This window comes from Cryptomeria japonica, chromosome 10, assembly GCF_030272615.1.
Source record: "Cryptomeria japonica chromosome 10, Sugi_1.0, whole genome shotgun sequence".
NCBI classification, from domain to species: Eukaryota; Viridiplantae; Streptophyta; class Pinopsida; order Cupressales; family Cupressaceae; genus Cryptomeria; species Cryptomeria japonica.
In genome coordinates this window covers 206,729,899-206,801,987 of record NC_081414.1, presented here as the reverse complement: position 1 = coordinate 206,801,987, position 72,089 = coordinate 206,729,899, and positions in this window count along the sequence as shown.

Sequence of the window (72,089 nt, the reverse complement as noted above, 5' to 3'; positions counted from 1 at the left end):
GATAAGGGAGAGTCTTATTCCTTGCACTATTTTCACAGTCTTAGCCCCAAAGAAGGGGGGTGAATGTAGAATGTGCACTAATTCTAGAGCCATTAATAAGATTAATATTAAATGTAGATTTATAATTCCTAGGATTGAAGATTTAATGGATTGTTTAAGTGGCTCAATGTATTTTTCTAAGAGAGATTTGATTATCGGGCATCATCAAATGAGAATCAGACCTAATGATGATTGGAAAATAACATTTAAGACTAATGATGGCCTATATGAATGGTTGGTTATGCTCTTTGGCCTTTCTAATGCACCTAACACTTTCATGAGACTTATGAATGAGGTTCTTAAACCTTTCCTAGGAAAATTTTAATTGTATATATTGATGACATTTTGGTGTTTACCAGGTCTAAGGAGGATCATTTGAGATTGTTTTTGAAAAGTTTATGGGAAGAAAAGTTGCAGATTAATCTAAAAAAGTGTGTGTTTATGTAGAACAATTTAGGTTGTTTGGGGTTTATAGTGTCCAAAGATGGATTGAAGATGAACAAGGAAAAGGTTCAAGCCATTATTGATTGGCCAAAACCAAGGAGTGCATTGGAGGTAAGAAGTTTCCATGGTCTTGCTAGCTTTTACCAGAAGTTCGTTAAAATATTTAGTCATGTAGTTGTTCCCATTCATGAAACTATTAAGGGAAATAAGGGGAAAATTGAATGGAGATAAGAAGCTAAGAAAATATTTGAATTTATTAAACAAAAGGTGAGTGAGCAGTCTATTTGTTATTTACCTGATTTTGATAAGGTGTTTCAAGTTGAGTGTGATGCTAGTGGATTGGCTATTAGAATTGTTCTTAGTTGGGAAGGTAAACCTATGGTGTATTTTAGTGGGAAGGTAAACCTATGGTGTATTTTAGTGAGAAATTGATCTTGAGTTGTATGAATTAATCAAATCATTGAAAAAGTGGATGCATTACCTACTCCCTAAATAATTTATTGTTTATATAGATAATTATGCTTTGCAGTTTATAAATAGCCAACATAAGTCGAATCAAAGACATATTAAATGGGTTGAACATCTTCAAAGCTTTAACTTTTCTTTGAAGCATAAAAGTGGACAAATGAATAGGGTTATTGATGCACTAAGTAGGAAGAGTTTATTGTTGTGTGAAATTCAAACTAATAGTGTTGGTTTTGAAAGTTTGAAAGAATTATATGCAAACGATGTAGATTTCAAGGATGTCTATGAAGCATGCAACAATCCTATGATAGAGATAGAGGCCCTTGGACTGATTTTATGTTGTAGGAGGGTTTTTTATTCAAAGGAAACAAATTATGCATACTTGGAGGCTCTATGAGAGATAATTTGTTGAAAGAGAAGCATTGTGCCAGCCTTATTGGACACTTTGGGCAGGATAAGACTTATTGCAGCTAAGTACATATTATTATTGGCCTAATATGCATACTAATATTAAAAAATTTGTGGGAAGATGTAAGGTTTGTCAGGTTACAAAGGGAAGAATCCAAAATGTTGGTTTGTATCAACCACTACCAATTCCATCTACGCGATGGGACTCTATAAGTATGAATTTTGTGTTGGGTTTTCCTCCAACTTAAAGCGGAAATGATTCTATCTTTGTAGTTGTGGACGGGTTCTCCAAGATGGTTCATTTTATTCGATGTAAGAAGACTAGTGATGCTACAAATATTGCTAACTTGTTTTTCAAGGAGGTGGTAAGATTGCATGGTATTCTACATAGTATCATATTTGATCGAGACACAAAATTTGTGGGACATTTTTGGAGGACTCTTTGGAATTTGGGAACACGTGAGTTTTAGTTCAACCTATCACCCCCAAATAGATGACCAAACTAATGTGGTTAATAGGAGTTTTGGTGATGTGTTGAGGTTCCTTATTGGGAAAACACTTGGTGTAATGGGTGAAAAATAAGGGTTTCCACCATAATAAGGATAAAAATCGCTAATTTTTACTTGGAGACCAATACATTAGGGAAAGATAGGAATTAGATAGATCTAAATCTAATATATCTAGATTCTGATCTAATTCTATGAGTTTAAGTGTGCCTCTTCTTTCCCTTGAGTTTAAATGATTTATTGAGGATGCTGAAATTAGAGTAAATGTGTTAAAATCGAAGTAAAAATGAGTGAACAATGAGCTACAATCATCGAATCAAGCCACAAACCTAGATCTGCAGATTATAAGAGTATTCAGACCTTTTCTCATAAGAAGCTCTTGATTTGTCCAGATCGGGATGATGGTCGCTCTAGTCTTCTGCACTTTTTACACTCCAATGGGAAATTGATTCATCATTATAAATAAAGCCAGTTTTAAATAGCATAGCTTCATACTTGTTCCTACGTACACTGGATAAGGGAAATAGCTTGAGAATAGCGGTTTGCCTAAGTCAAACCCTAGTTCAGGAATTAACCTTGAATGAAATATTGCAAATATTGAAATAAATAATGGAAAGATATACCTCAAATCTACAATGACAAATAATGATGCTCTACTTCTCAAATGTAATCACATATGTTGTATGAAATGGCATGAACAATAAAAAACCCTAATCACACACACATGCTTGCATAGGAATGTTTTAATTTGCTCCACAATGGTTGAATGAATGAAATGCAACCTTGAAGATCTCTGGAAATACTTGATGATGAAAACTTCAATGCTTGAATGCTTGTTTCTTGAATGAAATTGCTAGTAATGAAATGTTAGTGAATAATAAAGCATGTTTATTATTTTCCTAGTTGGGTTTATTATTTTCCCTTTTCCTAGGTTTTTCCTACACTTTAATTAAGCTTTCTTAGGTTAATAAAGCATGTTTACTTAAGACAAGTGGGTATTGAGGTGTCGACATGCTATGAGGAGGTGCATTTACTATGTTTAGTCCATCATGGTGGTCTCTACTCATTGGCCGATATTGCCACCTCCACCCCTTTTTATTCTATAGAAGCATGCTACCTTGCTTGTATTTTCATATAGTTGGAGATAGTAATCTGATGCTATTTTACCTTGGATCACTTCACATCTGTTTTCTCTAGATATCACTGTTATGTTGTTTATTTCATTTGCATTTACAATTTATTTGATCTATCTCTTTCAATTCAATTTTGGGTTGTAATATGTTTCTCTGATTTTAACATGGTATTAGAGTCTGTTTTGAAAGATTAGATTACTGTAGAGATCTTGTAAAATATAGGTTTATGAAGAACTAGTAATATTATTTTACATATATGTTTTTTTGTAAATCAAGGTTTTTTTAAGATTAGATTTGTGAAGGAACTTTCAAATAGTGTGTTTTCAGGCATAACAAACCTTTCCTTTATGTTTAGAAGGCCCAAAAACCTCTATTTTCATATAAAGTGTGTGGAGATCAGACACCAGAAGCTTTGCATGTCATTTTTCTTTGTTGAAGGCATTTCTTTTAACATTGTGGCCCTATCTTCCAAAAGTGATAAAGAAAAACGCCTTCTTGGTTTGTTTCGCCACTGAAAAAAACCATCTAGGTCACTTTCATATTTTTAATTCACTCAACAGATCTTTTTAAAATCACGTGAGAAAGCTTCAATCAGACCCCTCACCATTGCAGTTTTCATTTTTCCATTTGATCTTCAAATGAGGTTTTCTCAGTCATACAGAGGTATTTTTCAGTGCAATTGTTTTTGAAATGGGGTATTTTTTTGTGATATTTTCAATGGTGCAATTAATTATTTCTTAGAAGTTACAAATTTTCCAGAAATTAAGTTTTATCAACAGATCTAAAGGGCGGTCCTCGTTTTATGAACTTCAAACAACTATAACTTTCACATATGATCTCGGCCTCAGGTCATTCCTTTTTTGAATGTGGATATTTTTTCAATTAAAATACATTGAAGTTGTTTTTATGCTTATATCTAGAGTTATTATTTTTACCTTCAGTATTTGTGTCCATTTTTTGGACTTTGTAAAACTCTAGAAAATAACTCTAGCATTGTAAATGCACTAAATTATAAAGTGCCACCTTATAATATTTGGGGGGGTGATTTATGATCTAGCACAAAGGGGGGGTGGTCCAGTGTTTTCTCTCTAAGTTTTTCATCTCTCTTTCCTACACAAGCAATCTTACTTTCTGCATTAAAATAGATCAAAGTACAATACCAATACTCACACCTTATAGCTACTATGAGTGGAAATAAACATTGATAATCTATCTTAAGAAGTTGGGGTCATTTAGAGTAACTATGGGACTTGAAACTGAACCAAGACTAATTGCAGAAAAGCCAAAATGGTTTAACAAATGTGATGAAGCTTATGGTACTCTATGTATGTCTGTATCTTTTGACCTTCTTTTTCATGTTGAATCGGCTACAACTCCAAATGATGTATGGACAACATTAGAAGAGTTGTTTGGTAAACAAGATGAGTTAAGGGGACACCTATTGGAGAAGGAGATAATAGGGATAAATCCATGTAATTTTGATATAATTCAAGACTTCTTCACAAAACTAAAGGCTGTAAGATTGTAACTGAAGGCATGTGGGATAGATAAGAAAGATTCACAATTGATTCTAAGTATTCTTTCCAAACTTGGGGGTAAGTGCACAAAGATGGTGGTCAAAAAGGGGGGTATAAGTGGACACTTTTTTTCTGAAATCAGGTGAACCTAAACTTGGAGGCGAAATTTGAAAGTCATCCACTCAAGATATGAAGATAATAAAACAACAAATATTGTAGTACTCTGAATCTAGTTTCCAAACTACTAAACATTTTCAAATTGGATAAGATTAAGGGGGTCAAATCCTTCGCGCATGAAAACCTAACCCTGATTTTTTTTTAAAAACATAACATAGTGTCTGACATGCGCATCAAAAAAGTCATATTTACATTTAGTATTTTGACAAATCCTTTGGCAGAAAGATAGCTAAGAGTGAGCACTAGAAGATGTGTATTTTTTTGTAATTTTTTGTTGAGTATTTTTTTTTTAATGATTTTTCCAATCGAGCACATCCTAAAAATTAGGTACCTGTTCATACGTGAAGCATAAGTTGCACTAAACAAATCAAAAATTTAAAACAACAAAAAAAAAAAATTATAAAGAATCAAGTGCACTACAATAATATATAAATTTTTTTAAATTCGGATAAGTATATTAAAAGTTATTCAAAAAATGGTGCACCTATGTCTGTGAGAACTATGGAGATGCTAGTAAAAGAAATTCAATAATAATATGTTATTGTTGTTAAAATTGAAAACAAATTATATGGTTATAAAGCTCAGAAGATGGGTCAAAATATGGTGGCAATTTTAGAAATACCCACTTTATGAAGTGTAAACCTGATGATGACAAAGTCGATAAACCAAGTTGATAAAATAAAACACGTCAAAAATGAGAGAAACGGAGGGAAATCAAACTTCCAATCCGTAGCTTTGTCATCCAGGCCTATTTCCAAGCCTAAACAGTCAAAAGCGCATAAGGGGTTATTATGGTTTTAAAAGTGCATATGGGTACTTATACTGTAAGCAGCGCGTACGCGCTTGTTTCCTTATAAACAACGCATACGCGCTACCTTTACTATAAATAGCGCGTACGCGCTATTGTATAATATGATATTCTATATATAATATGTGTATATACATATAATATGTGTATAATATGACATTGTATATATAATATGTTTATATACATATAATATATGTATATATAATATATTAAACATATATATATACGTGTAAGTGTATTGTCTCCCCCTCTCAAATGCATACAAGGTCTCTCTCTCTCTCTCTCTCTCTCTCTCTCTCTCTCTTCCTCTATACCCCATCCCTCTTTCTCTTCTTCTCTCCCTCCCTCCCTCCCTCCATACCCCACTGCAACTATGTCTGCACTTCTATAGAAGTAAGTGAATTTATTTCTTGTCTGCAACTTCCTCTTTGATTTTCATCATGTATCCTCTCCTAAAAAAATTGACTGATGGATTTTTGTGTGTATATTGAATAGGAGGAATAGGGTTTGAAATTGAACCAGCGGTGTATTACCATGACAAACAAGGAAACCTGTAGCAATATTCTTCTCGAATGTGTTTTTAATGAGTAGAGCAGAGGTGGAAAATAGTGTCAACAAAGCAACATGATGAGTCAGAGTACCTGCAATATGTTTTTCAGAAGAAAACAACATGTAGGAAGAGAAAGAGGGAGAGTAACAAAGATGATGTCCTATAGAATGATAGTGGTGGGTATGCGAGAGTTCCCATGTTGTTACACAACGCCTATCACCTAAAGAAATTAAAGTTTGTTGTATGCATAGCAGTGGTAGTATATGATGATCATCACTTGTCAAACAACTTGGAATGGTACATACCCATGAAAGAAATCAAGTGTGTAATTCCTATAGTCACAATCAAGATCAGTCTTATAACCTTGCAAATTTAATAGCATCATATGTTTTAGAACTTAGGCAGTACTCTTAGGGTTAGGTCAAGCTCTTACACTTGCTTTTTAGTGAAGCCTTGTTGTTTGTTCGCTTGGAGTCTCGTTGTATGATGTTCTATTTATAACTTTAAATTTAATATATCATTTTATTAGCCCACCATATGACCACTTAGGTGTCATTAGAGGTCGTATTGTTTCCTAAGAGGTCATATGGTATCCTATGGTCCCTTAAGACCCCTCCTCTTTCCCTCCCCCTACTCTCCCCCCTCTCCCTCTCTCTTTCTCTCCCTCTCCCTTCCTCTACCTCTCTCCCTCTCTCTCTCTCCCTCTACCTCTCCCTCCCTCCCTCCCTCTACCTTTCCCTCCTTCCCTCCTACCCTCCCTCTACCTCTCCCTCCTTCCCTCCTACCCCTCTCCCTCTCTCTACCTTCCCTCCAGCCTCTTCTCTCTCTCTCTCTCTCTCCCTCCCTCTACCTCTCCCTTCCCTCCCTCTTCTCTCCCTCTCCCCCTCTATCTCCCTCTTCCCTCCCTCCCTCTCGCCCCCCTCTCTTCTCTCCCTCTCTCTCTCCTCTCCCTCCCTTCGTCCCTCTCTCTCTCTCTCTCTCTCTCTCTCTCTCTCTCTCTCTCTCTCTCTCTCTCTCTCTCTCTCTCTCTCTCTCTCTCTCTCTCCCTTCCTCTACCTCTCTCTCTCTCCCCCTCCCTCTACCTCTCACCCTCTCTCTCCCTTCCCCCCTCTTCTCTCCCTCTCTCCCTCTCTCTCCGTTCCCCCCCTCTTCTCTCCCTCTCTCCCTCTCTCTCCCTCTCCCTCCTTCCCTCCTTCCCTCTCTCCCTCTCTTCTCTCTCCCTCTACCTCTCCCTCCCTCCCTCCCTCTACCTTTCCCTCCTTCCCTCCTACCCTCCCTCTACCTCTCCCTCCTTCCCTCCTACCCCTCTCCCTCTCTCTACCTTCCCTCCCGCCTCTTCTCTCTCTCTCTCTCCCTCCCTCCCTCTACCTCTCCCTTCCCTCCCTCTTCTCTCCCTCTCCCCCTCTATCTCCCTCTTCTCTCCCTCCCTCTCGCCCCCCTCTCTTCTCTCCCTCTCTCTCTCCTTTCCCTCCCTTCGTCCCTCCCTCCTCTCTCTCTCTCTCCCTCTCTCTCCCTTCCTCTACCTCTCTCTCTCTCTCCCCCTCCCTCTACCTCTCACCCTCTCTCTCCCTTCCCCCCTCTTCTCTCCCTCTCTCCCTCTCTCTCCATTCCCCCCCTCTTCTCTCCCTCTCTCCCTCTCTCTCCCTCTCCCTCCTTCCCTCCTTCCCTCTCTCCCTCTCTCTCTCTCCCTCCCTCTACCTCTCTCCCTCTCTCTCCCTTCCCCCCTTCTCTCCCTCTCTCTCCCTCTCCCTCCTTCCCTCCTTCTCTCTCTCCCTCTCCCTTCCTCCATACCCCTTCTTCTCTCCCACCCCCCTCTTCTCTCTCTCTCTCTCTCTCTCTCTCTCTCTCTCTCTCTCTCTCTCTCTCTCTCTCTCTCTCTCTCTCTCTCTCTCTCTTTCTCTCTCTCTCTCCCTCCCTCTACCTCTCTCAATAGCGCGTACAAGGTACTGAAACTATTAGTTCCCTACGCTGCCATAACTTTTTTAAGGCTTAGTAGTGCATACGCAGTACTTATTACTCATAAGCATGTACAAGGTACTATTCCCATTATTCGTTACCCTGTGATAACATTTTTTAGGCTTAGTAGTGCATACGAGCTACTTATCAGCCCAGAATGGGAAAAAAGAATACCATTGGGCTTGTCAACATTTTATGGTCTAACAGCATGTACGCGGTTTATAGACATAGTTTTAGTTGCCCAAGAACCTCAACAGCCTCAAAAGAAGTTTTTGAGGTCGTTGAAGGCCCCACTGGAACTATGTCTGCACTTCTATCACTGTTGTATACATAAAAGTAAGTGAATTTTTTGTTTTTGCATGATTTCAAATGATTGAATTGTTGTTTTTATTAGTTTTTTATTTTTGCATGGTTTCAGATGATTGAATTGTGATTGTTTAATAGTTTGATTCCAAAAAATAGTGATAAGATGCATATTTATGGTTATTTATTTATTTTTGAACTTTTCTTTACATATATATGTAATATGATTCTATTTAGGTCAACCGATATCAACCATGGGAAAGAACAAGCAAGGAATGATGGAACAACGTGAGGCTCAAAAGGAAAGACAAAGGTAGTGTATGAAGAAATTGCGTGACATAAGAACAATGGGAGAAGAAGGTATGCCATCATCAACATCTCAATTCAATTTACCAAATGAATATAATGCACCTAATGCAATTGAAGAAGAAACATTTGATAATTTACCATTTGAACCTAATGCAATTGAAGAAGAAACATTTGATAATTTACCATTTGAACCTAATACAATTGAAGAAGATATTGCATTGAATAATCAATTAAATGATTAACATATTACACCTTCTCTACTTGATGAGTTGAATGTACATAATGCACCGATCTTAACACCTCCTAGAATCATTTGTAGGAAACCAAAGTATCTAATTGACATTGATGAGAATATATTGAAGTCAATGCCCAATAAAATGAATGAACAAACTTGTAGGAGAATGGTTAAAAGAATATGGCCAAACTATTTTAAAAACTTAAATCAAACTGCAAGATGTCAATTAATTGTTCAAATGATTAAAAATTTGAATTTTAGAGAAACAATGAAAATTCTATGCCTAAGATCATCTGAAAGTAACAGTGAAAGAACTATTGTCAGAAATCTATTTGATGCATATCAATCTATTGGTTCAAAATCACGTAGTAAAGATTCTAATGCTACTCGACGTGTCATTACATCAACCATAATGAGCAAGAAAATAAAAAAGATCATTTGATAAGCAAAACAAGTAAGTCATTAAACATTAGTAGAACAACATTAAGTAAAGCATTAAAGAGGCAAGAACAAATAGAGGAACCTAACAATAATTCTCTTTGGGAATTCTCAAGTAGACTACCACACAAAGACAAGGTTGTTGTTGATGCACTAAAAATATTAATTGAAAGTTTTTGGCATGACAACACAAGAGTATCGCCCAACCAAAGAGATGTTGTTAGAAGGTGAATTGGGTCTAAAAATCATGAGCCACATGCGAAACACTATTTGGATATGACTCAAACTAAATTTTATGAAAGATTCCTTCAAAATTTTCCTCAAATAAAGATTTCTCAAAGATTTTTTGAAGTGGCAAAACCTTTTTATATTAAGATTAATCATGTACGCATCACGTGTTGTTGTAGGATGCATATTGAATTTTCCATGCATTATGATAGTTTTCGTCATATTTGTTCTACTTTGCACACTAAAGATGTTTTGCAGGAATGTAATATACAAGGACCTCCTAAGTTGGCAAGAGAATTTATTTCAAGTGTGCTATGTAATAGACATGATGGTTTCATTTATTATAAGATGCCTTGTTTGGAAGGTTCTTGTTCTATATGTGGTGGTTTGCAACGTTTACCAAGATGCATACATTTGGATAACATGCATGAAATTGGTACGAAACTAGTTTCTTTCAGAAAATATAAGATAGTCACATATGGAGTTAAAGATGGAAAAGATTTGAAGAGATGTGAGCTAGTGAAAAATGATATATGTGTAGCTCGATTTATGAAAATGTTTCAAGAGAAACTAGTTTATGAGTACATAATACATACACATAGAGCTCGATGGTTAGATGAGCAATTCAAGTTATTTAAGGACACATTTCCTCTTGGCACCATTGTCTCTATCGTTGATTTCACTGAAAATTATACACTACAACATCAAAATGAAGTGCAATCCATGTATTATCACTCTACACAAGTTTCTATTTTTGTACACATAGCATTCATGCATGCAAATGATAGCACAAAGGAGGATAGAAAGGTTGTAAGAGAGTATCACTTCTACATAAGTGATGATCGTACTCATTCATCAGAGTTTGTACAAGGATGCTTTAAAGTTTTTTATGATATTTTAAGGGAAAGGAACATACGATACAACCGACACTTAATATGGTCAGATAATTGCACCGCACAATTCAAGAATGCAAGGATGTTCTATTGGTTGACAAGGATGCATGTGACAAGCGGTGTACAACATTTTTGAAATTTCACTGAGGCTGGACATGGTAAGGGAGAGCATGATGGTGCAGGAGCATGTGTGAAAAGAGCCCTACCCAGGGAAGAATTCAAGTACAAAGGTGGTGCTGAGTTGGTAGATGTAGAAATAATTATGCGATGGTGTAAGTCTATGATGGGTCTAGATAATCTAGGTACATCATTGGTTCATAGATATTGTTGGTTGATCACTGAATCTAACATTGAAAACTATCTAGATTGTTGTACAGTTGTAGGATCGAGTGACATGCACTCATTTATGAGTTCAAATTCAAGTTCACTGGTAATTTATACAAGAGAGATGGTATGTTTTTGCTCTTTATGCATGTATTGTTTGTGGGAAGAATGTGAATCAGAAGAGTGGGTTGACAAATGGTCTTGTAGACCGTTGGTTCCCATTGATTCATATCAAATTCCCAAAGCACTACAATTGAGCCATATGGAGACATCAGTGGATTTTGACCATGTATCCGACCCAGTGGATTTAGGTGACTTTTTTAGTTAATTTTTTTGCAAGTATTCTTTTTGGTTCTTTTTTTGTACATCATACTTTATTTTTGGTATTAATTAACACTTTATAAAATGCAGGTCATGTGTATGCAGTTGTTGCAGAAGAGAAAAATGAAGAAGGAATAGATTACTATTTGTGTCATTATGTTGAGCCTAAAAGAAAATTGACAACCGCAATCATTGACGAAGAGGGTATTGAGTACCCAATAGGGTCTATTGTCATGACAGGAACATGGCTTCAAACATACCCTATCAAGAATTATGATGTATGGTTGTTCGAGGACTTTGAAACACACAAACATATTCTTCATTTCTCTAACCTTGTTGTTGCAACAAATATTCATTTGATGAAGTATCGTGGTAGACCTCATAACAAAATTTTATGGAAAGTTCATGAATCTGACCACAAGGCAATACTTGACACAATATCGGTTAGAGTCGATCCTGAAGTCTCACTTGATTGATTCTATGGTTCAGAGTAGAATGATTTTGAGAATTTTGTATAAATCATCGATGAATTGTTCTATATTCATTTTTTGTATATATAAATGCCCATGAGCTGATTTTTACATGTTTAGGGGCATACTTTTGTATATTTAAGTGGCAATGAGTTGATTTGTACATATATACATGCCAAATTTTGTATATTAAAATGGCGATGAGCTGAATCGCACATATTGTAATGTCAAATTTTGTATAAAAGCCCATGACATGATTTGTATATTAAAATGGTGATGAGCTGAATCGCACATATTGTAATGCCAAATTTTGTATAAAAGCCCACAAGATGATTTGTAAGACAATTTTTTGTATAATCAAATAGCCAAGAGCTGATTTTACCATATTTAGAGGTAAATTTTTGAATAATATGTGACAATGTTTTGTGACTATTTTGTGTGTTAATGTTTTGTGACTATGTTTTGAGTATATGTGATGTTTCCTTGGTCAATCATGAGCATTCTTGATTCCTGTATAATCATGGATAATTATTTGAGTCATTATCAGGTCATAGGGGTCATAGATTGAGACTAGATACAATTTGAGCAAAACTTGTCATTGTTGTCAAAAACTTGTCAGTTTGTCATTACGAAGAACCGAATCAATTCTAACCAATCTTGCAACTTTCCCTTGCAAGCAACAGACGATTTTTGGAGCAGGCGAAAAAATGCTACTAATTGAAAATGGCTTCAAGTCGTCAAAATTCAAGATAGGCCATTGTATAGGAGCCTCATGCGACCCCATAGGATCAAATAGATCAACTGTATGTGTCCTGGATTGGAAGAAACAGTCTATCAAATTTTGACAATTTTTTGGACTCAAGGCACTTGAGAGATCGCACCCGTACAATATGACTCAAAGTTTTGGTGCTTTGGGATGCATGACAAGGGAATTCCTAGTGTAAATCGGCCCACCCAGATGCACTTGTGACGTCGGTTTGTGCATATGACGAACCAAATCAATTCTAGCCAATCTTGCAACTTTTCCTTGCAAGCAACTGACAGTTTTTGGAGCAAGCAAAAAAATGCTACTAATTGAAAATTGCTTCGAGTCATCAAAAACCGAGATAAGTCATTGTAGAGGAGCCTCATGCAACCCTACGAGATCAAACAGATCGACCGTATGTGTCCTGGATTGGAAGAAATAGTCCGTCAAATTTTGACAATTTTTTGGACTCAAGGCACTTGAGAGATCACGTCGATAGGGTATGACTCTCGACGTTCTGGTGCTTTGGGATGCATGAAAGGGGTATGCCTAGTGTAAACCTTCCCACCTAGACATGCTCATGACATCAGTTTGTGCATACGATGAACCGAATCAATTCTAGCCAATCTTGCAACTTTTCCTTGTAAGCAACTGACAATTTTTGGAGTAGGCAAAAAAATGCTACTAATTGAAAATGGCTCTGAGTCATCAAAAACCGAGATAGGCCATTGTAGAGGAGCATCACGTGACCCCATGGGATCAAATCGATTGACCATATGTGTCCTGGATTGGAAGTGTTGGTGTAAATAAATATTCATTTTGGATATTACTACACTTTACTTAAGTTAACTTAGGATAATGCATCTCTTCGTAGTTTGGATTTGAGACACTTAGGGAAGTGTGCACATAGGGATAGAGCTTGTAAGAGAAATTCCACCTTTTGTGGTCTTATTTTGCTGCTACACTCCACATTCGGTGGGTCGTTCACATCTTGTGGAATATTATATTATTTCTCCTACCTACCCCTAGTATTTCTTACCTACCCTTGTTTCTCATTGAGCCACATGTCATAATTGTGTGCTCGTACATCCATATGGCCTTGCTTATATAAGCTGGCCTATATTCATTGTATTGGTTAATCCAGTTGATCATTTGCATATTGATGAGAATACAGTTTGTTCTTGTCATTCTATTGTCTCTCTTTTTATGCTTTTCATTGTGCCCTTAATCTTGGCAAAATCCTAAATGGTATCAGAGCCATTAGGGCTTCATTGATTGGTTTTTGGAGACATCGTGGAAGGCTTCAATTTTTGGATTTGGGGATCTTCATTTTTTGTGGGGCGTCATACAGCAATTTGGACATCACTGTTAAATCCGGGAGGCCGTTTCCATGAATTTCGACTATAAAGTCGACCTATTTTGGTGAGAAAATTTTTTTCCCCATTTTGGCTATTATTGTATGGATTTCAAAAAAATTTTAATTATTTTCAAAAAGAAAAAAAAATTTGGAAAAAAAAAAAACAGCGACCAAAAAAATTTTTTTTTTTTAAATTAAAAAAAAAAAAAAAATTTTGTTGTTTTTGGGGGTCCGCAGACCCCCCCCGTGTTGTCCGTACCCTGCAGGTCTGTCACCCGGCTATACTCTACAGTGCCTACTGGCCCGTACTCCCCCGGAGCCTCTCGCCGCCGCCACCGGCTACCCAGACCACTCGCCGGCCGCCCAGACCTCCCGTCCGCTGCCTCGCTCCTGCCGTCGGCCCCCCTTGACTCCCGGCCCACCGGGATCTCTGTCCCTCCAGCAACACCTCCCTCCTATCAACAGGAAAACTGATGGACCACACCTGCCATGTGGCAGGCAGCCACTGGCCCGCGGTCAACAACCATACGCCCTATCACGAACATCCAGTCAGCAGGGAGGTGAAGTTTTCCCAATGGTCATATGACCGTCAAATTTAAGCTCGTAAATTGCTGACATCAGCACCACATCAGCAGACTTTTGAAATTTTTCAACCCCTCTTCATTGAGCTTTTCAGTTTTGCAGTCCAACTTTGAAAGGCCATATCTTGCTCATTTTTGCTCCTTTTTTGGTGCAATTTTTTTTTAAAAAGGGCTAAAATTTCATGATCTTCGCAGTGGTGTGGTTATTTTTCAATTTTTGTGCATAGGTTTTTCAAAATTTTTGGATTCTCTCAGCTGTACCTATCCAATCCTCAATTCTACAACTTCAAAGGCCTTGTTTGAGCTCATACGACCTCCTTTTCATGTGCCATTTTTTTTGAAAGTGCATGTTTTTTCATCTACTTTCATAATATATGATCATATTTTAGAGATTTTGAGTGGAAATTATACTTTCAGATATTGGTCTTATTTGGCCTATTAGGTACTTGTAAAGTGCTTGGATCTTAGTTTAGATCTCTTACATTATCACTTTGAGTCTCTTTTGGCCTTATTGAGGCAGTTGTAAAATTGTAATCAGAAGTCCACTTTGTCATTTTTTGCAAGTGGCCCATTATATACGCACTAATTATAAAGTGCCAAATCATCACTTTTGGGGGGGTTCTTTGATTGAGTGAATTTGGGGGGGTGTCTTGTGTGATTGTGCCTCTCTTTGTGCTCTTTCATTTTTGTTGCAATGAGTCCTCATAAATTTCCACCTTTAACTCCACATAATTATGCATCATGGAAAATTAAAGTATGGAGTAAATTAATGGAAAAGGGTCTCACACATTACATAGATGGAACAATAGCAGCACCACCTAATCCTAAGGCTGATCCAAATGCTTAGTTAGAATGGCTCACAAAGAATTGAATGGCTCTTGGAACTTTGCGCAAGTATGTATCAAATGACCTCATTTTTCACATTGAGAAGTGTACAACAATCAAAAAGGCTTGGGATATGTTTCAGAAATTGTATGGTCAAGTTGATGAAATCAGAGGCTATAAAATTGACAATGAGCTCACCAACTTGGATCCCAAGAGTTTTGATACAATCCAAGATTATGTCACCAAAGCAAATGAGCTAAGAGCAAAGCTTAAGGATTGTGGAATTGACAAAAAGAATGCTCAGTTGATATTCAACTTGTTGGACAAGCTTGCACCAAAATATGTAGCATTTGTGTCTAGCTTCCAAACTCATCGTTTGACAGTGGGGAGTTCCTATGTTATGCCTTCATTTGATGCTTTCACAGAAATGTTAATATTGGAACAATCTAAGTTGTTGAACATGGGACTTCTCAAGTCTTCAAAGTCCAAGGCTTTGGTGGCAAATCAAGGGAATCAAGGAAGTCAAGGCAAAGATTCCAACAAGAAGAAGAAGAAGCAATCTAGGTCTAAGCCACACCAGGAAAAAGGACAATCATCCTCTCCATCACAAGGTGATTTTTCATCCTCTTCCAAGAAGGGGACACCACCTAAGAAGGATAAACCAACTTGTGCATATTGCAAGAAGTATGGTCATGATGAGCATCGATGCCACGCAAAGCAAGTTGATGAGTTAACTAATCTTCTTAAGAAAAACAACATCAACTTACCTTCTGCCTACACAAAGAAGGATTCATCTCCTTCCTCTTCCTCATAGTCTAAGGGAAAAGGGCAAGCATTTGTGGCTACAATAGGTTCTTCACAGCAATGGATACTTGACTCGGGTGCTTCATATCACATGGGTTCTACAAAGGAGCAATTTTCTTCATTGGAGCCATCTAAGGTACCTCACATTTACATAGGTGATGATACACAAGTAGAGGTTGAAGGGAAAGGTTCAATTAACTTGTCTACCAACCTTCTCTCTATCTACCAAATCACTCACTGTGGAAATGGGAAAAAGGTTGAGTTTACACCAGATTTAGTTGTGGTAAAGGAACTTGATGATGATGCCTTGGTAGCAGTGGGACAAGTCAATGACAACTCAAGACTTTATTCATTCTCCCACTTTGTGCCAAGTTCACCTTCTAGGGCCTTTCTTACTCATTCAAATTCAGAAAGTAAGCTATGGCATGAGCGGTTTGGTCACCTCAACTACCGCTATCTTCAGCAGCTTAGCACTAAAGACATGGTCACAGGTCTACCTCGAATTAGTTTTTCAAAGGGTGTATGTTCAGGTTGTTCCATGGGCAAGCATCCCGAAGAGAAGTTTGATAAAGGGAAATCTTGGAGAGCTTTGGAAGTTCTTCAACTTGTTCACAGTGATGTAGTAGGTCCATTTCCAGCACCTTCATTTAGTAAGGCCCGCTATGTCCTCACCTTCATTGATGACTACTCCCACTTCACTTGGGTCTACTTTCTTATTCATAAGAGCAAAGTATTTGACAGATTTTAGGACTTCGCAACTCGTGTGGAGAAGCAATCAGGGAAAGTGGTCAAGATTCTTCGCATAGATAATGGAAGGGAATATGTGAACAAAAGACTTGAGGATTTTTGTACATTTGAGGGGATTGATCTTTAGCATTCTGTCGCATACACTCCACAGCAAAACAGGGTTGTAGAATGCAAGAATAGAACTCTCAAAGAAATGGCTAGTTGTATGATACATGCACGTTCTCTTGATCCTGCCTTTTGGGCAGAGGCTATCAGTTGTGCCACACACACTCAGATTTGGGTTCCTCACAAAGCTTTGCAAGGTATTACTCCTTTTGAAGCTTGGGCTAGTAGGAAACCGATTGTGAGACATTTCAGAGTCTTTGGGTGTCCAACATGGGCTCACATACCTCCACAGAAATGCAAGGCATTGGAACCTTAGAGTCGGCCTTGCATATTTGTTGGATATTCTAAGGGTGTTAAGGCATATAGATTGATGGATCCTGAGACACATGAGGTGTTCATTGAGAGGAGTGTTCACTTTGAGGAAAGCTCTCCTAGCTTAGCCTCTCTACCTCCTCCACCTTCCTCCATTGTGGATAGTGATGTTAGTGATTCAGATGATGAGACTCCTTCAACTCTGACTCATAGGGTTATAGCTCTGCAGGGTCCACTTGCAGTTGAAGAGCCTCATTCTCCACCTCCACCTAGACCTTGGTGGGCTTGACAAACACTTGAGTCCGCGGGTTCTCTTGTTGGGGATCCATCAGATACATGGAGAACTCGATCACAGCATCAAGATCTACCACATACATTCATTGCTACTGCTTCTGGTCCACAAACATTTATGGAAGCATCAGGGGTTCCTGAGTGGGACCAAGCTATGGAGGAAGAGTATAGTTCCTTGATGAGGAACAACACATGGGATTTAGTCCATCTCCCTAAGGGGAGAAAGATAGTTCGATGTAAGTGGATCTATCAGACCAATTTTGCAGCGGATGGTAGTGTGGATAAGTATAAGGCTCGGCTTGTTGCGAAAGGTTTCTCTTAGGTTGCAAGTGTTAACTATACTAAGACCTTTGCACCCGTTGCCAAGATGAACTCCATTCGTTTGACACTTGCTATTGCTGTAGCTCATGGTTGGGTTGTATATCAGATGGATGTGAAGAGTGATTTTCTTCATGGTGATCTTGATGAGGAGATTTATATGGAGCAGCCACAGGGTTTCATCCAGGATACTTCCTTGGTTTGCAGACTAAGGAAATCTCTCTATGGCCTTAAGCAGTCCCCCAGGGCTTGGTATGACAAGATGGATTCCTTTCTACTCTCCGCAGGGTTCACCAGGTGTCATTTTGATCCGAATGTCTACATTTTGTGATAGGATGACTCTTGTTTATGGTGAAAATGGATACAATAATAACAAATTTGAAAGGCTAAATGAATTCAACCACCAAACCCTAGCCTAACAATCAACAAAGATCCCCCATAACATATGAAGATTACCTAAGACAATTTAAATTAAAAAAAATCACAAAGATTATACCATCACATGTCCAATAGGGTTTTGATCTCCATTCTTCCTATCTCCATTGATCTTGCTTGATATATTTGCTCTCAGATTTTATGTGCACAAGAACTCAACAAAGAACAGAATGTGGTTGCAAGTAAAATCGTAGTGTAGCCAAAATGATCATTAGGGTTTGATAATGAAGAAAGCATCTTCTTAAATAGAAGACACAATATGAAATGAAGGGATAAGATTGAGAGGTGTAAAAAGGAGGTCGGCTAGGATTAGAGGGTAGGTAAAAGAAATAACAAAATAATGAAAGAGGTAGGTAGTGTAGGAATTAAGAGATGAATGACATGTGTCATGTGTAGAAAAAGCTAATGAATTAATTAAATAAATAAAGATTTATTTAATTAATAGAGAAAATGGGATCAATTAAATAAATAAGATATTTATTTAATTTAGGAAAGGGATAATTTAAATAAATAAATGTATTTATTTAAATGAGGAATAAGGCTAGAAGAGGATAAATGAATTAATTAAATAAATAAAGATTTATTTAATTAATAGAAGAATTATGCTTAGATAATTAAATAAATAAAAATATTTATTTAATTAGACATGACAATTTTGAGTGTCTACATTTTGCCCTCTTTGAGACAATGCGGCTTGTCGCATTGTTTCAAAGAAGATAATATGAACTGATACAAAGTTGCCCCAAAATGGGAATGATATGCCCCCTCAAGAGATTGGATGAAAATGTTTGAAAAGATTGTAGACAATCTCTCGATAAGAAAGATGGAATAGAATGGACTGAATAAAGTGACAAAGTCACGGGATGAAGAAGACTGACTCAGGAAACAAGGGCGAGGGCTAGGGTAGGCTATAAGATAGACCATGGGGAAAAGACATCCTCATTGTCATCTACACCTTCACAAGATCAAAGTGCAGAGCGAGAAAAGAGCAAGAGCAGTTAGCAGCGATGGCTTTCGTGCACAGATTCGACCGTGTTCGCCGATTCCAGAGGCCAACAGAGGTAGGAGAGCCAGTAAGTACTGCCAAACCTCCTCGTACTTTGACGCATTTACTTTTGTCATTAATGCATGCTGGTTAGAGCAATAAATGCGCTTAGAAGTAGAAAAAAAAAATTCCAAAACCGTCTAACCGCATCTGCATCAGTGCCAGGCACGTCTGTGTCCGACAGGCATGTCTGTGTCGGTGCCAGGCATGTCTGTGTCTGTGATGCGTAGGGGTGTCTGCGATGTCGAGTCGCATTTATGAGTAGCATGAGCGCGTTTATGTTATACAGGCACGTCTATGTTGGACAGGCGTGCTTGTGCAGTCTTTAGGCGCGTTTATGTAATGAAAGCACGTCTATGTCCAAAAATGCAAGGTTTTGTCTTCTAGGTCAAATCGGCAGTTCTGTGATGAACATACGCTGTCAGTTGGATAAGCTGCTGAGAGGATACACTCAAGCAGGTCCTCTAGTAAGACTAGGATAGATCAAGGCACTTTGTGATGAACAGTGAGTACCAAGATAGAGTACTTTGTGATGAACAGGGAGTACCCAAAGTATGAGCAGCACTTTGTGATGAATAGGGAGTGCAAATGTGAAGAACACTTTGTGATGAACAAGGAGTGTCACACACGTAGTACTTTGTGATGAACAGGGAGTACTACTAGGATAGAAGAAACACTTTGTGATGAACAGGGAGTGTCACTAGGATAGATAACCATATGCATTTAAATAAAAAGTAGCATTTTGTGATGAACAGTGAATGCCACCATGACTGACATGATTGATTTGCTTGACTGCAGGAGTATTTGCCGATGCTGGAGTCATGGGAGAGATTCCCGTCGACTCAGAGATTGCGACCTGAGCTGATAGCTGAGGAGTGAGCTACAATTGAGGCTATGGGCTTGAGACATGTATTATATGTGCCTGAGTTTCGGGCAAACATGGGTTTGCTGACTGCGCTTGCTGAGAGATGGCACTCTGAGATGTGCACCTTCCATTTGTCTATGGGGGAGATGACAGTCACCTTAGAGGATGTCTACAGGATTCTGCAGATACCGATTGATGGAGATTTGATTCCATATGATCATGATGGAGATCGAGAGGCATTGAGACGGGTGTTTCAGGATCCCGAATTAGAGATGAGGGCAAGACATGTGGCATGGGACACCATGACAGCCATAGGGTTAGCATTGTCGACCGTGATCGGAGGAGCTATCAGTGGGTTCTTATCTTCAGACAGGGCGACACGGGGATTGGCTATGGGCTGGGGAGGAGCATTGGAGACACTGGTGACACAGCACACCAGATATGCTTGGGGACCATGTGTGCTAGCCCATTTGTATTACGAGCTTCACTAGTTTGTCTATCACGGGTCCGTGGGATTGGGCTGTGGAGTGACACTGCTACAGGTATGGGCCTATGAGCATCTGCCGATTAACCGATCGATACACTTCAGAGGTAGAGGTCATGGACGCAGCTTTGTTCATCTATATGACATGATCACATCACAGCCGCAGATTGGCAGGTTAGAGCATTGGCGGTGAGTGATCGATGACATTGATATGGTCATCTAGAGACTGTATCTGGGATGCGAGGAGTGGGAGGATGACGTAGTGGAGCTGCCCTACACCTTCCGGAGTAGGTACTTGATTGGGCGGATGCCCTATGTATTAGAGAGACAACTGGTGGACAGGGTGTGCAAGCAGTATGGCAGGATCTAGAGGATGCCACGAGGCTCAGGCATGTATGCCCGCACAGTGAGGGATCAGGCGCAGTTTGGGCCACTACTATCATATGATCAGGCGCTTACACAGCTGGCAGAGATGGTGCCTCTACCCTGGGATATGTGGTCAGAGATCGAGGATGTCAGGATGGATGTTGAGTATACAGCATATTGGTCAGAGCATCCATTCCCCCGATTGACAGATCCAGGAGAGCTACTAGAGGGAGATGGAGGTGGGGACGATAATGATGATGGTGGAGGTGATGGGGGAAAAGGCCGACAGAGGCAGAGGGGAGTAGTTGGGGAGAGGAGGGTTGCACCTCAGAGGGAGGGTGGACAGGAGAGACCGGCTTAGGTGGTGAGGGGTCACGGTGGATTGCCCCTACAGGTACCAGCAGCACAGGGTCCCGGGGCACAGGCACAGAGACAGGGATAGGTACAGGGACAGGTACCAGTACAGAGACAGGTACCCATACAGGCACCACTACAGGTATAGGTATAGGGGCAGGCACCTGCAGAGGGAGAGCCATAGGCAGAGGCAGAGAGGGGGGATCCAGAGGAGGATGAGCTGATTGAGCTCAGGGAGATCTGCCAGGGCCAGGCAGATGAGATACAGGATCTAGAGAGGGAGAGAGACCGGCTCAGGATGAGGCTTTGGGATACTAAGAGGGAGAGAGATTAGGCAATTTAGCACTACACAGAGGCTGAGACAGTGCTGAGGGTAGGGAGACAGGCAGTGGAGGACACAGGGGCAGGCTATGCATATGTCCTGCAGGCAGGAGAGGAGATTGCCTACTGGCGGGACCTCTATTATGGTGTAGTGCCAGTAGATCAGTGGGTGAGGAGCTTCCATAGACCATTGCGGACAGCGACAGCTATGGGAGGGAGCTAGAGGAGACAGGCATCGAGTGGTGGGGTCATGGGTCCTCCACCACCACCAGATAGAGGGGACAGGAGGGATGATCCTAGGGCAGGTCCTTCGGGGGCTCAGATTCCATCGAGGCCAGGTGGTTCTGAGGGAGGGAGTTCATCATAACCTTAGAGGGCTCCCTATGTATCAGTATTGTACCATTTTTGTATGATGATGTAGACACCTGTGGGTGATTTTGTAGCCATATGATTTTTTGACATCCTTTGTATCATGACACTTTTGATTATATATATGAGATGATTCATTTTTTGCAGCAGCTATATGCATGTGTACCTATGTGATGAGATTTTTTTATGTGATGCTTATGATATGGATGCAAATATGTATATGATGCAATGTAATATATGTTTTTGTTCTTTTATGTTTTATATGTGTATGCATGATGCAAATGTGAATGTATGTAATGCAGATGAATATGATAATGCAAATGTAAATTGTGCTAACAGATGTTGTGTGCAAGATGTGATGCAGTTGTGATATCTATGTGTATGTATGAAATGCTTAATATGTGGTAATGCAGGTGCAACTACATGAAATGCAAATGTTTTTGGTGTGTCATTATACTCAGTCATGTGATAGCAAGCTACATGGATTCAAGAAGGACGATGGAAGTCAATCAAGAAAGGGGGATGAAAGATAGAAGATATGAACGTGAAAGAGCTTCTTGTGTGTTATCATCATTGAGCTTTATTATGGCAAGTAGGTTATGACAATCGAGGCATACATTCGACCCAGAAAGTCATTGTACCCGTTTGCATGGAGATAAGACAGTCACAAACAAGGAATGCCCCAGTTCATACTAGACTCATAGTGTCCTCATATCCTTGGACAAGTCATAGCATTACTAAGAGACAATCCACAGACAGCAAATGCAAATAGGTGACGATACCCCATCCTCGCCTTTCTAGTCAAAGACATCTTGGAGATAGAATCTCTAGTTAGAGACATCCTGGAAAAGCTAAAAGACATGTCACCAAAAGATAAAATCAAAAGAAAACCAAGACTCAACACCAACATCCACTGTAGTCCTCAAGTTTAGTGTCTCTTGTCACTTGTATAAGTCTTATTTGATTGTGGTCACAATGTTTACTTTCACAAAAAGGATAGATAGCACTAAACCATATGTTGTCTGAGTTTGTTGAAAGATTTGATTTGTTGAAGCTCATTGTTGCTGCTGTCTCATCTAAAACTGACTGAATCCATGGAGCTGATACTTTATTGCGGAGAAGATGAAACTTTATTGCGGATCTGTGATGCAAATGTTTCTTTATTGCGGATTGTGCGAGAATAGACTAAAGGAACCTGGAAGAAACTATACTCCTCGAAACATGTGATGTTCTTAGTTCCACACCATCACTAGACATAGGATTTGCCTTAGCCATAGATAGGATTTGATTTATTATGGATGGAAAGGGAGGTTTATTATGAATGGCTAACCAATCTTGGGTAGATCAATAACAAGCCATGATGGGAATGGGTAAGTTTATTATGGATGAATTGGTCATGATTGTGTGCAAAGTGAAAGGATGAAAGTGAATCCTGAAGGAGGGAGGAGCAATGTCTCTACGCATGGCGCCGGTGACCCAGTTTTCACCATGGTACCTGCCCAGGGCACCACCGAAGTGGTTTTCACCATTGGACGAAATTATTTCTCTTTACTTTTTTCAATTTTTCAATGTTTTTTTGTGTCACAAGGCGCCTGTTTGCCAGGTTTTCACCAAGTAATGAATTTTTTGTTTTATAATTTTTTTTGTATTTTTGAAATTTTTTGATTTTTTTGTATTTTTGAATGAGGATATTCTGAAGAGCTATGTGTAGAACCTGCGAAGGTGCATGCTATTGATAGGATCCTCCAAAGGTTCACCTTCTATAGTTGAGAGCTGATATGCCCCAGATCCATATGCTGCTATAACGATGTAAGGACCAAGCCAATTTGGTTTGAACTTGCCCTTCTTCTCTCTATCTTGCTGATTCTTGGGGTTTTCTCTGAGGACCAAGTCACCTACCTCAAATGTGCGAGGCTTGACCTTGTGATTGTAACTACAACTCATTCGTTGTTGGTAAGCCTTGAGATGATTAAAAGTAGTTTGTCTCCATTCATCCAACAGTTCTAGTTCTTGTAAGCGAGAGACCCTGTAATCTTCATCAGTGATGATGTTTTTCAAAGAGGATTGTAAAGAGGGTAACTCGACCTCAATAGGAAAGATGGCTTCAGTGCCATACACAAGTGAATAAGGTGTAGCTCCTGTAGGTGTGTGGACACTTGTGCGGTAAGCCCAAAGTGTAGGATTGAGTTGGATATGCCAATTACGGCCAGCATCGTCGACTGTCTTCTTGAGGATTTTAAGGACTGTTTTATTAGATGCCTCAACTTGGCCATTACCTTGGGGGTAATATGGTGTGGAGAAACGATGGGAAATATGGAAGCGGTCACAGAGTTCACGAACATCCTGATTTTTGAAGGGACGCCCGTTATCAGTGATAATGGAAACAGGAATACCATATCGGCAAATGATATAGTTAAGGATGAAGGTAGCAATTTGTTTTCCAATGACTTGTGTGAGAGGCACGGCTTCAATCCATTTTGTGAAATACTCTGTGGCTGTGATAATGAATTTATGACCATTGGAAGAAGGAGGGTGAATCTTGCCTATGAGATCGAGTCCCCACTGACAAAAGGGCCAAGGAGACGCAAGTGGTTGTAGTTCTTGTGCTGGTGCATGTATGAGGTCTCCATGAATTTGACATTGCTTACATTTCTTGACAAACTGATATGAGTCTTTTTCCATATTGGGCCAGTAATATCCAGTCCTAATGAGTTTCTTGGCCAAGGTAGGACCACTAGCATGTGGACCACATATCCCTTCATGCACTTCACCTAACGTAATCTGAGCTTCATCACTTTCTAAACATCTAAGAAGAGTGCCATCTAGACCTCGCCGGTATAGGATATCAACTAAAATGACATATCGAGAGGATTGGCGAATGAAAGTGCGACGTTGGTTGTTTCATAGATCAGGAGGTAGGGTATTGTCGCAAAGGTATGTGAAAATGGAACCATATAACTGAGATTCGGGACCAACAACACCTATCATTTTAGTAGGAATGACCTCATATGAAGGAACCAAAAGGTTATCCACCAAGAACTCATAGCAGGTCTCATTTTGAGGTAGATCAATCAGTGAAGCAATTGTAGCCATGGCATCTGCAGCATGATTCTGCTCTCTTGGTATATGCTCAAAATCTATCTTTGTGAAATGTTGTTTCAAATCATCCACCATTTGCTTGTAAGGCAGTAATTTTTCATCTTTTGTTTGGTAATCATTAGTTGCTTGACAGATGACAAGTTGGGAATCCCCAAAAACACGAAGTTCCTGGATCTTCCACTGAACTACAATTCGTAATCCAGTTGTTAATGCCTCGTATTCCGCTATATTCTTATTGCAAGGAAATGATAAGCGGTATGATTTTGGTATAGAATCTCCTTGAGGAGTTATAAAGAGAATACCAGCTCCTGCCCCATGTTGTGTGTATGAGCCGTCAAAGTATAGTTGCCATGGCTTTGCCTCTGATATTGTTAAAATGGATTCATCTAGAAATTCTAAATTTAGAGGAACATCATCAATCATGGGTGCATCTGCTAATTGATCTGTGATGGCTTGTCCTTTTATTGCTTTTTTGTCCACATACTCGATGTCCAATTCACTAAGGATCATTACCCATTTGGCCAGTTGCCCAGTAAGTGTTGCTTTATTAAGGAGGTATTTCAATGGATCGATCCTTGCAACTAACTTAGTCTTATGAGTAAGCATGTAATGTCGTAATTTTTGTGAAGCAAAGACCACAGCAAGACATGCACGCTCGATTGGTGTGTAGGTTAGCTCATATCCCACCAATGTGCGACTGATATAGTATACTGCCTTTTCCTTGCCTTCAATGCTTTGTTGCACTAAAAGTGCCCCCAATGCTGTTGGAGTAGCCGATATGTATAGTAGCAAAGGCTTATCTGGAACTAGTGGCATCAAAACTGGTGGATTCAAGAGATAATCTTTGAGCGTTTGAAAAGCTTGTTGACAGTTTTCATCCCATTTGAATTTGATGTTTTTATGTAGCAGGTGCTGAAAAGGATTACACTTATCTGCAAGTTGTGTTATGAATCTTTGTATAGACTGAAGTCTCCCTTGTAAGGATCGAAGTTGACTGATATTTCTGGGTGGTGGCATGTCCAAGATAGCCTTGACTTTTGCTGGATCGGCTTCAATTCCTCTTGTGGACACAATGAATCCTAGGATCTTCCCGGAGGTTACTCCAAAGACACATTTCTTGGGTTTTAATCTTACTTTGTATTTTTCCAACCGATCAAAGACGACTGAAAGTATGTCCAAATGTGTATCTCTATCTATTGATTTACCCAAGAGATCATCAACATAATCTTCCATAGTTATGTGCATGAGATCATGAAAGATAGTGGTCATTGCTCTTTGATATGTAGCACCTGCATTTTTTAGCCCAAAGGGCATGACATTCCAACAAAAAGTTCCCCATGGACAAGTGAATGATGTTTTGTGTTGATCCTCGGGTGCAATCCTGATTTGATTATAACCAGAAAATCCATCCATTAATGATAACATTTCATGACCTGCTATGAGATCAACGATCAAGTCAATATTTGGTAATGGGAAGTCATCTTTCGAACAAGCTTTGTTGATGTCTCTGAAATCTGTACATATTCTAATGCTACGATCTGGTTTACTGACAGGTACTAAATTGGAGATCCATTCAGGATAATCAATTAGGTGTATGAATCCGACATCCAATAACTTCTCCAGCTCTGCTTTGACTAGTAATGCCACTTGTGGATGCATTTTTCTTAATTTCTGTTTCACTGGCTTTGCCCCCGGTTTGACTGTCAAATGATGCATTACCAAATCCGGATCTAGTCCAGGCATATCAGCGTATGACCATGCAAAGTTGATTTGTTGTTCTTTGAAGAAGCTTATGAATTTTAACCTTTCAGACTCTATCAATGATTGAGCTAGGAATATGTTGTGTGGAACCTCTTCTGTACCAATGTTTGTTTTGATAGTCTCCTCTACCAACATGGATGACTTTTCCTCATATGATGCTGGGAGAATGTCGAGCCTTCCATCTTCGGGTACCTTAGAGAGGTTTTCGCCCTCAGGTACGTCCTTTCTTTTTACTTTTTTGGGATCAGATAGCGCCACAGTGTGGTTTTCACCATAAGACCCTTGATTTGTTCTTATTTTCACATTTTTGTGACTGGAAGGTCCGACACCCTCACCAAAATATGCCATGTTGTTGAGTTCTATAGTGTATCCTACTTTATGGTCCCCAGGGGGAAGATCATCTCATATGCTAAGATAGTCAATAATGGCTTCATCATTTTGGAAGGTGTCAAATTGTGCTGGTCCTTCATAATCCCAGTCAATGAGTTGGTGGTGAACAAGGGGAAGGCCTTTAATGTTTTCAGAGTTTGCGAGGCTAAGAGTGAAGATGTGGTTATATTCGGGTATATCAAGGCAATTGTCGAGGTCATCGATGGCACTCTCCTCATCAGTCTCGATCGCAAACGAATCCAAATTGTCATCACTAGTGGCGCATTTTGGGATAGGTGTTCTCATCCTATGTGATTTCGACCTAGAATCTTGAGACGAAGACTGTACAGAATCCTCATGGGTTGTTTCTTGACCAATTTTGAACTTTTTATAAAATTCCTCTTCTTCTGTGGGTTCATCTGGCTCTCTAAATGTCTTGGTGAGCTCATAATCACTAGAGGATTTGTCTGAACCCCATTCCCATTCATTGGAATCTGTGGAATAGCGATCCTCTTGTTGAACTTTGGCAACTTCGATTTGTGATGCCTCTTATGTCCTTTTAGTGTGGATCTTGGAAGTCAAAAAACCAAGTCCCTTCAAGCGTTCCCTTTTTACAGTCAATTCAGGTTGTAAGGGCTCCATAACGCCTTCTTTTCGTAACCCAAGAGGGCTTTTTCCATCATACCCGAATTTTTGTAGAATCTTGAAGCCTTTGCCATATTTCTCATAGGGTATATTGATCTGATCTTGTGTGTCATCTTCAATGTCTTTATAGAGCATTTTGTATAAACCTTCCTCTTCCAGTTCACCCCATCTTTGAAAGGTAGTAGGATCCCATTTGAATACTATGATGGATATTTGCTTGTTAGGACGTGGCCTTCCATATTCTTTTGGAGAGCTCATGACTTGTCGTAAATACATGGTCTGATTTAAAGTGTATTCTCCCATGCCTTTGTCCTAAAATTTGCCTTTAAGTTCACCCTGTTTTGATGTCGAAGGTTTCAATGACTCAAGGTCAATGTATGCCGAAGAAGGAACAACTTCATGATTACTGGGAATGATGGTCTCAGTATGTGATCTCAAGTTATTGCAATATATGAACGGATTAGGATCACCGTTGATTGTTACCTCGACTCCATTATGAGGAAACTTAATGCATTGGTGATATGTCAATGGGACTACCCTCATTTCATGAATCCAAGGACGCCCTATCAATATATTATAAGTGAGATCCAGATCTAGGACCTGACAAACCACATCCTTTGTGACTAGCCCAATTCTTAGAGGTAAGGTGACTGTGCCCTTGGATGAGCGTTCTTCATCATCATATGCCTTGATGGTGATTTGATTTTTTGAATTTGCAGCTTTATCGGAATATCCCAATTGTTTAATGGTGATCAATGTACAAATGTTTAGACCAGTTCCTCCATCTATCAGGACTCGCTTTATTCTATGTTTGTGTATGAAGGCTTCAATATGTAATGGTGCATTATGTGGATGACTTACAGAGGCGTCATCGGCTTCTATGAATGTAAGGGAATGTGGAATAGAAAGGTATCCCACCATGGCTTGGAACTGGTCCACATTCAGATCAGTAGGAACGGCAGTGTCTCTCAAGATTTTGTCAAGAATAGCCTTATGAGCGGGGGATATGCGTAAGAGCTCAAGTATGGAGATGAGTGCGGGTGTCTTCCCTAATTGTTCTACAAGGTCATACTCAGGTTTGGTTGATGAAGAAGTGGTATTTTTAGTGGAGGCACCTGGCAAAGTAATTTTACCTCGACGGGTTGTAACATGACATTCAGAGGTAGGTTTGGAAGAAGATCCAACACCTTTTAAGACAATCTTGGGTCTCTGAGGAAGATTCTCAGGGTTTTTGTTCTTGATGGTAATAGTAGAGATATGATTGTCCATCGAGATGTGATTGATAGTTGAATCATAGTTGTAAGGTGCTCTAGTATAGTTGGCTTGATCATCTGTGACTTTAGCTTTTCCCTTGTCATGCTTTGGGAATGGTTCCTTAAACATCTCATGTTCTTGGTTAGATAAGTGTCCCTCAATCTCAATGTCACCTCTATCAATGAGATCCTGTACAATGTTCCTCAGTCGATGACAATTTCCTGTCTTATGACCCTTGCTCTTATGAAATTCACAATACTCATCATCATTCCACCAATTTGGTTTGACCTTTGGTTCATATGGAGGAAAATCTGGAACTGTGATTACCTTGTTTGCCACTAACTTTTTGAAGACTGATTCAAGTGGTTCTCCCAATGGAGTATACTTCCTTCATGATCTAGAAGTTGTTTGAGTATTCACTTGATTGTTTATAGAACTTGATCCCGAAAAGATGAATTTGGGTCGCACCGTATTGGCATCAACAACACCATCATTGACTGTGTTCTTGTTTTTATTCCAAAATCTTGGTTTGTCTTTTCCTTTAAAGTCCTCCTTGTTTTCATTGAATATGTTAATGACTCCTTGTTCAATTAGGACCTTTTCTGTTGCTAAGCCTTTTTCAATGACGTCCTTGAAGGTGGACAAACAAGCTTTCCTTAGATCATAGCCAATGTCCTTGTTAACATTTTGTGTGAACATTTCTACCATTTATTTTTGTGGAATTTCACAAGAGCATCTGCTGGCTAGATTTCTCCATCTTTGTAAAAATGATGCAAAAGACTCTCCCTCTTTTTGCTTAGTGTTGCATAAAGTAGTGACTGATATGTCTGTCTCTATATTGTAGGAGAAATGTTGAATAAATGCCTCTGCTAAGTCACCCCATGACTTAATACCAGGTGGGAGTTGGGAGAACCATTCCATAGCTTGATCGCCTAAGCTTTGTGGAAATAATCTCATCAAATATGTCTCTTCTGAAGCTACTTCAATGCAAGCTGTGAAAAATTGTCTTATGTGTGCCTTAGGATCCCCTTTTCCTCTATACTTATCAAATTTAGGCGTCACAAAGTGTGTAGGAAATGGAGGCATTGGAATGCTCTTGTCAAATGGATAAGGACATATGTCTCTCATTGTGTATGTTGGCTTCGGTGTATTTATGTCCTCCATTTTCTTTTGTAAGTCCCTGATTTGTTGCTCCAAATAACTCTTAGGTGGAGATCGACTTCTTGAAGCATATCCCATGTTTGAGGCACCAATTGGAGGAGGAGCATATTGCATATATGGATGATATTGATCATACACATGTTCATATGGAGGAGGCCTATATTGATGCGGCATATATGGAGCACTTGGTATAGATTCATGTTGAGGAACGCCATATTTATTTTGTGCATGTATGCCATACTCTACAGGTATGTCATGTTCTATTGTGTTGCCCCCAAATTTGACACGGGGTTTCCTTGTGTCCAAATTTTGAGCATGCCTTTGAATATCAAATTGTTTTGGTTGATCCATAGCTTGAGCATATCTATCTACATAAGATTTCCATAATGGTCTACGAAGGTAAGTATCATATGTTTGACCATGTGTATGTGGGACCTCTGGTTTTTGAAGCAAAGTTGATGGTGATTCAGGTACTATATGTGGTCCTCTATTTCCTCCACTATTAGGTCTCCTTTGATCCATGTTGGAGTGAGTTTGTTGCAAGGGTCGATTTTCCATAATTTGAGACATGTCAAAATCATGAGGTATCTTGGCTCCACTTTGTGCCATCATATGTAAGAAGTATTGTCTATCCCTCCTCGTTATCTCCTCAACCAATCGATTGAAATGGGGATTCATAATGGATTCTTCCACATCTGCTGAATGTATTGAAAAGTTGTCCAAATTGTCATTGTGTGTAGCATTGTTGTTTATAGTGTCTGTGTTTTCCACATGTGGAATGTTTCTATAGACATCCATGTCCGGCAATGTAGTGTGATCAATATTGAAAAATAAATCATTGTCATACTCATAAGAACTCATGTTTCTGGACTCTTGAGCCTCTTTAGTTTCTCTCCTAGATTTTTGAAGATGGGTTTCAACCATGAACTAGGTATTAACCAATATGTGTAAGACTAGATGAAAATGGAAAAAGTATGGAAGACCAAGAGTTGGATGGAATGTAAATGAATCTGAAGTGTACTTGCAATGTCCAAAGTGTAAGACCAAGTATGTATGTAGTAGAGTAGGTGTGACTTCCAAAGAGAGGATAGTTTCTCTTGATGAGGTAAGCTGACCTTGACTCTAAGTAGGACCGAATGAGACCCAAAGGTAAGAAACCTTGATGAGGGACCACTTAGCAAAGTGTTGTTGTATGTAGTGTGTTGACAAAGTATGATGAGGACAAGCAAGTGACCTTTTGACCCAAGTTTAGCCAAGTATGAATGTAAAATGAGATGTGAAGCAATGATGGACTATGTGAGACCCAAAGACAGGTTGAGTGCTAGATGAAACCTGAAGAAACAACCTAGGAAGCTCAAGAATTCCGAAACTGATTTCTTTTGTTTGCTGGACTGTGAAATTTTCTTGCAATTCTAGACACAGACGTTCCTCTATACTTCACAGACGCGATTCTCAGACACATATGTGTCTCTATTCGACACAGATGCTTCTAGACACACAGACGTGATTATGCCCTTCACAGACGTGTTTAAATGGCACAGACGTGATTAGAACAGACACAGAGGCATTTCTATAAACTTTGTGCATTTTTTCCAATCTGTGAAGTCATTTTGTTGTGACCAAGTCTGACTGTTTGACTATTTTTCGTGACAAGAGGACATAATGTTGATGAGGACTCAATGTTTGCAAGTGTCTAGACTCAAAATGACTCCAAGAAAAGTGTGTTGTTTGATGTAAAATTGTTTTGCATACACTTGAAGACACAAAAGACACAATGTTTTGTTGTTTGGTCTTGAATGTTTGAATGTTTAAAATAAGTCAAGCACAATTCTTATGGCTGGCCAAGATAATAGTAGTTGATCCCACATAAGGTTTTACCCCCGAGGCTACGCTATTCAGAGCGGATACTTAGATGCTTGACCTCACTAGCTCCACCCTTGGCACTCACTTCTCGGGTCAACCAAGCATCAGTCCCCATGAAAACTCCCCATGGTGAACTTTGTATCTCTACTAAGAACCGTATGTGTGTGGGCCGCTACCAGAGGTCCGACCTCCTACTCCAACAACTAGAAGGATTTGGGCTTCTAAAACAAAAAGGTACTAGTAAGGGCATCCGCTCGTGTGGCCATACATGCGGCACTTTCAGCTTTGTAAATACAGAAGGCTCCTAGCCAGTAGGGGTTACGCCCTACAAATGATCAAATAAATTTGATCAAACGGGTTTATGGGGAGACATAGTGTCGGTATGAACTAATCAGCACACGTTATTCATAGTTTTCACCATGAATACATTTGATTATAGTGGTTTGAAAGAGGTGGGTTTTCCTCGCTACCACTTGGGTCGTTCTCTTCTCACTAGTAGTCCTAATGACCACACGGGAAGACAGGCCCTCTAAAGATTAAATCAAAAAGAGCCTATTGCTCAAGACACAAAAGACAATGATTCAATTTTAGTGCACCAATGGAAGTGTTTGCTAGTCTATGAAAACAAGGCACACAATAGAAATCAAAAACTCTTGCCAAGGACCTGCAACAAAGAGTTGTTAGTAGTTTGGGTTGTTTGACATAATCACCCCTTCCTGCAAACACACAAGTTAGGTAAATTTTAAAAACCCAAAAGACTTTGTGAACTAGGGGCCTTCAACAAAATGTTTTGCTTCCAAGACAACCTGCACCAATTTAGTTAGCTAGATCTGAAAGTGTTAGTGCAAAATAAACCAGATCTGAAACCCTAAGTGCAAAATCCAAAAATTGAATCAATGAAAACTTCAAAAAAAATCCAAAATAGGATATACACAGACGCGGTTACCTTTAATGCAGACGCATCTGGATAACACAGACGCAGTTTTGTGATTCACAGACGTTCCTAAAAATCACAGATGCTCCTTCTAGACATAGACATGGATAGAAAAGACACAGACATGTTTCTGTAACACAGATGCTCTTTTCTTAAACCTACAAAATAAAATTTGTCAAGAACACAGACGCGATTCTAGATTTCGCAGACGCACCAAAAAATCAAAAACGCGATCCGAAAGTGCGCAGACGCGGAAAAACCTAAAATGCTGTCGAAAATGTCCGATCTGCAACTTCAAAAAAAATGCAAAATCTTTAACAAGGAGGTTAAATGCAAAGGGACAAGAGTCCCACCGGGCGTGCCAAAATGTTTATGGTGAAAATGGATACAATAATAACAAAATTGAAAGGCTAAATGAATTCAACCACCAAACCCTAGCCTAACAATCAACAAAGATCCACCATAACATATGAAGATTACCTAAGACAATGTAAATAAAACAAAATCACAAAGATTATACCATCACATGTCCAATAGGGTTTTGATCTCCATTCTTCCTATCTCCATTGATCTTGCTTGATATATTTGCTCTCATATTTTATGTGCACAAGAGCTCAACAAAGAACGGAATGTGGTTGCAAGTAAAATCGTAGTGTAGCCAAAATGATCATTAGGATTTGATAATGAAGAAAGCATCTTCTTAAATAGAAGACACAATATGAAATGAAGGGATAAGATTGAGAGGTGTAAAAAGGAGGTCGGCTAGGATTAGAGGGTAGGTAAAAGAAATAACAAAATAATGAAAGAGGTAGGTAGTGTAGGAATTAAGAGATGAATGACATGTGTCATGTGTAGAAAAAGCTAATGAATTAATTAAATAAATAAAGATTCATTTAATTAATAGAGAAAATGGGATCAATTAAATAAATAAGATATTTATTTAATTTAGGAAAGGGATAATTTAAATAAATAAATCTATTTATTTAAATGAGGAATAAGGCTAGAAGAGGATAAATGAATTAATTAAATAAATTAATTAATAGAAGAATTATGCTTAGATAATTAAATAAATAAAAATATTTATTTAATTAGACATGACAATTTTGAGTGTCTACAACTCTCACTTGATACTTGTGCTCTATGTTGATGACTTGATCATTACAGGGAGTACCACATTCATCATTAGCAGGGTCAAATCTTCTTTGCATGATAGATTTTCTATGACTGACTTGGGTCTTTTGCACTACTTTCTCAAGATAGAGATTTCACAGTCACCTTCCAGGATTACACTATCACAGCCCAAGTATGCTCTTGATCTACTTGCATGCTTTCATATGGTTGATTGTAAGCCTTCCCCGACTCCCTTTCTTTCAGGAGTCAACCTTGAGGCTCAGTGTTCTTCTCCACCAATTGATGCCACTTTGTATCGTCAGCTTGTGGGTAGTCTCATCTACTTGACCCATACACACCGTGATATTTCATTTGCAGTTGGCATGGTTTCTTGCTTCATGCAGGAACCACATGAGCTTCATTGGAAAGCCACCAAACGCATTCTTCATTACATCCAGGGTACACATCACTATGGGATTCACTTTGCAGCAGGCATAGGACTTCGCTTGGTTGGTTACACAGACTCTGATAGGGCTGGCGATCTTGATGATCGTAAGTCTACTTCTGGTTATAGTTTTCACCTTGGTTCGAGCCCCATTTGTCGGTAGAGCAAGAAGCAACATGCTATTGCTCTCTCTTCGACTGAGGCTGAGTAACGAGGCATTGTTAACGCAGTGACTGAGACCATTTGGCTCCAGTAGATCCTCATAGAGTTTGGATTCACCACTCCACGGCCGACAATTCTGCATTGTGACAATCAGAGTGCTATTACAATCTCGAAGAACCTGGTCCAGCACCAGCGGACCAAACACATCGAGATTCATATGCACTATATCTGAGAGCTCATTCAGGAACAGGTCATTGATTTGCAGTATTGTCCTACAGCGAAGTAGGTTGCTGACATATTCACCAAACCTTTCACTGAGAGTAAGTTCCAGTAGTTGTGAGCTCTCTTGGGGGTGTGGGATGTGTCATTAGGGGGGGTCAGCTAACTTCTCCTTTCTCTCTTATGGGGGGGATTTTTTCCACTTTGAGGTTTTGTCCTTCTTCTTTGAGAGTCTTTTGTGCATTCATCTCTCTTTTGGGGGGGAGTTTTTTCCCACTGGGTTTTCTCCCTTCCTTTGTTTGTGAGAGATTGCATTGCATAGTTTTGCTTGCATTTGCATATTGTACATGGGTACCTATCATGGCCTAGTAGCCGGGACCCATCTTGCATTGTTGACTTGAGTCTTCATTCCCCTAAGTTGCACTTAAGGGGGGGTATTGGTGTAAATAAATATTCATTTTGGATATTACTACACTTTACTTAAGTTAACTTAGGATAATGCATCTCTTCGTAGTTTGGATTTGAGACACTTAGGGAAGTGTGCACATAGGGATAGAGCTTGTAGGAGAAATTCCACCTTTTGTGGTCTTATTTTGTTGTTACACTCCACATTCAATGGGTCATCCACCTCTTGTGGAATATTATATTATTTCTCCTACCTACCCCTAGTATTTCTTACCTACCCTTGTTTCTCATTGAGCCACATGTCATAATTGTGTGCTCGTACATCCATATGGCCTTGCCTATATAAGCAGGACTATATTCATTGTATTGGTTAATCCAGTTGATCATTTGCATATTGATGAGAATATAGTTTGTTCTTGTCATTCTATTGTCTCTCTTTTTATGCTTTTCATTGTGCCCTTGATCTTGGCAAAATCCTACAGGAAGAAACAGTCTATCAAATTTTGATAATTTTTTGGACTCAGGGCACTTGAGAGATTGCACCGGTATGGTATGACTCTCAAAGTTTTGGTGCTTTGGGTTACACAAAAGGGGCATGCCTAGTATAAAATTTCCCACCTAGACACACTCGCAATTTTGGTTTGTGCATATGACGAACCGAATCAATTCTAGCCAATCTTGCAACTTTTCCTTCCAAGCAACTAACGATTTTTGGAGCAGGCAAAAAAATACTACTAATTGAAATAGATTTGAGTCATCAAAAACTGAGATAGGCCATTGTAGAGGAGCCTCACAAAACCCCATGGGATGAAAAAAATCAACTGTATGTGTCTTGGATTGGAAGAAACAATCCGTCAAATTTTGACAATTTTTTGGACTCAGGGCACTTGAGAGATCGCACCGATACGGTATGACTCTCAAAGTTTTGGTGCTTTGGGATGCACAATAGGGTTATGCCTAGCATAAACCTACCCACTCAAATGCGCTCGCAACATTGGTTTATGCATATGATGAACCGAATCAGTTCTATCCAATCTTGCAACTTTTCCTTGCAAGCAGCTAACGATTTTTGGAGCAGGTAAAAAAATGCTACTAATTGAAAATGGCTTTGAGTCCTCAAAAACTAAGATAGGCCATTGTAGAGGAGCCTCACGTGACCCCATGGGATCAAACAGATCGACCATATGTGTCCTAGATTGGAAGAAACAATCCGTCAAATTTTGACAATTTTTTGGACTTAGAGCACTTGAGAGATCGCACTGGTACAGTATGACTCTTGAAGTTCTGGCACTTTGGGATGCACAATAGGGGCATGCCTAGCATAAACCTGCCCACTTGAACACACTCACGATGTTGGTTTTTGCAAATGATGAACAAAATTTGACCATTGCGAGTGTGAGGGTGCTCTCATACCAATCACATTGTTGCTTATATTCATATTGTCGATTTTTGTTGTTTATATTCATATTGTTAATTACATATGCAAATATTCATTTAAATTTATAAAAGGGAAGCCACGAAATACAGAGAATACACAATAATGAACTCAATACAAGGAGTTTTGTAGGGTTAATTCAACATTTAGAAATTTTATCAAATCATATTCCATGATTGCAATGTTTTATATCATATATTTTTGTTGTTTATATTCATATTGTTGATTACATATGAAAATATTCATTTAAATTTATAAAAGGACAACCACAAAATACAATGAATACAAAATAATGAACTCATTACACATTTATTGGATCTAATATCAAAATTTATATATATAACAATAGGCATGTCTGCCAAGTCAATACAAGTATTACAAAAATGTGGCATATGCCATGTCCAAATCGATATACAATAAAAATGTAGAATATATCTACATGTATTGGTAATTCTATGACCAAAACTAACACTATATGATCCTAAACTTGTGGTGGATCATCAAAATCAAGCCTCTTCGGTGCAGTACGCGGCTCTGTAGATGGCTGCAAAACCACAATTCAAAAGCCAAGTTAGAATTCTTTTGTAGAAAATAGTTCACAATTAACAACATAACTATGCATTTAACTTTAATTCCTTTTCAATTGAAATGTACATTACCTCATCGGCTGATGAGCTAATTTCTTTGCTCTCCTCTCCTTGTCACTCTTAGGAGTTTTCTTAAAGATATACTTAAATGGATCCACATTATGGTCATACCACAAAGGAGTCTATTGTAGATTAAATGCATAATTAATACAATGTACTAACATAAATATATCAAAAACACTTAAAAGCTATAATATAGAGAACAATGACGTACCTGTGCTTGAGTTGCTTCTCCAATGGATTGAGGATGGCTCACCATCGATGTAGAAAATTTTGCTATTACCTATACAAAAAATGTACAAAGATTAAATACAATTAATATAATGATAAGTATTGAAGGTTAAAAACAATTAATTTTACATATCAAACAAAAGTGTACCGGATCCTAATATGCTTCTCTAGTGCAAGGAGGAGGGTTCACCATTAACGAAATAGGTATGGATATTTCCTATATGAAAAAATTATAAGATTATAATATATCACAAGTTCACATGTACGTGTGCATATAATCATGGAATCAAGAAAATAAAGTAGAGATACATACCTCTACCCTCTCTTGATCCGCAGGTGAATCAGGTGCATTCAACATATCCACAAAGCTCAATGGCCACTGTACATATAAAATAGACAAAAAACACTAATCAATCTACAAACCCCAACTAATACTTGATTTCAACATTTTCAACCAATTGTACAACTAATAATGTGTTCAATTACCTTCTTCACACATTTTGGCGTCTTTGAGGAATTATTTTTCTTAGGATGAGCCCTAGACATGGAGGGGGTACCCTAAAAACACAAAATTAACATGAGATATTAGTACAGATAATAAATTAAACATAATTTTAAAAATCTAAAATGAAATGACTTACATATTCCATCAAAACAATACATTAAAAGAGTTGTACAAAATATGATATTGTATAGCCTTGTAGGCAAAAATTGATCACTAAGAGCATGATGTCATCAATCTGGGACATTTTGTCCGCTGTCAACACCTACAAACCAGAAATTGGACCAAGCATTAAAGATAGTTAGTATATCTTGTATTTTTTTGAATTCAAAGTGTACTATTCTATTTTAACATGTTACAAAATATATACCTCGGGCATCGAAGTTGCAGCCATAGTAAATGGGGGAGGTGTATGGGATACTGTTGCTGCATCCTAAAATGCATATTATTTGTCTCAATTTAAACTATTGTATAAATGAAAATTTATTTATGTAATTACAAATTTAAAGTGACTGATAAATAAAATTTTATGAATTCAAATCAACACACCTATTTCTGTGGCTCATGGGCAAACACCATGTCCATCAACTCATATGTCAGGGTGATATCCTCAACCATGTGAGTTTGACATCTACAACCAGAAATTGTGCACAGATGATATGAGTATCCATCTGCACTAGCTGCATCATCTATCCCTGAGAAACTAACACACATATGCTCAATGGGCTCTTTGTCTCCATCTAACGGCTCATCATCCAATACAATAGGGTGTGCTAATGACATCCCATGCTGGATGAAGGCACCAATCAATGTTGTGGCCGCGTAAAGAGTCTATAGCTCCATTGACTCTTTCAGCTCTAATGGGACAGCCTGATGCACCTTAGGTTTGGGTGCTAGGGGGCGGCGACTCTCTGCGGCTAATCGCCTATAGGCTCCAGGTCTATCTTGGGCAGAGCCACCACCTCTACCATGAAACTCTCTCATGTCAAAATAGTTTGACCACACATTGAGCACAAACTCACAATATATTTTTCTCAAAAAATATAATGGCACCTCATAATTATTACAAGGTGGATCATCAAAGACCATCCACCACCTCTACCAAAAAAGATTCTTCATCTGCACATTGGTACACCAATGTATGGGAAACCTCTTTGCATTAAGAGGTAATGACTGACTAGTTTTGGGATCAACAAAAAGGGCACATATTTGTTGTTTAGAAATATTTTAGTTTCTTACTCCATCATATGATAGCCCATAGGCATAGAATTGACAACACCTATCTCTAAAGCTTCCCCATTTAGTAATTTATGTGGAAATAGCTATGGCACCACTAGCTAATGTTTCTAGGCTAGCGGCGAGGGATTGATGATGGTGAAGTTCAAAATTTTTCAATTTTACAATCAGTCTATTGATTTTAGATGTATTTTGTCCTAATTGATTAATTAATTCTTCCTGTGTTTTGGCTATGCGGTCAAAAGGAGGAATTGGGGGTTGTCCTTATGTGTTTTCAGGAGGTGCATTTGGTTGTTCTTGTGGGTTTTCAGGAGGTGCATTTGGTTGTTCATGTTTTGGATTAGAAGAATCTGGTTTTTGAAACAAATCTAGACCTCATTCGCGGTTTAAGAGAGGTAATGGGGAAAAAATGAAGTTCAAAATGCGATTCACAGGTAAATGAGACCTAGTTTTTTTTTTAAAAACTTTTTTTACCAGGCACTGCGTATGCAGTTTTATTTGGATTATTAGCGCATACGCACTCATTTTCCTATGAGCAGCACGTACACGCTAATTTTCCTAGGTGTAGCATGTACGCACTCATTTTCCTAAAAGAAGCGCGTACGCGCTACCTTTTCTAGGCTCGGGAAGAACAGACCTAAGCGCGTACACGGGAATTTCAAATTTTAAAACCATGTACGCACTGCTTGTTTTTCCAAGTTTTTTTTGGGTGGTATGCACTTTTTTGACCACCATCTTTGTGCACATGCCCTTCATCCAAACTATTCAGTTTTTGTGTCTACTTTCTATCCTACAAAAAGTGCCTTAGGAACCAGCTTTAAAATGCCTTCTCTTGATGATTTTGCAAAAGAACTCACACAAGAACAAGATAAGTTGATTCAAATGGGCACAATTAAGCCCTCTAAATCTCAAGCCTTGGTTGCCAACCAATGTACAAAAGATCAAAATGAGCTTTCTAAGCAAGAAAAGAAACAAAATAACCAAGGAGAAAAGAAGCAAGAACAAAAGCCAATTACTTCAAAAGCAACTAATGATGCATCTTCTTCAAAGGGTGACAAGACCAAGAAGGAGAAAACTAAGTGTTCCTATTGTAAGAAACCTGGTCATGATGAGCATAAATGTCTAAAGAAGCAAATTGATCATTTGACTCATCTTCTAGAAAAGAACAACATCAAGGTGCCTGATTCTATCAAACCAGGTTCATCTCAGTAATCTTCAAAGGATGCAAGTAAGGGGAAAGGAAATGGAAAGGCCCTTGTTGTTGTTGCTTCCCAGCCTAATTCCTAGATTATCAACTTGGGTGCTTTGCATCACATGGCTTCGTCAAAGGATAGTTTTTCCTCCTTCGAGTCATGTTCTATGCAATCTATTATGTTGGGTGATGACACTCCTACTGAAGTGCGTGGGAGAGGGTCTATTGACGTTGGTGAAGGAACATTTAAAGATGTCCTTTGTGTTCCATCTTTGTCAACTAATCTCCTATCTGTCTATTAGATCACTCACACTGTCTCTAGCAAGCGGGTTGAGTTCACTCTAGACATAGTGGTAATTAGTGAGATGCATTCTTGGCAAGCACCCTAAAGAAAAATTTGATAAAGGAAAAGCATGGAGAGCCACACAACTTTTGGAGCTAGTTCATAGTGATTTAGTAGGACCATTTCTAAATCCTTCTTTCAGCAGGGCCAAATATGTATTAACATTCATTGATGATCTCTCTCAGTACACCTTTGTATATTTTCTCAAACAAAAGTCTGAGGTCTTTGAGTCTTTTCAGGATTTCAAAGCCTTTGTAGAGAAGCAATCAGGGAAAACCATCAAGGTTTTGTGCATCGATAATGAGGGGAAATATGTCAACTAGAGGTTTGAGTAGTTTTGTATCTCAGAAGGCATTGATCTTCAATACACAGTTCCCTATGCTCTACAACAAAATGGAGTTGTAGAACATAAGAATTTATTCCTTGAAGGAAATGGCTAATTGTATGATCCACTCCAGATCATTGGCACCTCAGTATTGGGCAGATGCCATCAATTGTGTATGTTATATCCAGAGTCGAGTTCCTCATCGAGATGTGAAGGGGGTAACTCCTTTTCAAGTTTGGACTGGTCGGAAACTCACAGTCAAACACTTCCAAGTGTTTGGGTCTTCTGCATGGGCCCACATTCCAGTAGAGAAACACAAGGCTATGGATCCGCAAAGCAAGCCTTGCATATTTGTTGGGTATCCATATGGTGTTAAAGGCTACTGGCTTCTCCATCCTACCACACATGAGCTTTTCATTGAGAGGAGTGTTCATTTTGAGGAGGATACTTCTAGTTCTTCTTCTACCACTTCTCCATCTTTCATTCCTATGGAGACATTGCAACTTTATGATGACAGTTCTTCTGAGGATTTTAATCTTCCTAATCCCTTTGAGGAGTCTTCTTCCTCCACTTCAGATGATGATGGTGAGGATTCATCTTCCTCTTCTCTTAGTCATCCTTTAGAGTGTAATGATTCTCCTCTAGATTCTCCTCATTCTCTAGCTACTGGGCCTCTTTGGGCTCGTCGGACATTGGAGTCAACAGGTGATTGGGTTGGTGATCCTTCAAATGTGAGAAGAACAAGGTCACAATTTGAGCATTCTCCACATCTCTTCTTTGCTATAGCTTCTGATCCACAGAACTTTTGGGAAGCTTCAGGTGTCCCCGAGTGGGATGCAGCTATGCAGGAGGAGTTCAATTCCTTGGAGAGGAACCATACTTGGGATTTAGTCCCTCTTCCTAAGGAAAGGAAACTTGTTCAGTGCAATAGGATCTACTAAACAAAATTTGCTACTAATGGGTCGGTTGATAAGTATAAGGCTCGCCTGGTCACTAAAGGATTCTCCCAGGTTGTTGGGATTGACTACTCTGATACTTTTGCGCTAGTTGCCAAGATGAATTCCATTCGACTTGTCCTTGCTATTATTGCAGCCCATTGTTGGGAAGTTCATCAGATGGATGTGAAGAGTGCTTTTCTTCATGGTGATCTTTAGGAGGAGATATATATGGAGCATCCACAGGGGTTCATCCAAGATCCTTCACTTTTTTGTCACCTTCAAAAGTCTCTCTATGGCTTTAAATAGGCCCCTCATGCCTGGTATGCCAAGATGGACTCCTTCCTTCTGTCAGTTGGGTTCACTCAGTGCCATTCTAATCCAAACATCTACATTTTGTTGCAGGATGATACTCTCACCTTCCTTGTTCTCTATGTTGATGACTTGTTGATCACTGGGAGTCACTCATCTCATATCAAGGCAATCAAAACTACCCTTCATGATCACTTCTTGATGTCTGATCTAGGCCTACTCCATTACTTCTTAGGGATTGAGATCACTCAGTCACCTTCTTGTATCTTCATTAGATAGCCTAACTACACTCTTGATATGCTCTCAATATTTTGCATGGCTGACTATAAGCCCACACCAACTCCATTTCTGCCAGGAGTCAAACTAGAGGCTTCTTGTTCCTCATCCTTGGTGAATACTACCTTGTATCATCAATTAGTTGGAAGCCTCATATATTTGAATCACACAAGGCCTAATATTTCATATGCAGTGGGCCTGGTCTCCAAGTTCATGTAGGAGCCACATGAGCTGCATTGGTAAGCAACTAAGCGGATACTTCACTATGTACAGGGTACTCACAGTTATGGAATTCATTATATAGCGAGTGTGGATATTGACTTGGTGGGATATATAGATTCAGATTCAGTAGGTGATTCTTAGGATCACAAGTCCACTTTAGGGTATTGCTTCTCTCTTGGTTCTGGTCCAGTTTCTTAGTCAAGCAAGAAACAATTTGCTATTGCTCTTTCATCTACTGATGCTGAGTATCGAGGAGTAGTTAATGCTACTACTAAGGCCATTTGGTTTCAGAACATTCTCATTGAGTTTGGCATTTCCTTTTGAAAGCCTACAATCATCTTTTGTGACAACTAGAATACTATTCAAATTTCTCACAATCCGGTCCATCATCAACGGACCAAGCACATTGAGATTCACATGCACTATATTCAAGAGTTGATTCATGAGCAGGTTCTTGATCTTTGATATTGTCTGACATCATATCGAATTGCAGACATCTTCACCAAACCCTTCACTGAAAGAAAGTTCATTCATTTGAGATCTTTGCTTGGGGTGCGATAGGTGTTCTCTTTTGTTGGGGGGGTTCTTAATTCTTTTTTTTCTCTCTCTATTTTGGGGGGTTGTACTCTCCTTTGTTGGGGGGAGCTTCTTCTTTGTTGGGGGGGAGGACTATGTACATGGGTACCTCATCAAGCTTCATTTTCCAGGACGCATGTTTTCACCCACCTAAGCTATGCTTAAGGGGGTTGTTAGTGTAGGTTTTTATTTTCCTAGTTGGGTTTATTATTTTCCCTTTTCCTAGGTTTTTCCTACACTTTAAATAAGCTTTCTTGGGTTAATAAAGCATGTTTACTTAAGACAAGTGGGTATTGAGGTGTTGACATGCTATGACGAGGTGCATTTACTATGTTTAGACCATCATGGTGGTCTCTCCTCATTGGTCAGTATTGCCACCTCCACCCCTCTCTTGAGTCTATATAAGCATGCTCCCTTGCTTGTATTTTCATATAGTTGGAGATAGTAATCTGATGCTATTTTGACTTGGAGCACTTAAAATCAATTTTCTCTCGGTATCATTGTTATGCTATTTATTTCATTTGCATTTATAGATTATTTGATCTATCTCTTTCAATTCAATTCTAGGTTGTAATCTGTTTCTCAGATTTTAACATGAAATTAGGTTCATAAAATACCTTTATATATGATGATCAAGGTCAATATACCGATTAGGTCAACCTCCAATGATCACATAGAGCCACCAAATTCATTTCCCATCAGAGAGATGGGTCTCATCCCTCTCTTGAAAAATGGGCCCAATTAAGAGGGACTAGTGCAGTAGGCGCTCTAGTCCTCCTCAATTAGGGACCAAGATTTTGGCCCATAGAGGAGGACACCCCTCCAAAGAGTCATTTGGTATGTGTATGTGGCATTAAAATTAGAGTTAAATCACTGAATGGACATGGATAGGAGATGAAGGAGAGACATGCTAAAGTAGGGGCACAAACATGAGGTGTAAATTGTCCTAGTGACAATTTACGATGCTACACCTAGAATGTGGGGTTTAGACTTAGCACAAGCTAAGGTTTCTTCAAATGACTCACCAAATACCTTAGTACAAGGCTCATCCCATTCTATATTGTATATGGTATGATCAACGGGGTGTGTTTTAAGTTTGAAATATTGGTGATATGGAAAAGACAAGTGTAGATCGAGAGGACTTTGCTAAAGTCATCCATGACCTTCATGAAGAAGTGAAGATGAATATAAAAACAAACAATCATCAATACAAATAGTATGTTGATAGGAAGTGGAGAAGGATACATTTTTAGATGGGTGATCATGTATATTAGCTCATCTTAGGGAAGAAGAAACTTCCTAAGGTGGAGTACAACAAACTGAAAAATGAAAAAAAATTCTTCGTGCAAAATTCTTAGAAATGTTTGAGACAATGCCTATAAAATAGTCCTTCCTTTAGACCTAGGCGTTTCACCTATTTTCAACATAGCTAATTTATATCCTTACAAAGGGAATATTGAGGAGGGAAGAACAGAGACAAAGTTACCATTTACTGGGGATCAACAAGGAACCACATCTACTCTACAAGATATAGAATGTATTTTTAATTGATAGTTATTGAATAAGACTCGCAAGTATGAATTCTTTAGGTATCTGGTGAAGTGGACAGGTCATCCTTTGGAGAAAACATCTTGTGTAACCAAACCTAAACTCATTATTTTGGATCACTCTATTGCAAACCTCATGAGTAGGATTTCATGATTTCTTTTCTTCCTAGAAGCTTGATGCAAGGGCATCACACTCTTTCCAATTTTAGTTTTATTCTTTTATTTAGTTTGTTAGTTTGGCAGATTTTGGTTTGAGGAGGTGTTTGGTTCTTCTATTTTGGCATAATGTTCTTTCCTTTTTGGGAACTTCTTGTCGTATTGTGATGAAGATGGTTAAACTTCCTATGGTGCAGAACAAACTTCTTGTCATCTCACTAGCAAGAAGGTAGAACATGGAAAGCCAAACCAACAATACTTGGAGTCAGACTATTGGTAGAGTTTGTTGGATGATAGTTGTTGTTTCTCCAACTTCCTTTTAAGCATGGGGAATCACCTCTATGGAGGTTGGTTGGACCATCACAGGTAGACAAAAGAGATGAATGAGAAGAATCGGGTGAAAGAAGAAGTCAATTGTATTGAACAAAATATAGAAAGGGGTCATTCAAGTTGACTCTATCATTGGATTCTAAATCCTTCCTCTACAAAGGAATATTGTTTTTTGTTTGTGTAAATAAACATGAATGGAAGAAATAACAAGTGAAATTTTGTTCCTCTACATAGAGAATTATTTCATGTCACACATGAGTGTAGATGATTTGACAATAAAGAATTTTCTCTTACTAAACTTCATATCATTAGTATCCCATTGTGTTGTTGTTTTTATTCCTATCTTGTTTGTTTGTATTTGTTTCCATCAATCATCCATATAATGGTCCCTCAAAACCTAAGAATGTTATTATCCTACAAGCTATAAGACCCTAAGATTTCCTTTTGAAATATGATTTAATTTTTTTAAATATATGCTAGACACATTCCATGATGAAATGATCTCTATCACTACCTTTATTAGAGATAAAAACATTTTTCTAAATTATAGTACAAGAACAAGACTTAGATGGAGACAAAAGGCTCCCATTGCATCGATTCCCATTTCCACTACCTTATATAATTGTACCAAATTTCTTCAATATAATGTCATATTTAGTTATATTATGAAATAAATAAGACAACAACTTATCCATGTGGAAAGGTAAATCATAATCCCAAGCCTACTACAAAAAACAAAAATTCTAATCAAGGTACACACTCATATTATGAGGGGTGGTATAGAGGAATATGTATCAAGAAATTTCCAATCAGTAATAACATTACAACCTAAAGATGAAGAATTAGCTTGAATATCTCTATGATTTACTGGGTATCCAACCACTACATTCTACCCCCTTAAACTAAGTGAGAAATAATTTTGATCAAATTATTATCTTTGAAATACGGATTCTCTAATTTAAACAAAAAATCTTCTTTGTCATGCTCCTATACTCAAAATTGAATATCCTTCAACCTCAAACTTCATATAACTCACCATATATTCTTCTTTGATGCCTATAAGAAGGGTCTTCCATTTTACCTCAATTTAATTTTAGATTCTAAATGTAAATATATACATAATAATATATTTATTTACCTATTTATAAGAACACATATAATTCAATCTACTCCTATATTACCTTTCATAACTCCAATAAAGTTCATCTTTACTTTTTATTATCTTCTTTCACTATGCTCTCTACCATTTTTCTTTTTAGTTAATTCCATGAGAGGATTGGGAGTACATGAATTCCTATTTCTTTATGATACTTGACATATATTAATGAATTTATCCTCTTTTTTAACAATAGAACTATTGTTAGGATAAGGTGATAATAACCTTACAATTCTATTTACTAATGTAAAATATCCTACAATTTAGGAATGGGTAATTACACTCCCATTTAGGTGGTTGTGCGGTTAATATTTTATTATATTTTTAATGTAATCAATATTGGAGGGTCTTAGCAAACTACCCAATTTTGTATCCTTTACATATCATCCAATACACTATATGGACACATTTTTTAAACATGTCTTGATTGAAAATTCATTTGTACATTTATACAACAAAATGTGATGTAGAGAGTCTTGCAGCGTTGTTGGTTTCACCTTCTTGAGTGACTTGTCCTCCTCGACTCTACAACTATTCAAGTCCTTCCCATAGAACTTGGTAAGGGTTATGGCAATGAGATCTCCAAGGTCTGAACCCTCTTGAATTTCCTCCTAGCTATAGCCAATGGTTTCTAGACAATCAACTCCTCCACTTGAGGTTGTCACCTTAGTTACTCACACTCACCTCTCCTAGGCTCCAACCACTCCTGCTAGGATCTTAACACACAGACTCTTCTTATGGGTCCCAATGCATTAATAGGGTATCTACATTGTTTTTTGAATTTTAGGACTCCCCAACTACATTTCCATGGTTTCTCAAGCCTTCTAGGTCTCTATTGGCATCTACATAAGCCTAATTGCATTAGCCCTCCTTAAGAGGTTTTTGGGGTTTAACTTGAAACATTCCCAAACAATCATAGTAATAAATTATGTATTCAGATACCCTTTTGTAATTTGTATACAATACTAAAAAAGTGCATCTAGGTTATCCGTACAAGTGTGGTTTCCAATGCTGCACTATTTTGTGGGGTTTTAGGCTTAATCAGTGGATTGACAAACTTGGTCTAAAACCTTTCACTAGTAAAATATCATGCTCTAAAAACCTTGTAAACCTTCAAGGAAACTCTGAGGGATTTTCATGCATATGCCACTTGGTCTTTCATCAATCTCCAAGTGCTCACAAATTTCACTTTGCTTACTATCCTAACTCACCTACTCCCAGTGGTGAGCCTAGGTCTTCATTGTGTCTCCTCCTGGACCTGAAACATCACACACTGTATTCCAAAACTATATAAATACCCTAACCTATCATTCTTAATTATTTCAACAAGTGTCATCAAAGAATGCCTAGGTTAGAGCCATTTCTTGCTCTTAAACCCTACTTGTAAAGGTTTTGCTCCTAGTTGCAAAGAATACGAGAAATATTTACAACCTAGAACAATCAAACCTGAAAATAAACCTTATTTAAAGAAAATACAAATAACTTACAAATATTTCAATGATTTTACACCATCTAGTCCATACTGGACCGTACAAGCAATGAAAAACAAGACAAAACTATCAAAAACTGGTGAAAACAAGATTGTTTCACAAACCAAAAACTTGCTCTTGCATTTCCAGTCCTCCCACCTGTAAACTGAAGTTAAATTTGGCTTATATCCACTATTTTTAGTCAATTTAACCAACTAACTAACACCTATAACCAAAAATGTAACTTTTGCAAGAAATTGCAAAATGTGGCTCAGCAACTTTTGACAACTTTTGCTTGAGGATGCAATTTTGCATTCTAATACTTTCTAAGACTCCTAAATGTCTTAAAACACTCTAGAAGACCTAAACACAACTCAGTTGACTCTTAATTCATGAGTACATTCAACTAAAGTATTTTTCCTATGAATTACCTAAGCATCTCACTTCTTAGGTTAATAGCATCCTGAGCACAATTGACTCAAACCAAAATTTGGACAACTCAACCATGGCTCTACTGAGTCCTTAATGGTTGATCCATTATTAAATCACACATTAACACACAAATTAAAAGAAAATCAAAGCTTACATTCTTGGAGTGCTAGGTGCCCTACACCAAAATGGCTCAATAACAATTACATATATTGAAGATTTCAAAAAGAAACAAAGTTCATAAATTCTACAAGTCTTTATAGACACCCCATGCCTACAAATATTCAAACCCTCTTGTATCCAACTTTCTTTTTTGCACTCTACTTTTGAAATGTGATTTTTTCTTCATTATGCAACTCACATGGTTTCCTGAAATACCAATTTAATACACTTGAAAAACTCTTTTTCTCTTCTTGTTTTTCTCTCCTCTTTGCAAGTTGATTTCCTACACTCTTTATTATGCAATTATCTCAAGAAACCTACAAGTTTTTTGTCCAACATTGTTGTTGTTGACTACATGTTTTTAACACCCTTAAAGGCTTTATTTTATAGAGGGGGAGATCTTTTTGAGGCAGCAAAAAGGGGCACTAAAATGTGTCATTTTATTTCCCTCCTATTATCTTTTGAAATTCTTTTGTATATACCTGAAATTCTTCATTAAATGCTTCCAAATATGAATCTCAATCTTTATGCAGCATATCCAATGCCTTTCTAATGTATATTCCTTTTAAAAATGAATAAAAATATAAACCAATTAGTTCTCCTTTGGAATTTGAATATTTGTTGATTATTTTTTCAAAATTCACTACCTCTTCCCTCCATCTAGGTACCTGCATTGAAAGAATAAGGCAAGAGTAAAATGAAAAAAAGTTTGAAATGACAAAGGTTACTTTCCTTATATAAAAATTCCATAAGCATACAAATTGATTAAATTAATCAATTCTCAACTTATCGTATTCCAATGAATCACATCAACCCTCAAAACCTTGAAATTATGCAATATAATACTTTTAACATTAGATAAGATACCTTGTTTGCCTCCAATTTTTTAAATAAAAGCCAATATTGATTAAAAAAAATATTTTATCCTTCAACACTCAAAAGCGTGCTCTTGAATCTCCAGCCTACACCAAAAATTAAAAATGTGAATATTAAAAATAAAACATATATTTGGTGATCAACGATTGATTATAGCTTGAATAATAATCGTGTATAAGTTTCCTTGTAACTAAGAATGTTAACTATAGTGGAACTAAGTTACATATGAAAATATGGTTTAAAATATTTTTTTACTTCATTTATTAACGTTATTGGTTCTAGGTGCTTGGATATAGATTGGAGCATCTATTCATTATTGTCTTGACCATACCTAATGCATAATGGAATCTATTTAGAGTGTCATTTCTATCTAGAAGTGTTCTTTTGATTATAAGTTGTAAAATATTATTTGCAGAATGGTTCTAGTGGGAATATTTAACTATGGTTGGTTTTAAAAATGTTTTTATGATTATAGGTATCTAATCTATTTCCTGATAAGAATTTGAGAATTCTAATTTGTTATGGGTATAAAAGGGCTCAATGGATAGTAGTGGGAAAGGACATGAAACCCCTAACATAATGTCTAATAAACTAAGGAAGAAGTTGGACAAGAATGCACATGGAATCATTTACTTGTCTCTTGTAACTTATATCCTCTTAAATGTCTCAAGGAAGGCTACCACAATTTCACTATGGAAAAGTATAGGTGTATGATGGGTGAAAAGTAATCCTAGACTGACTAGTTAATTAGCCTGGATAAATCCTCTCTCCATAACAAATTGGAACTCATAACTAACCAATGGTTTTTATTCTTAGCTACTATATTAAAAAGAGAGCCAATTTTCCTTAGTCATGTTTCTTTGTTGCAAAGAGGGTCAATTGATTAATATATTGTCTAATTTCATAAATATATAATTAAAAAGATAACTAAATGACTATTATAGAGACAATATTATATAAATTCAAAAAGAGAGCTAAAAAAATAAAAAGAGAGTAGAAAGAGGAACTTGGCACCAAAAACAAAGCTTGAAGTTATGGAGGATAGAGACACTAAGTGTTGGATTCCACGGACTGAAAATACAAATGCCAAGATCAGGGATTGACTCAAGAGGTTTTTGGGTAGCTTCCACTAAAAACTTAGCTAAAACTAGTAGGACACTAGTACTAAACTAGTGCCCTTGGATGTGAACCTCTTGTTTGGTTCCATACAAGGTGATGACGAATCTCTTAAAGTTTTATTACATAACATGATAATGACAATGGATAAGAAAGAATAGCTTATCTAAAATGATATTTTAGATCATAGTATGAATGACAATGGCTCTCTTGATAGCTTGATAATATTTATCATTTTATGATCTTCTTTTAATGAGTTCTATTTACACTTTCAAATAAGGGATTCACATTTATATGTGACTTACATCTTTTCAAAAAAAAAATTGGGAAAAGATGACAATAACATCATGATCATTAAGGGTTTGAAGCTGACATTTAAACATTCAAATTTGGGACCAAATTAGGAGGACATTAGTTCTACAGACTAGTGTCCTACCCTATTTGGTTGTTCAAAGGGATAGGCACTAGTAGGTGTGAGCAATATTGTCAATCTAGTCTTGAGACAAGCACATATTCTCATTATCAATCACATATGCCAAAATGGGTGCTAAACATGGTGTTAAATTATGAGGGATAATAATTTACAATGCTATAAGGTGATATTGTCAAAATCAAAGTTTAACTAATAACTTTAATCTCAAAATATTTATACTTTTTAAAAATGAATAGATTCTATTATAGAACATTTGAAATATTTTAATTTAACTTTGAGTCAACTAGGTTTAATATATGTTATAATTAATTAGGAAGACAAAGATATCTTTGTTCTTTGTTCTTTGCATGGATCTTGTAAAAATGGTAGCTTTGTAAATTCAATGATGTAATCCTTATTTACATATTGGCTTAGTCAAGATATAAAGAGGAAGTGTAATGATGATTGTTCTATGGATACCCACCAAGGAAAAAGATGGGTATAACAGAAATAAATGAAATATAAATCTACGTCAAAATAATGATCCAAAGCCCTTGTGATGATTATAGTAAAATAATCCTTTAATAATCCTTTAATGCAAAAACAACATGAAGAGCCTTGCTGATTTCTCCATATAATAATCCTTTAATGATCCTTTAATGATGATGGTAACAATAACTTATGTCTTTCTATTGATTTTTTTTTTCAGTCAGTAATAATGAGATTTAGTATTAATATATGAAAAATATGCATAAATCTTGATCAATTCATCATCAATAGCAAAGGAATCAAAACACTACCAAAAATATTGTTCAACCCAAAACACTAGATGAAACTACCCCTACAGTAAGCCCACGACTACCACCATAAAATGTATAACATATAAACACCCCCGGACATATAATTTTATTTACACTATACAAAAATCCTTCCACTATAAACCCACCAACCCTCAACCGTAACCAAAAATTACAAACGACATATCAAGAAACTACAAAACCATTACAAAAACCATAGAATTACTGATTTTTCTTTCCAATTTTTTAGCGACCCATTGTTGAAGATAATTGATGCTGCCAACATGTCGGAAGAAAAAAAGAAGAAAGAAAAAAACCGTTCCCATTGTTAGCCTGTATTTGCTTTAAAATAGTTTTTAGTTTTTTAAAGCTTAGTTTTATTTCCTACGAATAATGCATGATAAGCACGCTCAGTTTTTTTGGTTGTTAAAGATATGTCCACATTCATTGTATTGTTTTTTTTCAGCTGCAAAAATCTCTTTATATGTAGACCTCTATATTAGTTGAGTAAGTGGTAATAATAAGAAACAAAGCTCTTGCAGTTAAAATAGAGTATTAATTTATCTTTATTTTTTGAATGTATCCATGATTCATTGGTGTGTTCGTTTAAGTTTATCAGTTGGTTACAAGAACAGGGGGTTCAATTTTGAATCTACATTTGGTATCAGAGCTGGTATTTCTTTTAGGTTGAAGTTTTCTTTCGGTTAGAATTTTGCCAAAGTTTATCATGTCAAATTCTAACTCCTTACCCATCCCTGAATTTGATGGAAATGAGTATGACTATTGGTGCATCAAAATGATAACCTTTTTGATAGAGAAAGATTTATGGGAGATTGTTGAATTGGGTTATACAGAGCCATCTAATTGGAATTCCCTTTCTACCAATGATAGAACAACCAAGAAGGAGTCTAAGAAGAAGAATGCTCTAGCCTTATTTCACATTCAAATAGCTCTTGATAAAAGTTTATTTCCAAGAATTGCAGGAGAAAAGATAGCTGAGGATGCCTAGAAGACTCTAAAAGAAGCTTACCAAGGCAGTGATAAAGTTAAAGTTGTTAAGCTCTAGACATTGAAGAAAGATTTTGAGAATTTGAAGATGCAAGAGGCTGAAAATATAAGCGAATATTGTGTCAGAGTCAAAGATGTGGTCAATAAAATTACAACACTTGGGGAAACTGTAAGCAATGAAGTTTTGATAAAAAAGGTGTTGAGATCTTTGACACCCAGATGGAATCATGTTGCCATTATCATTGAGGAAAGCAAGGATTTGACAACCCTTGAGTTTGATCAATTGGTTGGATCCTTGATGTCTCATGAAGAAAGATTTAAAGATTCTTTTGAAGGTGTAGAGAAAGCATTTTCCTCCAAATTACAAATCACAAAGAATGATGATCCCAGCAACAATAGTACCACAAGCAACCAAGGCCAAATTAAATGGAAAAGCCAAAATTTCTCAAGAGGAAACAAAGGCAGAGGTGGCTTATGAGGAAGAGGTGGTTCCAAAGGAAGAGGTAGAGGCAGATTTGATAAGAGAAATGTTCAATGCTACCATTGTAACAAGTATGGCCACTTTGAAAGAGAACACAAATTGAAATAAGGTAAAAGTGCTAACGATGCTCAAGAAAGTAGTAAAAATCCTACCAATCACCTATTTCTATCTTATTCAAAGGATGAAAATACTAGTAAAGATATTTGGTACCTAGATTCTGGATGCTCTAACCATATGATAGGAAATGAGAAGTTGTTTTCAAAAAAAGATGAAAGTTTTAAATCCAAGATTCAGCTTGGTGATGATAAATCATTGGAGGTTGCTACAAAAGGAGCTATGGAAATTCACACAAAAGAAGGTATAAAGAGTATTTATGATATTTATTATACTCCACAATTGAAGCATAATTTGTTAAGTGTTGGACAACTATGTGAAAAAAATTATAAAGTATTCTTTGAGAATAAGACATGTACTATCTATGATAAGAAGCAAGGCAATAGAGTGATCAATGTTGTGCCTATGACAAGAAATAGGATGTTCCCTTGAGATTTGGTGAACATAATAGTAGTTTAGCAAATATAGCATATGAGGATTCAAGTTGGTTATGGCATCTCAGGTATGGACATTTAAATTTGCATAGTTTGAAGCTTCTAACATCACATGCATTAGTTTCTGGTTTGCCCAAGGTTGAAGAGCATAAGGAGGTTTGTGAAGGATGTGCTAAAGGCAAGCATGCAAGGGAAAAATTTCCAAAGAGAAATGCATGGAGGACCCATCACCCACTTTAACTTATTTATTCAGATATATGTGGTGCTATGCAAACTAAGAGTTTGGGTAAGCCATCATATTTCATCACTTTTATTGATGATTACTCATGAAATTGTTGGGTATATTTTTTCAAGGCCAAAGATGAAGCCTTGGATACATTCAAGAAGTTCAATGCCCTTGTGGAAAATGAGAAAGGGTACAAAATCAAATGTTTGAGGACTAATCGTGGAGGAGAATTTTGTTTGAAGGCTTTCAAAATTTATTCTGATGTGAATGGCATCAGGAGACAACTTACTACCACATACACACCTCAGCAAAATGGAGTAGCTAAAAGGAAGAATCATATAGTGGTTGAAATGGAAAGGTGCATGTTACAAACCAAGGGTTTGAGCAATTCTTATTGGGGAGATGCAGTTGCTACATCAGTATACATCCTTAATCAAAGTCCCACTAGTGCACTAGAGAAGATGACTCCTTATGAAGCTTGGTATGGGAAAAAGTCTAATATTGATCATTTCAAAGTTTTTGGTTGTTTGGCTTATGTGCATGTTCCTGATCACAATAGACAGAAGTTAGATGCCAAAAGTGAGTCATGTATTTTTATTGGGTATAGTGAGAAAAGTAAGGCTTATAGATTGTATAATCCCATGACTAATAAGCTTGTTATCTCAAGAGATGTAATTTTTAATGAAGGGGGAGTTTATGGTCATCAAAAGGGCCATGTTGAAAAACCAAAATCCATTTTGAATGATGTTAGTGAGCAGACCACTAATGATTATATTGCAAATGATATGAGTCCACTAAGTAGCCCCTCATCTAGTTCTTCAAGTCCAAAATTAATTTCAAGTGTAAGTCCAAGTTCAAGTCCTACTTCTACAAGGAAGGTAAGAAGATTGAGTGATATTTATTAAAGAAGTGCAAATCAAATACATGAAGAAAACCCAATCAGTGAGACTATGAATTTTGCTTTATTAGCCAAGGCTGATTTTGAACCATCATGTTTTGAAGATGCATGGACTAATGAAGTTTGGATGCAAGAAATTAAAGAAGAGATGGATTCCATCTATAGGAATAATACTTGGGAGTTGATAGAGCTTCCATGTTACAAGAAGAAGATTGGCACCAAATTGGTCTAAAAGACCAAGTTTAATAGTGATGGGAGTGTTGAAAGAGACAAGGCAAGATTAGTTGCTAAAGGATTCACACAGAAGTATGGAATTGATTATGAAGAGACTTTTGCACCAGTAGCAAGACAAGAGACCATTAGAATGTTGATTTCATTAGCAGCTTAGAAGAAGTGGAGCATACATCATATGGATGTGAAAAGTGCCTTCTTGAATGGGTATTTAGAAGAGGAAGTATATGTGGAGAAACCACAAGGTTTTGAAGTAGAAGGAAAAGAGAATCATGTCTACAAGTTGAAGAAGGCTTTGTATGGCCTCAAGCAAGCACCCAGAGCATGGTATGCCAGGATCGATGGATACTTTTAGGAAAATGGCTTCCAGAGAACTAAGAGTGATCCTACCCTTTACTACAAGCAAGAAGGTACTAATATTCTTATCATAAGTCTATATGTTGATGATCTATTGTATATGGGTAGTACATGTAAGATGAAAGATGAATTCAAAATTGCTATGATGAATGAATTTGAGATGAAGGATCTTGGTCTCATGAAATATTTTCTAGGGTTGGAGGTTTATCAAAGTAAGGATGAGATTTTCATTTGTCAAACAAAGTATGCACAAGATATGTTGAAGAAATTTGATATGGTTGATTGTAATCCTTCCTCCACTCCTAGTGCTCATGGAGTTGTATTGTGTAGAGATGATGGTGTTGATTTAGTTGATAAGACAACTTATAGAAGTATTGTGGGGAGCTTGATGTTTCTAACCCACAAAAGACCTGATATTGCATATTCAGTTTCACTTGTTTCAAGGTATATGACAAATCCATCATAAATACATATGAAGGCAGCCAAAAGGATTTTGAGGTATGTGAAAGGCACTCTAAATTTTGGTATTCATTACTACTCTTCTGAAAAGTTCAAACTTGTTGGCTTTAGTGATTCAGATTGGGGAGGTAGTATGGATGACCGTAAGTCTACATCAGGGAATTATTTTTCTTTTGGTTATGGATTGTTTACTTGGAGTTCAAAGAAGCAAAGCATTGTTGCCTTCTCATCCACAGAAGCAAAGTATGTTGTAGTAAATTCAACGGGTACACAAGCTCTTTGGCTTAGAAAAAATCTTGAAGAAATTGGAGAGAAACAGCTTCAGCCTATAGTGATTTATTGTGACAATGTAAGTGCCATCAGGTTAGCAAAGAATTCGGTTCATCACAATAGGACAAAGCATTTTGATTTAAAGTATCATTTCATTCAGGATTTGGTACAGAAGAAAGAAGTTGAATTGAAGCACATAAACACTCAGGATCAATTAGCGGATATCTTCACCAAGGTGGTTGCAAAATTTAGTTTTTGGCACTCTGAGATCAAATTGTGAGCCCTCTCAGCATCAAGGGGGGAGTATGAAGATAATTGATCCTACCAACATGTCAGAAGAAAAAAAGAAGAAAGAAAAAAAACGTTCCTATTATTAGCCTGTATTTGCTTTAAAATAGTTTTTAGTTTTTTAAAGCTTAGTTTTATTTCCTACGAATAATGCATGATAAGCATGCTCAGTTTTTTTTTGGTTGTTAAAGCTATGTCTAGGTTCATTGTATTGTTTTTTTTTAGCTACAAAAATCTCTTTATATGTAGACCTTTGTATTAGTTGAACTAAGTGGTAATAATAAGAAACAAAGCTCTTGCAGTTAAAACAAAGTATTAATTTGTCTTTGTTTTATGAATTTATCCATGATTCATTGGTGTGCTATAAGTCTGAATTACAATCTATTTTTGGTGTTATTTTCTTTTATCTGATATGTTCATTTAAGTTTATCAGTTGACTACAAGAACATGGGGTTCAATTTTGAATCTGCAATTATTTCGATAGTCTTTGAGCTTGAAACTTGATCCAAACTTCATCTTTGTCTCGATAGGCTTCTTCCCTTTCCTTCACTCACATTCTTTTTCTCGGATCAAATATTTCAAAGAGTCCCACCCAATGAAAGCTTTGGCCTTGCACTCATCACGATTCGTCCCCTTTAACCACCTAATAAAATCCATTAATTATTGTAGATTTCCATTGCACTCCCCATTCTCTCCCTCTGTAAGTAGAAACCCAACCCCCATAATAGCACTACTCGTCACTGATTTCAAACCATATAGCCAATCTTCTGCCACAATTATTTTTACCGCCCACTCCACTTCTTTCTTTCCCACCTCTAAACTAGGCAACCAACATTGAAACAATGTATATGTTGATCTAATACCTATTCTTAGCTAACAAAAAATCCTTACCAAAAAGAACCTCCAAAATCTGCAAGAAATAGTCATCTTTGAATTTAAACAAACCCTTCAACCCCTTTTCAAAAATCCACCCCATCAAGGCTAGTTGTTGTCTCAATGTGATGAGAGAGAAAGTATCATCCATGGTAGAGGAATTTGCGACCCATTGTATTGTATCAACACCACCTTGCACACTTCATGGGATATAAAAACTCTCATGTCGACCCCCATCACATTCAACTACCACCTTGCTAAATCATAAATGCAATATGAGAATGGTGGTGTACCATCTTAAACTCAAACCCAAATCAACATTGTGAAAATCATCTATCATACATCTTCCCACATCATTCAACGACAATGCCCAATTTGATAGTTGCCTGATCAAACTACAAGACTAAACACAAAATCATCAAAGGTTTTTAAAACCGAATTGGCAATGGTGATAAAAAAATTTAATTTCCATGCATGAATATTTCCTACGTTAATTGCATAAAAAATGATCTAAGAGTCACCTTCAAGATGATTTTTTGGAGCCCTAATCCCTTTGCAATTTTCTACGCCACTACTTCATTATTCATGCCCTTTGCCAACCCAATTGCACCAATCGCAACAATATTGCCTTCCCAGTCCCAAGCCACAAATCCAACTCTAGAGGAACCAAGATTACCCTTAGAAGCTCCATCAAAATTGATTTTGTACCATCATGCCTTTGGCTGAGCCCACTCCACCTTCACAGGGTTTGACAAGCTACCTTCACAGGGTTTGACAAGCTTGGATTAACCTGACAAGGCCCATTAATGAGCTGAAATTTAAATAGCAACCACATATTTTATTTAGAGAAAGGAGTTTTACCTTCATCAATCTGGGAACCAACCATACTAACTAATTCACTAATCGACACTTCAATTCTGCCACACAACCTTGCAACTGATTCTTGCTTGTCTTGAAAGATCTATCGATTCCTCTCTTTCTAGATTTCCCAAATCGCTGTGGAAGGGAAAATCTACCCTATGGCTGTGTTGGCCTTATTTTGACACAACCATTTTGAACTTCCCATACTCCTACTATCTCATGAATGGTAATATTGATTAATACTTTCATATTATTTTTCGATGATCTTTTGGAAAGATCAATATCATGTCAACATGAGATAGCACTTTGTATAGACATGGCCTGAAAGGAACGAGCTCCTGACAATGTTACATTGCGAATGAGATGTTGGAGAAAAATAATGTGATGGAAACATATACAAAGCCAATAGTATTGCTTGATAAAACCATTTATATATGGTTGCTTGACTATTTGGGAATCGGACCGAGAGGACATTTCAAAAAGATACACGATCATCAGACAAGTCGGTGGTAAGATAAGTTCAAAAAGCCAGCATCGGGCCTGATGATACATGATATCGAGCGGTAGGCAAAGTTTTAAAAATACAAAGACCTCGATACGATCCAGAGGATTTTCTATCGGCCTGATATCGCTTTAAAGACATTTGAAATGCCGAGCGTCCAAGATTAATTCATGGATCATATCGGGTTGTACGCATTGTTCCAAAGTTCCATTGCCAAAGCGACTTACTGACAATGTATATATTATTGGGTGGCATGAATACTTTCTGAACTCATTTAGCACCCGACATACTTCCAAAGGTTCCTTGAATGGCTGATTCTCCGATGCTATACATTGGTGGGCAATACGTTTGGTTTCCAAACATTGGTGGAGACCCGACGTTCTTTGGGAGTTCCTATTTTTCTCAGTTGTGTCTTGAATAATAAAGATATAAATCTTCATACATATATTTCTGTGACCTCATCAAAAATATGAATCACGTTATTGGGCCGAACATTCGATGCTCTAACTCCAGCACGAGGCGTCTAGTGTTGATGGGTATCCGTAGCTTGTGGGAAGAGTCTCTTGCAGACCGATTACAAAATATTGTGGCAGGCATAGCCTCAGCTTTAGAAATTGCAATTGAAAGCACTATGGTGAATGTGCAAGCCGACTGTAACAGCAGAAATAAGGCATGTTAACGGCATCCCCAAAACCATGTTTATATAAATATGCGTGAAGTGTGAGCATATACAGCGAAGTTTTGTAAGCATGGATATCACACATGCGATACCCAAGAGGTCTCACCTATGTGAAGTCTGAGTCCATGGTGGAAAAGAGGTTATGATTCTTCAAAAGACAAATCAAAGCTTGGGTTTCACATTTTAATGAGGAGAAAGATCATTGTTGAGAGCCATTTAAAAGTTATTCAAACATTGTATATGCTGGAAACGAAAAGATAGGAGAAGGAAAGTGTTATTAGTACTTTAGGTAATGTTATTCTAATGAGTTTTTTGTTTTTCCAGTTAACTAGTTATTAAAAAAATTAATTTGAACCAATCACAAACAAATTTTAACTTTTATTTTTTTCAATTTTTTTATTTACCAAAGTCTAATTATACAATTTTTAACATTATAAATTATGAAAACTATTTTTCTCTACACTTATTGGCTAAATAGATTTTAGCTGTTATAAGCGGATTTTTAGGAAATCCAAAATAATTAGTTTTAGTGGCAACTATATAGAAATATATGTAAAACTAATTATACTTTTATACATATTTTATTATATTTAAATGACAATGAATTTAAAAAATTAGTACTATTTTTATTTAATTAATTTGACTTAATAAAATTATTATCTATCAAGGCTATTGTTATTCATTATTAATTTTAATTTTTATTAATTTTTTTTATATAGTTTCTTTTACAACTTTTTGTTTATTATATTTTAGTTTTTAAAGTAAATTTAAATCTAAAACTATTTCAATTATTTAATTTTATTTTGTGAAATTAAAAATTTATTAGGATTTCTTTAATTTATATTATTTTTTCTAGTAAAATTTGAATTATTATCAAATAATTATGTTTAATTTTTTTATCTTAATTATTATAACTTTTAAAATATAATCATTATTAAAATTAAATCATAATTATTATTAAAACTATACTAATAACAAGGCAAGTACTAGCCACTATGTGGCACTTGTTTTTCTTTTATTGTTAAAGTTTCCAAGAATCAGTTATGGCAACGGAAAGGTCATCTTGTGATTACTTATTGTAAAATTTTAAATATATAAGAAGGGGGAGACAACAATGTTTGGTGATGAGGAATATAATCTTTGTGAGGATTGCAAGGTCTTTGAACTTTCTGGTTTTGTCTAAGAAGTAAAGGGGATATATTGAAACTTTGAGTTCATTTATCGTTCTTTATGATTGTCAATTTTCCTATGTTGATTGCAATCTCTTCTTAGATAAATTCTTTTGTCACATGGGTTGTGATTGTGATTATTTCATAAGCTTTGAATTTTGAATATTCACATTAGCTGGAGGGAATTACTGTTGTTTTCTTGTTTATATATTGAGGGTATTTGAAGATGGACTTTACATCATTTATCCCTGTACCTCTTTGTTTATAAATCTGTTGTTCACATCTATGTCATGGCTATGAGAAATTGTTAGTTGCTTTTATTACTTATCTAGAAAACACACATTTTATCTAATGAAGGGAGTTGTACCTTCATATCAAAATACAGAGAGGAACTATTATGGTTTACTCAACTGTTGGTTGCAATTGGTCTTATTTTGGGCTAAAGTGAGTCATACGATTATAGTTTAAAAGGCTAAATTTGGTAACCAAGAGGCTAGAAAATGTTGAGGATCTATTCTCCCTATACCACCCTTGGAACAACTGAATTAAAGTTGTGGGAAATGAACAACACCAACCAAGAGTGTTGATGACCATTCTCCAACACGATTGAGCCACCTCACACTAAATTTTAGTAAATGATCAATACTTCATCCTCTTTTCACACATTACACAAAAAAAGGCCCATTGAAGCCAATTTTCTTTAAACAGTCCCTAGTTAAGATCCTACCCTAAATCGTCAACCAAGCAAAGGCCCCACCTTTGGGGAGGAATCTCTTCCCCTAGAAAAGACAAGAAGGTCAATCATCTAATCTTTTAGCTTGATCAAAAATCTTATGCCCAATTTTTACAGAATATTCACCATTTTTTGCCCCCCACCAAACAACTTTGTCCTCTTTACCAAAAGTTCACCATTATTTTCCCCACACCAAACACCTATGTCCTCTTTACCAATCAATATGACTTTTCTATCCTTAAAAATATTTAGAATAGCACATTTATGATCTGTAATCAAGTCAATATTATCAACCTATTTCCATTGCCACTCCCAACACCTGTTAACTAAAATCCTTACCATATAATCACTTACTTTTGACCCCCCATCTCTACTTCAAAACCATTTTCAAATCGTCAAGCATATGATCATCCCCTAAACCTACAACCCTTCCTACGAATCCTCCTAGAACTTTGCCAAATGTCCATTCCCCAAATGCCAAGTTACATGATTAGTAAAACTATTCTACAAGAGATGATGAAATTCCATATTGCCGAACCTCTAGGGGGATTTTGAATAGTCAAAGTCCTCTCCCTTACCTAACTGTCCAAATATTTTTATTTTTGAATCTTTACCCAAAGTTTAGTTGGACTGAAGTAGATGCTCCACACCAATTTGGCACTCATGGCTTCATTCATGATCTGCAGTTTCACAAACCAGCACCTCCCATGTTTTTAGGTGAACAAATTTTGTCCAAAGACAACAAAGTAATTTTGTCCTAATCATTGGCACCTTTCCAAAAAAAAATCTTCATTTTTTTCTCAATAAACTTGATAATATTTTGAAGGATCTTAAGACACATCATTGAATATAAAGGGATCATAGAAATAATAGATTTCAACATCATGATATAACCCACCGAAGTTAGCCATTTACTCTTCCAACCATCCATTCTATTCAAACAACATTCAACTAGCTTTTTTTATAAATTCATGCGACAAGCACCTCCAAATAATAGAATACCAAGGTACTTACTAGGAAGAGAGCCCAACTTGATTTCCAAAATGCGAGAAATTTCCCTCTACGTATTACCAGAGGTGTTAAATAAAAATATCTTTGACTTTCTCCAATTGACACATTGACCCAAAAACATGTTATATTTGTCAATTGTAAATTTCATCTCTCTCACGTCCTTGAGCAAGGCCTCTCCTAGAAGGAGGGTATAATTAGAAAATTGTAAGTGTGACAAGCTATCAATCCCTAGGGAATCTCTAATGGCTTTCCATCTTCCATCCATCCTCTTTCTTGAAATCAATCTACCTAGAGCCTCTAGCATTATGATTAAAAGAGATGGGGATAAAGGATCCCCTTGCCACAAACCATTAGAGGTTTCAAATAAATCTAGAGCACTATCTTTCACCAAAATAGAGAATTTGGGAGAAGAAATATAGCTTTTGATCCACTTCACCCATGGCAATAACCAAAATGTTCAAGAAACTTTAGTAGAAATTTCATAGTTAACTTGACCATATGCTTTTTTTATATCAAGCTTGACTAGCATCCTCTCCATCCCAACAAGGCACATAGAATGAATGGCCTCAAGCGCAATGATAATCCCCTCCACAATAGATCTACTTAGAGAGAAACCACTCTACTCCTCCAAGATGACAGATTCTAGGGTAAGCTTAAGCCCATTCTCAATGACTTTAGACATAATTTGAAAATAACACTTCATAATGAGATTGGTATAAAAACCTCAAAGGATTCAACAATATCCTAGATATCATTGCCCACTACATTACAGATATCATTGCTTAGAATATCCCAAAATTCCTGAATGAAACAAGTTGGAAAGCCATCTGTATGTGGGGCCTTGTCCCCACCCATAGAAAATAATGCCAACTTCACTTCCTCAAGACTTACCGATGTCGTAAGAATACTATTGTGATCCCCAATGACATAGATTGCTATAACATCCCAAATATCATCATCTTGGACCAAATCTAAACCTTCCTTATTTAGGAGAGAATGGAAGAAACATACCACCTCCTTATTAATATCCCTCTATTTTCTAAGCACAATTCCTTCGATATTTTTTATAGAAAAAAATTTGTTGCAACATCTTCTTGCTTTGACAAAAGTGTGAAAAATAAAAACATTTGCAGCCTTCATCTTTAAGCCACATTTCTTTGGATTTTTTACACCAAAAAACTTCTCCGCTTGCCAAAATTTGAAAATAATAATATTCCAGCCTTTTCTCCTCCTCAAAATCCCACTCTTCCATCCCATTTTGGATAATCTTGGAATTAAGCCTCTCTAACTCCTCTTCCAAATGTATTTTTTCAAAAAAAATGTTTTTGAACTACTCCCTATTCTACTTTTTCAAACATTCCTTGACAAATTGAATCTTTTTTAAAAATATAAAATCCATACTCCTAGACCGTATAGGTGCAAGACTCCACCAATCAGCAATACGATCCTTGAAGTCCTCTTCTTTGAACCAGATCTTTTCAAATTTGAAAAGGTGGCAAGCCAAAGCCACATCATCATGAATAACCAATCTCATTGGAAAATGATTAGAACCAAAAACAGGGAGGGTATCAACATCAAAAATCCATGGTGTCCTAGCCCAATTTCTAGCAACCAAAACATGATCAATCTTTTTAGAAATATTAAGAAAACCTTGTCTGTGATTTTTCCAAGTGAAGTCCCCGACTTTGAAATTGATTTCTGTGATGCCATTACCATTCACAAAATCATTGAAGTCTTTATGAACTTGCCCAAACTAACCTACACACCCTTTTTTATCTGAAGGCTTCAAAGTGGCATTGAAATCACCAACCAAAATGACCACATCATTACCAAATTCCTAGATAATCCCAAATATAGTCCACGATAAATCCTTTTTGCAAACAGTGCTAGTAGGGCCATAAATATTAAGCAAAAAAAAAGCTCTGATGAAGAGCTTTAGCATAAATGTTAACCAGTTGCCAAGCTTTATCTTGTCTTACTAGTTGAGCCACCACTCTTAAAGTATTCCACATCATACCAACACTCCCAAATGCACCTTCAGCATTAACAAAGAAGCCTTCCCAAAAAAACAACTTTTTCACAAAGAAGTCTATTTCCTCACCTTTTCATTTGGTTTCCTGAAACAAAATAATATCTGAATGAGCTTTGATTAAGACACCTCTTGATCAACCTCTTTTTTCAGGAGCATTGTAGCCCCTAACATTCCATGAAAGGATCTTCATGCTTCCCAATAAAAGGCATAGCCTTTTCCCAATCTACATTTACTTTGACACTTTTTGCAATCTCTAGCCTCATTTTGATTGTTTTAGTTTCCCCTTTCATGACTTTCTCCCTACTAGATTTGCACTGAAAAAGAGTTTATTTTTCTAGAATGTCCTCTTCCGCTTGCAAACCCATAACGTCATCCTCCTTTTCAACTTCCCAGTCGAAAGGTTTATTGGACATATCTCTTAGAGATGTGTGAATCTTTGTACCATTCCAAAGCCATGTCTATATTTCTAATGGGTGATTTGAATTTCTTTGAAAGGTATATCCTCCACCATATTTGTCGTATTTTCATGATCCAATCCTAATAATAACAACCACCTATCACATCCCACTTCCTCCTCCCAATGTCTGAGTTCATTGTTGAGCATAGCTTTGATTTTAGAATTGTCTCCCTTTTCAACAACCAGAGATGGAAAAACATTCCCAAGAAAACCATTGCTCAAACAAGAATATTGCTAACCCACACTCTTCTCATTGAGATTCCTTACAAATTTAAATACTTGACCCTCCCTTTCATGGGCTTGATAGGTCAAGGGAGAATTATATCTCATTTCACTCATGTTAGGGGCCATAGTATTGTTCGCACCATTATTTAGGTTATATTTAGCCTCTAGAGTGTTGAGAATTTCTTCAGTGACCAGAATCATGGGAATCACACTACATGTAACAAGATCCTTATCCCCCTCCAACTAGCCATTTTGATCAACCTTACCATCTATAATCTTGTGAATATTCTCTATTTTATCTGTAAGGGACCCTTCAATAAGCATTCCCTCTATTGAAATTCTCACACTCCTTCGCTCCATGACCCATTTCTTTACATTTTTCACGAATCTCCACTATGTCTTCCACTTCAATTTCTTGCCACCACAAACCCTCCCCAAATTTAATCTATTGCTTTTGGTAGAGGAGGAAACGACTTCTAAAGAATACAAATTCTAACATACATGTTATGATCCTTTATGTCCACAGCTTCATTATCTTTCAAAAAATTCTCGATACACTTTAGAGTCTCTGCATCCCAATATTCATGAGGCAAGTTGTATAGTCTTATCTACACCAAAACCTCCTCTATAGAAGCTTTCTTCATGTCAAAATTTGGAGACTAGTCTCTGGTGTAGAATCCCATTCCACCCATCATGAATGGACCATTTTCTAGGATCCATATCGCAAGGGGTTATTTTCATCATGCCAATCCCATGACAAATAATATTTTTCTCACTAAGAATAATACACATCAAATTGCTAATAAGGGAAAGTTATATTTGTGTTTCAACAATTATTGGATGAAAAATATCTATGGTACTTTGCATATTATAGCAATCATAAGAAGTGTTCTTTGTGTATCCAAGTTAAATAATTATAGATTACATGTGATACTTGATAAGTGTACTTGTATGTTAGTGAGAGTAAATTTGCTAGTAGTGAGAAGCTCATGATGTGAGAATCAACTTAAACTAGATGCCTCCATATTTTTTAAGTCTACTAATAATTGGAATTAATTAAAATTCATGTGTATGCTGTGACACTAAAATTTGAGCCATATTAATTAACAACAATAGTAGATATTTGATCAGTAAAAGGATAATTCATAATGTTTGTGTTTATTCTAATGAGAATTTTGATTTATTTGAAAATTGTGTGTCTGGTCAGAAAAATAGAGTTTCATTTCTTGTAGAAAGTAAGAGAAAAAAAAATATTACAAGTTATTCAATAATATATTTTGTGTAGTAGAAACCCCATTATTATGTTAAGTTTATTGATGATTACTCTAGATATATATCTATTAGAAACAAAGGTAAACTACTCTAATATATAAATCTAAATTTAAGTATAAAATTCATTTTTATTAGTATATTGTTAAAATGGAGATATGATCATGTAAAATAAGCAACAAATAAAATTTGCTAACACAATATTTAATGTGGAGAAACCTTTTCATGAAAAACTCTACCAAGAAAAAGAGACCAAGATTGTATTATTTTCGAAACAAGAGTACAATGGTTTCTCTTCCTTCACTCCTTCCTAACACAATGTTTTCTCTTCCTTCACTCCTTTTTCTTCATTTTGATAATATTTGAGTACCTATAAAACAATCTCATAAAACTACTATATCATGATATCAATATATATACAATGAGAGAGGATAAAACCATAAATGTTTTACCAAATATAATGGATACAAAACCAATAGAATCTTGGAAAAACCAATGCCCCTCTCAGGAAAGCATATTTAAAGAATACTAACTACATAAAAAATTCACATTTCATCACATAGGTGTCATCAATTAGCCCCTAAATAGAAAATGTAATTATTGTGATAGAATAACCCCTAATGGATTCACCCCCAAAGTATAGTAGTCTAACATGAAGAGTCCAATTCATGTGGTTCTTTTCTTTTCATACAAGATTCCTACTCCTCAATTCTAGGTCCTAGATTAGAAAATAGCATTTAGTGATCAATTAATCAAATGTAACCATCATAATTGTGCTATATCAAGATTATAAGAGAATATTACTCATAAATTAATATCCAATATCAACCTAGGCTTCCATAGATAATTCCTAAGAGTGTTGGAAACACATGAATAATGCATTATTTTGCAAGATAAAGGGGAGCTTAATAATATCATTCTTTCACTTGACATTATACATTCAAAATTTATCCAAACAAAAAATAAAGATAATTAAGTATAAGTATAAGGATAAAGGTCCATGAACTTCCTACACCAATAGAATTTTATTCATTGTCACTATCTTCATACGAGAATTTACAACATTATCCAAGGTGTCAACCTTTTATATCAAGATCTTAACCTTATTAACTATTTCTTGCATGTTGTGATATTTAATATCAGTATGTTTAGTATGAGCATGATATACAGGGTATTTTTTAAATAAATAGCACTGTAATTATCACATCTAATGCTAACAATATTACAACCAAAACTAGTACATATATTGAACTTCTATTTAAGAAAAATAACTCCTTAAAATAATGTGTTCTAGCTATATACTCTACTTATGTGGTAGAAAAAGAAACCATTCTAATTTTACTCATTCAACTTATTGTGCCTCCAAGTAGAGAGAAAACATTTCCACTAGTGGACCTTCAACTATCCAATTCAGTATCTCAATAAACATCATCAAAACCATTTTTTTTTTAATAAAAATCTAAAGCATGAATTATATATTATATATAAAATAAAATTGGGGGTGATCCACAATATTGAGTTACACTTTTTGGTACATCCTGATTTTTGCTGAAATCATACATATTCTAGAAAATATAATGATTTAAGCTTTAAGAGGTTCCATTTGAATTAATTAATTGAGGATATTTAGATCATAGGCTCTTAGATCAAAATTTATTGGATAGAACCTCTCTAATTTTAAATCATACTTGCAAAGGAGTCTCATTAGCACCTATCAAAATGCTAATAAAAACCCACTTTTACATTAGATTTTGGTGGGTCAAATGAATTCATTTAGAAGTTTTTTTTTTTTAAAGTATTTAGTCCTTATTATACGCTTTCCAAATAGCATAGTTTTTAATATATTTAATTTTATTAATATATTTATGTTTTATTTCTTATAAATGTAGGTTTTTCATCAAACATTAAGGATTGTGTTTCACTCATGGGGAAAATTTCAAAAATAGAGAAAAAAATTGTAAAAAATATATTTTCCCTAGGTGTTGATATCCTCATTTCAACACAAAAAGAAGTTAATTAAAATGCATACAAAAAAAGGTATGCATTACGGAATACACCTCTATCCAAATTACAATCACTTTGTCTTCAAAAATTAACTATAAACAATATATATGTAACAAAAAATTATAAAAAAATATCCATTCACTAGATATTGGTGTGACAATTCTATATTTCAAAAATTAAAATTTTCTACTTGCTATAAAAAATGTTATGCATTACCAAATAAATGTCACTTCTGAAAAATGTTGATTACAGTAAATATTGGTTTATTAAAAATTAGATAACAATATGAACTATTATTTTCTAATTATTTTAAAATATATATATATTTAGAATCTATATGAAAAATCTCACAAATTAGTAGTTTACTTCATCTTCAAGCTCTTAAAGATTTAGTTGCTATAGGTTTTTAGAAATTAAAGATTTGATGCAAAATGTTGATTTCAGTGTCAAGTTTGGACAAAAAGTATAACTCAGTATTATGGGATCACCCATTGCATATATCATAACAAAATTAATGGGAAATGTGATCAACCCTCAAGAAACAAAGTATGAAAAAACAACTATCAAGAAACCACAAATGCCCCTCCAAATATAACTAACTGAAGATGATATAGCCCATTGGAGGATTCAACCAAAGAAGTCAAGTCCCCTAAAAGATGGAAAGAAGAAGGATATATGTGCAGGTCAACTTCAGCATTTTCAAGTAACTCATGGAGAGCATCAAACCGATTCAGTGCAAAAGAGAACAACAACTTACCAATAACACTTATGTGATTGTCCAGCCATTCATGAAAAGATCTCAAAGATTCTCCCAAAATAAATAGCTTACCAATAACACTAATGTGATTGTCCAACCATTCATGAAAGGATCTCAAAGATTCTCCCAAAATATCATTGATCATAAAAATCAGAACTGACCAACAGCTTGATTCACCATTATTGTTAACAGACAAGAAATGTTGTGAACACTACATAGTGGAATCATATTTAATCGTAAGTCAACATATGTGTAGGATTTGAGATATATTACCTTGAGCAGGTGATCGAGTGTGAAGTTTGTAAAATTTGTAGACTCACAAATTGTAATGAATACAAAGGAGAATTTAGAGTCATCTATCCCAAGATCGTAGATTCCCAAATGTGTGGGCAAACAATCGAGCAAGTGAACAAATCTTGAATCACATGATCAAACCAAACATGTCCTCTAGCTTACGTATGGATGATGAGGAGAGTAAATCTATAAAATTCAAGTGATGTGAAGATTAAATCAAATTAACTATACCTAGTGGTGAATAAGGAAATGACACCAATGAAAAATAATGAATTAATCCATAATGGTTAATTCATAGCTAAATCAATATCTATACAAAAATATGCACATGGACACACATATTAGCAATTTAAAATGAAATGATATCCTCTATGTATGCCCTTTGGAAGGCATAATCTATCATGATCTTGTCTTCATATAGAATCCTTTCACCCTTAGGAAGAGTACAACCTTTATTTGCTAGAAAATATGCAAGTTTATTTGCTTCTTTGAAGCAATGAACAATGATAAAGTTCTCCAAATTATGAAAGAAACTCCAAGCTTCTTGTAAAAATAGTCAATTTTCTAGTTTGGGGCTTCAAATTTTTTGAAAGCCATGATTATATTCATAGAGTCCCCTTCTATCACTAAATTTTTTCCCTACTCTTGATAGCTAACCTAAGACCCAATAAGAGCGCCATTGCCTCTACCACATTGTTAGTGCAATTGGGGATTCTAGCAATTCCTACTATAATTACCTTTCCTAAATGATCTCTTAAAACATAACTGTTTCTCAAGACTCCTAGGTTACCCTTAGATTCTCCATCAAGTTAGAGTTTATAGAAATCCTTATCAAGAGACTTTCATCTAATTTCTTGACTTTCATCTAATTTCTTTTCTATTAACCCTCTTGGTTGTGTTTTATGAGGCTTCCTTTGAAGGGAAGCTTGATTTATTTCCAGTCATTTAAGACCATGTTGTCCCAAGAAGTGAAAGAATAATCTAGCTTCTTGAACTTAATGGTGTATGTTCTTATAGCTTCAGAAATTGAGATCTCAATTTTACTTATAAGTACTTCAATATTATTGATTTCCTTCCTATAAATCCTCTTGTTTCTCTCCCTCCATATATTCCAAATCAAAATAGCTAGATATAATTACAAAAAAAAAGACTCTTTAAATAGTTTAGACTAAGACTCAAAAATAACTTTTAGGTTTGAATGAAGAGGGGATACCCAGTGGAGCTTATTAAGAAGGAAATTACAACAATCTTGTGCAAACTCACAAATAGGGAGCAAGTGATCCCTTGTTACAAAAAACACAATTAAAAGTCAAAGTTATACCTAAAGAAGTCAATATATCACTATTCAAAATTTGACCTTTAAGAGCAAGCCAATCAAAGGAGTCCATTTTTTGAAGACCTACCCCATTCCAACAAAAAGAAAAACTTCTAGATTTATGATTTTGAGCCTATTTGCTAAGAATGTTGTAACCTTGTTTCACATATTAGCATCCTGGTTGTGAAGGCATCCAAATATGTTTATCTCTCATATTTTTGAATAAAATTATTCTATTTTTGAGTTCTCAAGACAATCTCTATTGTTGATTAACTGGAGCCAACACATGCTAAAGACATATTTCCATTCAACTATCCAAACACCATCAAAACATGTAGAGGAAAAGTAATCACAAACTTTGTTTCCCCAATTAGTTTTAAGAATAGCTTTTATTTCATCTATATCTTCAATTAGACTTAATGAAGGGAAACCATTCCATGAGTCCTCCCAAAAGCATGGTGTTATCCCATCATGCACCAAACAAGTTAAGTAAGGAATACCTCTCTACATTTGAGCATAAAATTCCACATTTGATATCTTGAGAGAGGTTCAAGAACCATGAATATTCTCTCAATATTTTTTGAATCTAAATACTTGGCTTTAATGATTAATGCCCATACTGATTTATGATTATAAAAGAGCTTCCACACAAGTTTGGATCCCACTGCCAAGTTCCTACATTCAAGTTTATGAATTCCCACTCCCCCACATATTTTAGGTGAAAACACTTTGTCCCATGCCAAGAGATTTCTCTTACCCTTTGGATTTTTTTTCCCTTCCAAATGAAATCCTTTAATTTTGATTATATATTTTCCTTATCTCCCTTTGGTATTGGAAGCACTGACATAATGTAAGTAGGGATAGTTGCCAAAACTAACTTAATCATTAATACCCTTCCTACCAATGAAAGCCAAGTATTTTTATAGGAGGGGATCTTATTATGGATTGAAGAAGAGATACTTGACCAAAAGCTATTTTTATTGTAACTTAAAAATAATGGAATGCTCAAATACTTGCATGGAAGAGTATCTTGTTTAAATCCTAGAACATCTACTAACTGGTTAGAAACCAATGGAGAACAGTTAAGAAAACATAATTTGGATTTGGATGCACTAATATTCTTACCTAAAGTAGAAAAATATATATCCAGAATCTATTTGATTACAATAGAATCCCTCATAGATG